At 45.5% G+C, this 72,089-nt stretch overlaps 2 protein-coding genes and 1 pseudogene across 2 annotated transcripts; 2 read left to right on the top strand and 1 right to left on the bottom strand.

Annotated features, from left to right (window-relative positions):
- The first annotated feature begins 10,395 nt into the window (after positions 1-10,395).
- On the top strand, positions 10,396-11,340 carry LOC145525327 (olfactory receptor 9I1-like). The gene has a single exon (XM_081538111.1). The coding sequence runs from the start codon at positions 10,396-10,398 to the stop codon at positions 11,338-11,340; it is 945 nt and encodes a 314-aa protein (XP_081394237.1).
- Positions 11,341-21,883: 10,543 nt separating this feature from the next.
- On the top strand, positions 21,884-45,859 carry LOC145525295 (olfactory receptor 9I1-like; annotated as a pseudogene).
- Positions 45,860-53,216: 7,357 nt separating this feature from the next.
- OR6Q1 (olfactory receptor family 6 subfamily Q member 1) lies at positions 53,217-54,161 on the bottom strand. Its single transcript, XM_081539049.1, is given in 1 exon segment — positions 53,217-54,161. A coding segment is annotated over 1 exon segment (945 nt).
- Between the last annotated feature and the right edge of the window lie 17,928 nt (positions 54,162-72,089).

Below are 72,089 nucleotides of genomic sequence, written 5' to 3'. Positions count from 1 at the left end.
TATCCTGAGCCTTCTCCACCTCAGTGGTCAGATGAGGTCACATGTGCATTCATATTCCACCTCATCTCACTATGTCCTAGAAAGTGAACAGTGAAAGTGAAAGCCGCTCAGTCCTGTCCAACTCTTTGCAACTCCATGGACTATACAGTCCATGGAATTCTCCAGGCCAGAATACTGGAGTGAGTAGCCTTTCCCTTCTCCAGGGGATCTTCCCAACCCAGGGATCAAACAAGGGTCTCCCGCATTGCAGGTGGATTCTTTACCAGCTGAGCCACAAGGGAAGCCCAAGAATACTGGAGTGGGTAGCCTATCCCTTCTCCAGGGGATCTTCCCAACCCAGGAATCGAACCAGGGTCTCCTACTTTGCAGGTGGATTCTTTACCAACTGAGCTATCAGGGAAGGCCCAGAACCACTGCCCATTCCACAGAGGAGCTCTAGTATCGGGTGACCATCCTGCACTCCTAGCCTGCTCCAAGGTTCGATCCCTGGGTCAGGAAGATCTCCTGGAGGAGGAAACAGCAGCCCACTCTAGTATGCTTGCCTGGGAAATCCCACGGACAGAGGAGCCCGGTGGGCCCCAGTCCACGGGGTCCCAAAGAGTCAGACACGACTGAGCGGATTGAGCACAGCACATACAACCCGCTCCAGAGTTAGTGAGGCAGCTCCACAGTACGTGGGCTTCTGCCCCACGGTGCTAAACTCTCAAATCACTCCCACCCTCCGCCGCCATCCACCAACACAGCCGGAGGGAAGTGATCTCTTCGTTTGCGTCTTTGTACACCTGACACCAACACCCACCGCTGACGCAGCCCCGCCCACCAGCGAGGCTCCGCCCTCAAGGCGGGTTCCTCGCGGGTTTGCTCCCTCCGATAGTCTACATTCCTGAGCCTCTGGAGGTCTCAGCTCGAATCCCTTCTATCCCAGGAAATTCCTCAGCTTCCTGTATAGATCACTGGCCCTACTCACCTCCACCTACCCAACAGCCACAGACTCAAAGCAAGTGTGTGCATTGGGAGATGTTTACATTTGAACCCCAGGTCCCCTCATCCAAAATATCCTATTATGCTAAATAAGTTCAGCCTTTTTAGTACTTTCAACTTTTTATTATGAAATAACATGACCATAGATTTCTATAGATATTAATGATTGCATCCTTGAAATAACTTCTTAGAAGCAGAACTCTGGGGAGAAGGGCATTTTCATTTTCCAGGGTCTTCAGGTAGGCTTGAGATTTTAAAAATTTTTAAGTGCTATTTAGACACTTTCATAGATTTCTTGTAAATTTAGCATTCATTCTCTTTGCCTTTTTTTCTCCAACGAGATGTTTGACTTTTCTAACTGAACCATAGAAACATTAAGGATAGCTCCTTTCATTTGATTTTTTTGCGGGGGGGGGTGGGGGCCATACCACATGGCATGTGAAATCTTAGTTCCCTGCTCAGGGATTGAACCCACACTCCCTGAAATGCAAGCACAAATTCTTAACCATTGGACCAGCGAAGTCCTTCTCCTTTGATTTGTTTGAGTGATGTGAAGAGACTGATTAGACTAGACCCTGATGCTGGGAAAGATTGAAGGCAAAAGGAGAAGAGAACAGCAGAGGATGAGACGATTGGATAGCATCACCAACTCAATGGACAAGAATTTGGGCAAACTCCGGGAGACAGTGAAGGACAGGGAAGTGTGGCATGCTGAAGTCCATGGGGTTGCAAAGAGTCAGACACGACTTAGTGAATGAATAGCAACAACAATTTATTGAGTGCCTAGTATATGCCAGCAACTGAGCGCTAAAGATGTGGTAATGAACAAAACAGATGAAATTCCTGCCCTCAGGGAGTTTACATTCTAGTAGGCAGAGACCAAAAAATAATAATAATAAATAGTGTCATAATGACATAGAGCAGGGTGATGTGATAGTCACTGTCCAGTGTGGTAACAGAGAAAGAGGACCCCTGGAAGTCAGCAAAGGTCTCTCTGAGGTGGCCTTTACACTGAGATCCACATGAAAAGAAGACACAAGAGCATCTTCTTATGTGAAAAACATTCCAGAAGGCCGGAACCCCAAGTGCAAAGGCCCTGGGGCGGGAATGAGCTGGGCTTTCGAGGAGCAGTTAGGAAGGCAGGAGGTGTGTTACTCTGGTCAACTAGGGCAGAGAGAGCCTGGAGGGGCTCTGCAGGCGGCCAGAGCCTCTGGTATTGTTGCAGGATAATACCTTGCAAGAGGTGGTCATTAACCTTTGACCCCTGCCAAAGTGCCACTGCTCCCATCAAATGCAACTTGAGTAAGCCCTCCAGGCAGGAGGTGAGCTGGGAGAAAGCCCCTGGGCACTCGACGGCATTTCCTGGGAGGGTTTTCTCCAGAATCTCCATTCCTGGAGTAGTAGATCCCACCTGCTCCTTCTTGGACCTGGCACTCACATCACTGAATATCAAAAATGAAACATTTTAGTAGAAACCAATATAATACTGTAAAGCAATCATCCTTCAATTAAAAATAAATGACTTTTAAAAAATGAAAAGTTTTAGACTCACAGACATAGAGAACGAACTTTTGATTGCTGGGAGAAGGGTTGAGGGAAAGAATAGTTCGAGGGGTTGCGATGGACATGCACATACTGCTATATTGAAAGGAGATAACGAACAGGGACCTAATGTATATATAGCACAGGGAGCTCTGCTCAATGTTATGCAGCAGCCTGGATGGGAAGGGAGTCTGAAGAAGAATGGATACATGGATATGTACGACTGAGCCCCTTTTCTGTCTACCTGAAACTATCAACATTGTTGATCAGTTATCAGTTGAGTCACTCACTCATGTCCGACTCTTTGCGACCCCATGAACCACAGCACGCCAGGCCTCCCTGTCCATCACCAACTCCCAGAGTTTGCTCAAACTCATGTCCATTGAGTCGGTGATGCCCTCCAACCATCTCATCCTCTGTCGTCCCCTTCTCCTCCAGCCTTCTATCTTTCCCAGCATCAGGGTCTTTTCCAATGAGTCAGTACTTCGCATCAGGTGGCCAAAGTATTGGAGTTTCAGCTTCAACATGAGTCCTTCCAGTGAACACCCAGGACTGATCTCCTTTAGGATGGACTGGTTGGATCTCCTTGCAGTCCAAGGGACTCTCAAGAGTCTTATCCAACACCACAGTTCAAAAACATCAATTCTTCGGCACTCACCTTTCTTTATACTCCAACTCTCACATACATACATGACCACTGGAAAAACTATAGCCTTGACTAGATGGACCTTTGTTGATAAAGTAATGTCTCTGCTTTTTAATATGCTGTCTAGGTTGGTCATAACTTTTCTTCCAAGGAGCAAGCGTCTTTTAATTTCATGGCTGCAGTCACCATCTGCAGTGATTTTGGAGCCCAAAAATATAAAGTCTCTCACTGTTTCCATTGCTTCCCCATCTATTTGCCATGAAGTGATGGGACCAGAGGCCATAATCTTAGTTTTATGAATGTTGAGTTTTAAGCCAACTTTTTCACTCTCCTCTTCCACTTTCATCAGGAGGCTCTTTAGTTCTTCTTCACTTTCTGCCATAAGGGTGGTGTCATCTGCGTATCTGAGGTTATTGATATTTCTCCCAGCAATCTTGATTCCAGCATGTGCTTCCTCCAGCCCGGCGTTTCTCATAATGTACTCTGCATATAAGTTAAATAAGCAGGGTGACAATATACAGCCTTGATGTAGTCCTTCCCCAATTTTGAACCAGTCTGTTGTTCCATGTCCACTTCTAACTGCTGCTTCTTGACCTGCATGCAGATTTCTCAGGAGACAGGTAAGGTGGTCTGGTTTTCCCATCTCTTGAAGAATTTTCCACCGTTTGTTGTGATCCACACAGTCAAAGGCTTTGGCATAGTCAATAAAGTAGAAGTAGATGTTTTTGCGGAACTCTTTTGCTTTTTCAATGATCCGACAGATGTTGGCAATTTGATTTATGGTTCCTCTGCCTTTTCTGAATCCAGATTGAACATCTGGAAATTCATGGTTCACATACTGTTGAAGCCTGGCTTGGAGAATTTTGAGCATTACTTTGTTAGCGTGTGAGATGAATGCAATTGTGCAGTAGTTTGAACATTCTTTGGCATTGCCTTTCTTTGGGATTGGAATGAAAACTGACCTTTTCCAGTCCTGTGGCCACTGCTGAGTTTTCCAAATTTGCTGGCGTATTGAGTGCAGCACTTTCACAGCATCATCTTTTAGGATTTGAAATAGCTCAACCGGAATTCCATCACCTCCACTAGCTTTGTTCGTAGTGATGCTTCCTAAGGCCCACTTGACTTCACATTCCAGGATGTCTGGCTCTAGGTGAGCGATCATGCCATCGTGATTATCTGGGTCATGAAGATTTTTTGTACAGTTCTTCTGTGTATTCTTGCCACCTCTTTTAATATCTTCTGCTTCTGTTAGGTCCATACCATTTCTGTCCTTTATTGAGCCCATGTTTGCATGAACTGTTCCCTTGGTATCTCTAATTTTCTTGAAGAGATCTCTAGTCTTTCCCATTTTATTGTTTTCCTATATTTCTTTGCACTGATCGCTGAGGAAGGCTTTCTTATCTCTCCTTGCTATTCTTTGGAACTCTGCATTCAAATGGGTATATCTTTCCTTTTCTCCTTTGCTTTTTGCTTCTCTTCTTTTCCCAGCCATTTGTAAGGCCTCCTCAGACAGCCATTTTGCATTTCTTTTTCTTAGGCGTGGTCTTGGTAACTGCCTCCTGTACAATGTCATGAACCTCCATCCATAGTTCATCAGGTACTCTGTCTATCAGATCTAATCCCTTGAATCTATTTGTCACTTCCACTGTATAATCGTAAGGGATTTGATCTAGGTCATACCTGAATGATCTAGTGGTTTACCCCACTTTCTTCAATTTAAGTCTGAATTTGGCAATAAGGAGTTCATGATCTGAGCCACAGTCAGCTCCCGGTCTTGTTTCTGCTGACTGTATAGAGCTTCTCCACCTTTGGCTGCAAAGAATATAATCAATCTGATTTCGTTGTTGACCATCTGGTGATGTCCATGCAGCCATCGACAGGAGAATGTTGGATCCCACCGAAAAAAGACACCCCATGTGCAAGGGCAAAGGAGAAGCCCCAGCAAGATGGTTGGAGGGGTGAAATTAGGTTGAGAATCAAACCTCATATCTGCCAGAAATGCTCGGAGGGTTCCAACAAACCTTGTCTGCACCGGGACCCAGAGACCCCACAGAGACTGAGCCAAGACTGTGTTTGAGCGTCTCCTGCCCAGGTCCGGCTCAGCAGGGGCCCGCCGCAGGGGCAGGGACTCTGGGTGCAGCAGACCTGGGTGTGCCATGAGCCCTCTTGGAGGAGGTCGCATTAACCCCACCGTAGAGCCTCCAGAAGTCAGAGAAGGACAAATGCTGTCTGACGTCACTTACACGTGGCTTCTACAAAAGCTTTCTCCTCGGTTCTCTCCCATTGGCCTGTGTCACTATTTTTGTGCCAGTACCACACTGTTTTGCTCTGAGTGTGGACTGCTAATGGCTCATAGGTACAGCCTTCTGGGGTATTGCCCTCAGCCAAGGGATCCACTTCTCCCAGAAATGCCAAGGGTTGGTGGGGGGATGGGTGTCACATGCCCATCTCCTGGGGGCACCCCTCAGTCAATGGATAGTTAATATGGGCTGCAGAAGGCCAAAACCCCTGGCCAGAGGCAGAACTGAGCACATGGTATAGCTCATACTCTAGAGGTCCCTTGAGGATCAAGTCAAAGCTTGGCTCCAACTGAAATGATATCATTGCATCCAGAGTTAATAAGGCAGCCCACAGTATGGGCTTTACTGTGTGCAGAGTTTTGAGTGTGCAGAAAACACCCAGCCATCCCACTCCTATATTTTCTACTCCCTCAGTGAAACACGAGCCCGAAAATCCATGGCTCAGGTCTTTTTTTAAGGAACCCAACCTAAGGCACATCTCTTTCAAAAAGTCCAGATAAAAGCTCTATGCTTAATATTAACAATGGAACAACAATAATATTTGTGTAATACATCAAAGCACTTCAGATCCTCCCAATGTGTCACAAAGAGAAGAAAGCAATAATTACCCTACAATTTTGCAAGTTTCCAAGGGGATGTTTGGGCTTCCCTGGTGGCTCAAATGGTAAGGAATCTACCTGCAATGCAGGAAGACTGGGATTCTATCCGTGGGTCAGGAAGATCTCCTGGAGAAGGGAATGGCAACCCATTCCAGTATTCCTGCCAGGAGAATTCTGTGGACAGAGGAGCCAGGCAGACTACAGTCCATGGCGTCGCAAGGCATCAGACACAGCTGAGCAATGTCAAGCAAGGGGGATGTTTAATGGAATGTGATCGTTACCGGCTTATTCTCCCTCTTGTTTTCTCTATTTTGTCCCAACAGCCACTATACCCTCTAGACCATTCCAGGAAGCATTCACAATACAGTACACATACTCTTTCATTGTTTCACTTAAGTTGTGTCCAATTCTTTTGTGACCCCATGGACTGTAGCCCGCCAGCTTCCATTGTCCTTGGGATGAAGAGTGTTTAGCACACCTAGCCTCCTTTCCTCCGGAATCAATAAACATCCCTCCTAATAAAAATTTGGAGCAGATGATGTGCCTAGGTTTCAGATGCTGAGATGAAACTTGACATCAGGTTTCAGGTTTAAGGACGGGTGCGGTGTAGGATGGACACGGTGTAGGAAACTTCACCCGGAGTTCTCGGAGTTGAGTTCCGGTTCTGGCACCACTGCCAACGGGGCAGCTGGAGACTGAGGTCCGGTGGTGAAGAGGAGCCAAATTCCGTCCTTAGAGAAACTGCCAATGAGCTTTGAGACTAATGAGACTCCGGAGTTGCCACGAAATCCCACAAGATTTGTTTTCATCCTCTCTGATGTGGGAGAGGAGATAATGAGCACCTTCAGAAGAGAGCTTCCTCTGACAGTGCTGCCTTTTCCAGGGAGCCCGGGGGGCGGTCCCAGGTGCTGATTCACGAGTCAGGGACAGTTTTCACGCTCACTGCATCCTTCTACAAAACCATTCCCACAAGCATTTTTAAAGAGCCTCTGGTTCGCTGAATAAGAAGAAACCTAAAAGCTGTTAGCTCTATCCATCTATTTGCATAATCTCAGCTACTTCCTCAAAATTCTTAAATGACCTTTGATTAGCTTTATTCCAACCTGAGATGAATCCAAATGGATTATTCCACCAGGTAAGTAAGATGTAATTGTGACCTTGACCTTGATTCCCAGCTCTGAAGTAAGGTCCCCACAAACCAGGGAAGGTGAAACTGAGCAGATTCTGACCCCTGTCATCTGTGCTGGTGACCAGGTGGGACCATGTGCAGACTGGGGTTTCAGCTCTTATATGAAATACATGAATAAGACTGGCTCATTGTTTTCACTTGAAAACCTTTTCAGGCTTATGTGTGTGTCAGTAGCCAAGTTATAGAAAGTGTGAATAGTTTTATGAGGCAGGGGTGGGGTATTATACTGCCTAGCTTAGACCAGAGAAGTCACCGTAAAATCCTGGCTGTCCTGCAATTATGCTGTAGGCGGGATCACTCCTGGGTACTGCAGCTTTGGCTTTGAAATACGGCAGGGCTGAGCTAGAATCTGGACTTTTGCGCTGACTAGTCATGTGACCGTGGACAAATTACTTAACTATTCAGAGTCTTAGTTCCCTCCAGGACACAATAATACTTTTACCATAGGATCTTTGTGAGGATTGTATGAGATAATGTATGTAGAATGTTTAATATCCTGGCTGGCACAGAGCAGGTGCTCAATAAATGGTTACCAGTCTTTGGAAGGGCACACAAGAAGAGAATAACAAAATGAGAAAAAATAAACAATTTATCTAGATAACATGGAAAAATCAAAAGATATACTGTATGTGGGAAAGGACGCAAAAACTATCATACACGTACATTTTAAATCACACTAAAAATACACACATTGTTTAAATATGCACATATTTTTAAGTAAATATAAACACAATAAACATAGGGATATATATAGCTGACAAATGCTAGAATGGATCCCTAAAAGGGGTTGGGGAACAATTGGTGATGGACAGAAAAGGAGAGAAAAATAATAAAATAATATGAAGGATCTCACCCTGCTCAATAGTGATGGTTTATCAGGAACTTGGGAATATGATTAATTTTGGATGCAAGATTTCATAATATTATGCTTAAGTAAAGATGTCCTGGAGAAGGAAATGTCAACTCACTCCAGTATTCTTGCCTGGGAAACCCCAAGGACAGAGGATCCTGGTGGGCTGCAGTCACAAAAGAGGTGGACAGGACTTAGCAACTAAACAAGAACAACAAACTATACATCACTTGAAATAGTGCTGCATAGTTTATAGACGTAGGAAATCGTAGCTAGAGTACACACGTTACACAGTACACGTTAGGAACATTCTTTCAAGAGCCCCATTTAGCCAATACATTTAGACATAGAAATCATGGATTTTGAGAGTGAAAGAACTTTCATGATATAATCTAGCCCTATCATTTTTCAGGACAGAAAGTAAAGCCCAAGGAGAGGAAGTGAACTTCTGAAGGGTGTTAGCTGGTTAGTGTCAGTCCTAGAGATGGTAGCAATGGATCCCAACAACACCAAGAGGGCTTCCTGAAGACCATAATTCATCCCATAACCGGGTTGCTGGAGTTGGGTGGAGGGAACAGCCCAAGGAGGCTGTGTTTTCTGCGATAAGCCAGTGTCTCCCTCCCACTAGTGACCCTTGATCCCAGCTAGAGGAGACCTCCAACCCAAGATTAACGTGGTAAAAATTAAAGTGGAGAAAAGCCTTTCAGTTGTAATTTTTTATTACTATTGAGACATAACTGACATATAATAGTATGCAAGTTGTATATGAGTTGGCTTGATACACGCATATTGCAATATGATTGCCACCATAGCATATCTTCCACCATGCGCCCTAACTGTCCTGTCTTCTTTGTGGTGAGAACAATCGAGAACTAGTCTTCAGCAGCTTTGAAGTTCATAAATACAGCATTTTGACGATAATTGCTCTGCTGTGCTCTAGCTCTTCAGAACTTATCTACTACTTGCTAGTTTGTACCCATGAATAACATCTTTTAATACCATCTGACTAACCTATTATTGACCACATGCTGAATTGGATAATAATTGGGTCATTTGTAGTGAGGTGGATGGACCTAGAGTCTGTCATACAGAGTGAAGTAAGTCACAAAGAGAAAAACAAATATATATTAATGCATATATATGGAATCCAAAACGAATGGCACAAATGCAGGACAGGAATGGAGACACAAACAGAGAACAGACCTGTGCACACAATAGAGAAAGGGGAGGGATGATTAGACAGGAGCATCAGCATACAGACACTACCGTGTGTGAACTAGATGGCTACCAGCAAGCAACGGTTACCATCCAGCCCAGGTTGCTCGGCTCGGGGCTCTGTGACAGCCTAGAGCGATAGGATGACGGGGAGCGAGGCTCGGGAGAAAGGGGGTCTGTGTACATATAGCTGATTCATCTTGTTGCACAGCAGAAACTACCAAGCACTGTAGAGCAATAATACTCCAAAGATAGAAAAAAGAAAGAAAGAAAGTAACTACAAGGATCCATTGTACAACACAGGGAATATAGCCAATATTTTATAATAATTATCAATGGACAACACTGTGCCCCAATAAATGGACAATGTTGTGCTCATTTATGAAAGGGGCAAATTTAAAATTTGTGAATCACTATATCATACACCTATAACTTATACAGCAACTATACCTCAATAAAAAAAAATAAAATTGCAAAGTAAAAAAAGAAAAATATATAAAAATGGGTAAAATGAGGGCATAGTCCACATAAAGAGTAGATTTGCCATCTTCCAACCTCTGAAATGCTGTCCTAAGAAGAAGGGTTTAAAATTGTTGTGTCTGGACGGGGTGAAACTAAAGCCAAAGTGTGGAAGAAAAAGACAGAGAGAATCTAGAACCAAAAAGAGAATTACCAGGCAGAACTGTCCACAGACAGAAGCTCACAGGGCAACCAGACAAGCACGTGGATGCTGTTTCGTAGAGGAGACTCCAGGGTCCAGTGGGTATTAGAGCACATGCAGCCTAGATTATTTCCAAACCTCAGAGTCGGTGTGTCTCTTACCTTCACAGAAACTTCCAAATATAGAACAGAGTTAATTTAAATTAGAAGCACCAGCTCATGGCTCAGCTCCCCAAAATGCAGGATGTCTGAGAAGAATCAGCCAGGTACAAGATTTCTCAAAAACAACCTTTGCACATTTGCCCAGAAAAATAAACCTAACTTCTACCAGAGAGAAAACATCTGTTCTTCAATTCTGGGATTTTTTTTTCCACTTCATTCTCACCCTCAGATCTCCAGCCTATGTGGAATCCATGGCCAAGAATAATCTCACCATAGTAACTGAGTTCATCCTCATGGGCTTTCCTGACTATCCCGAGTTGGAGATCCCCCTCTTCACGGTGTTTCTGAGTTTCTATCTCATCACCTTTCTGGGGAACATGGGCATGATCATTCTGATCCAGGAGGATGTCAGACTCCACACCCCAATGTACTTCTTTCTGAGCCACCTCTCCCTGCTAGACACCTGCTACACCTCGGTCATCACCCCTCAGGTCCTGGCCACCCTGGCCTCAGGCAGGACGGTCATCTCCTATGGCCAGTGTGCTGCCCAGTTCTTCTTCTTCACCACCTGTGCAGCCACTGAGTGTTTCCTGCTGTCGGTGATGGCTCTCGATCGCTACGTGGCTGTTAGCAAGCCCCTGCTCTACACCGTGGCCATGCCTCCCCAGGTCTGCTGGGCGTTTGTGCTCGGAGCCTACGCCTGTGGGCTAACAGGGTCCATCCTGCGTACCTCGTGTACGTTCACCCTCTCCTTCTGTGACGACAATCAGATCAACTTCTTCTTCTGTGACCTTCCACCCCTGCTGAAGCTGACCTGCAGTGACACAAAAGATGCGGAGATTGTCATTGTCTTTTTTGGCAACTTTGTGATTTCAGTCAACGCTTTGGTCATCCTGACTTCCTACCTGCTTATCATCAAGGCTATTTTGAGGGTCAACTCTCCACGGGGCAGGGTTAAAGCTTTCTCCACGTGTGCCTCCCACCTCACTGCTGTGGCTCTGTTCTTTGGGACCCTTGCCTTCATGTATCTGTGGAGTGCTTCAGGCACATCCCTAGAGGAAGCCAAGGCGGTGTCTGTCTTCTACACTGTGATCATCCCCATGCTGAACCCTCTGATCTACAGCCTGAGAAACAAGGATGTGAAAGCAGCCTTCAGAAAGGTCGCTGGTAGGCTCCAGGTGTCCCAGAGCATGTAGATCTGGGTGAAAGGCTCTCTCGGTCCATTTTGTTCCCCATATCAACCTATCCCTAACAGGTATCAGCAATATATGCAGCCTGTATCCTCAGAGAGACAGTAGTCACACAGGCACACGAGAAAAACTGCAAATCAGCAGCAACATGGATGGACCTAGAGATTATCATGCTAAGTGAATTAAGTCAGAAAAAGAAAGACAAATACCATATGATATCACCTATTCAGTTCAGTTCAGTTGCTCAGTCGTGTCCGACTCTTTGCAACCCCATGAACTGCAGCACGTCAGGCCTCCTTGTCCATCACCAATTCCCAGAGCTTACTCAAACACATGTCCATTGAGTCAGTGATGCCATCCAAACATCTCATCCTCTGTCGTCCCCTTCTCCTCCCGCCCTCAATCTTTCCCAGCATTAGGGTCTTTTCAAATGAGTCAGCTCTTCACATCAGGAGGCCAAAGTATTGGAGTTTCAGCTTCAACATCAGTCCTTCCAATGAACACCCAGGACTGATCTCCTTTAGGATGGACTGGTTGGATCTCCTTGCAATACAAGGGACTCTCAAGAGTCTTCTCCAACACCACAGTTCAAAAGCAGCAATTCTTCAGTGCTCAGCTTTCTTTATAGTCCAACTCTCACATCCATACATGACCACTGGAAAAACCATAGCTTAGACTAGATGGACTTTTGTTGGCAGAGTAATGTCTCTGCTTTTTAATATGCTGTCTAGGTTGGTCATAGCTTTTCTTCCAAGGAGTAAGCATCTTTTAATTTCATGGCTGCAGTCACCATCTGCAGTGATTTTGGAGCCCAAAAATATAAAGTCTCTCACTGTTTTCGTTATTTCCCCATCTATTTGCCATGAGGCGATGGGACCGGGTGCCGTGATCTTAGTTTTCTGAATGTTGAGCTTTAAGCTAACTTTTTCACTCTCCTCTTTCACTTTCATCAAGAGGCTCTTTAGTTCTTCTTCCCTTTTTGCCATCAGGGTGGTGTCATCTGCATACCTGAGGTTATTGATATTTCTCCCAGCAAACTTGATTCCAGCTTGTGCTTCATCCAGCCCAGCATTTCGCACGATCTGCTCTGCATATAAGTTAAATAAGTAGGGTGACAATATACACCTATGGTTGAATCTAAAACATGACACAGAAGAGCTTATCTACAAAACAGAAACAGACTCACGGATGTAGAGACCAGACTTGTGGTTACCACGGGGAAGGGAGGGGGAGATGAGTAGGGAGTTGGGGTTAGCAGATGTGTGAGTGAGTGAGTGCTTCCGACTCTTTGAGCCCCCATGGACTGTAGCCCACCAGACTCCTCTGTCCATGAGTTTTCCAGGCAGGAATACTGGAGTGGGCTGCCATTTCTTCCTCCAAGGGATCTTCCTGACCCATGGGTCAAACCCAGGTCTCTTGCATCTCCTGCATTGGCAGGCAAATTCTTTAGAAGTTGAGCCACTGGGGATGCCTGGGGGTTAACACATGCAAGCAATTATATATAGAAGGAATAAACAACAAGGTCTTACTATATAGCACAGGAAACTATATTCACTATCCTGTGATATCCTTGATAAACCATAATGGAAAAGAATATGAAAAAAGAATATATTATGTATATATATACATATATATAACTGAATCACTCTGCCATACAGTAGAAATTAACACAACATTATAAAGCAACTATACTTCAATAAAAAATTTTTTAAAAAATTTTAACTGACTATATGATAACACTTATTTCCAGCAATTCAAATGTACTTTCTTCTCTTGCTCCCAACCCCTCTCCATTCCTTAGAACCCAGAAGTCTCAAGCTGCTCACTGACACCATGACTCACGATATCTCAGAGGCCCTGGGAGGTTTCATTTAATCGTCCCCAGTCCAGGTCTCTTTGTGCCCGGACTTGGGTTTCCCATCGTTTCCTTCTCAGTTTGGCTCCCCTCAGTTCTGCCTTCTTCTCTGGGACAAGGATTGTATCTGAAGATACCAGTGGATAAAGTTAAACAGTCTAATGTGGCAGCCTGGATGGGAGGAGAGTTTGGGGGAGAAATGATACACGTATATGTAGGACTGAACCCCTTCATCATTCAGCTAAAAGTCTCACCACATTGTTAACCAGCTATACTCCAATACAAAATAAAAAGTTTAAAAAAACACTAGTCTTTATTTTTTAATGCATAAGTGACTCATTCCCTCAGTAAATGGGGAGTGTTGTGTAAGACAAAAGTGAGTCTCTACCCAGACTTACAGAACAATATATGGATACCAAGAGGGAAGGTGGAATGGATTGGGAGATTGAGGTTGACATATAGACACTATTGATATCATGTATAAAATGTGTAACTAATGAGAACAAATTGTATAGCACTGACAACTCTACTCAATGCTCTGATCTGTGGTGACCTAAATGGGAAGGAAATTCAAGGAAGAGGGGATATATGCATACATATAGCTGATTCACTGGAACAGTGGAATCTGCAAATCTGCAAACTGCCTTCCCACTTAATCCCTCAGTTTGTTTTGTTTCCTGCTTTGATGTTACTCTGATACCTGCAAGATGAATTAAGCCTTTGGGCAGGTTTCCTCAAGGACCAAGTCTTTTGTTTCTGAAGGACAGGGTGCACGGCCTCCCCTCCTGACTCACATTGCCTGCTTCATACATGGTTCTCCCCACCAAGCATCCCGTTTCCAAGAAGAGCAAGGTCAGAGAGCAAAGGCAGGTATTAGGAAAATGATGCATCACATATTATCTTCTCCAGCAAAAGATTTGGTAAGAGGGGAAAGTAATTATAACTCCTTCACAAAACTGCAAAACCCTTTAGGGCAGAGTCTGTTTTCTACATGGCTGAACTCGTCCCCAAGTCCAGAGTTTGAACCAGAGGAGTGCTTAGGAATTGCCTTTGAACACGTTTTTGTGGCACATGCATAGTGTCATCTGAGCCTCATGGAAGTGACAAATGCAGAAGCCACAGTTACATAGAAGATCCCCATTTTGCAGTCAAGAAAGCAATCTCTCACAGTGCCTTTGGGCCTTTGCTCAAAGTCCTTTTGTTCTGTTTATAGCCATAGACAAAGGCATGACTCTCAGAAGCAGGCTTGTTTTGAATTCCAGTTCTACCACTAATTCACCGTGACAACTGGGATAAGTGGTTTAATGTCTCAAATCCTAAATTTCCTCAAGTCTAAAACAAATGTAACAACATTTAATTCAAGAGCATATTGTAAAAATTAAACAAAGTGGTGAAAAATAAATCTAGCACCAATCAGTTGCTCAGTGTATATTGTTCTCTTCCCTTCTCTTTCATCCACTTTCTGATGTCGACCCCGGCCCTTGCCACAATTCCACGGCCATGAGCAAACATCAAATAGATCATGAACAAATGAAAAGGCAAGACAATGAACACAGAAAGATGAATTACATTCCTTTCCAAGTAAGAAATAAAATGAATATGGATGCTTAATTGGGGGGCGCGGGTGGAGGAGTGAGTGTGTTTTTTTGCATCCCACATACTCAAGGGTAAGCCAAGGGTGTCTTTTTTACTGAATGTACTGGGCTGTGCCCAATGAATCCCTCTAACTAATCTTGAGTTTATGAGAGGTTGATCCTCCATGCCCCTCCACACGGCAACAGCTGTTTTATTAAGATGGCCTGCCCCCCTGCCTGCAGTTTTTTGTTCAGAAGTCAGCACCTGCCATTAATACAAAAATTTGCCCGGGCATCGTGAAGCTCAGCACATGAGAGACCAGACTGACCACAGCAGAGAAGTCAAGAGACAGGTGACAATGAAGTCGTCCTTCCAAGAGCCCGGACTGGGTCACACGGAGCAGCAAGCAGCGCCCCCGTTTCCGTGCAGTGCAATCCCACTGGTTAGCTGTGCTGTGCCGTTGTTATTGTTGTCGCTAAGTCCTCTCTGACTCTTTGTGACCCCAACGACTGTAGCCCGCCAGGCTCCTCTGTCCATGGGATTTTCCAGGCAAGAATGTTGGAGTGGCTTGCCATTTCCTTCTCCAAGGATCCGTTTGATATAGTACCACTATGTATATATGCCAACCCCAGTCTCCTATGTCATCCCATCCCCATCTTTCTCCCTTGGTATCCATACATTTGTTCTGTCTGTCTGGAAAGGAAATCAAAAAAGGGAGGGCATATATGCATACATATAGTGTATATATTTAGCTGATTCACTTTGTTATATAGTAGAAACTAACACAACATTGCAAAGCAACTAAACCCCAATAAAAAAAAAAATTTTTAAAGAATCTGCAACAAAAGACTAAGGAAGAACACGGACAGTTCCCGTTCCCTACTTCCCATTGCACTGAAGGCAGCCACAGTCGTGTTCTCGCTTTCTTAAGACACTGGGGTCCTATAATAAATTCCCCTTTGGGGACTAGCTCAAGCTTGGTCACCAGGATCAAAGGACTCCATCCTTACAGAACTCTAACGGAAAGGAGCTCTTTAGTATGTAGCAGCAGGTCTGCCCTCATTGACACTCATTTCATCTACACTCTTTGAATAACCAAAGGACAGGGTCTCAGTGTGAGACATAGTAAATAGTGTAAATGAAGAGTGTGTCTATACTTCTGTCATCCTCCCGTCACAGGAGAAACTTCTCCACTCGCGCCGTTTGCTCAGGTAACGACTGTTTGGCACTTGCCTTTGCCCTTCAGGTGATCAGACTAGAATAAGCCCCTGGCGCAGATTTCATCAATACATGAACGGAGTGGAGAACCATGAGATGCTCTAGACTCATCCAATGGAGATCACTAAGCAGGAGCAATAAAGGTATCTGCCCCTTGAGGGTTTAAACTGAAACATATGCGGAAAGACTAAGTTAGCTAAGAAATGAGACTCACAAATGATGATAAGATATGGAGAGAAGGGCTGAGTCATGCTTATGCGCAGACCGAGGGGAAATGAGCAAATGTCAGATGCTGAAAAAGCAGCCAGAGAAGCCAGTCCCTAGTGCTACGTTAGATCTTTCTGAGTCTTGAATTATGCTCCAGTCTGAGTTCTAGCATTCCCAGTAAGTCCCCTAAGAAATCCCTGTCTCCCTTTTGAAGCATTAAAGTCTTAACCATAGACCCTTATCCTACTAGATAATCTGAGTGGTGCCTTTTACAATCTAAAGAACCTAATAACTCATTGTCCTGGCTCCTAATAAAATATTATTATTATTACAGCTAAGAGTTGCACCTATTATATGCAAGACACAAGTCTAAAAACTTTTAGATGTCTGTAACAATCCTGTGATGTCTTAGCAGCCCTATAGTGCAATTATTATCCCCACATGGGGTGAGGCGGGCTTCCCTGATGGCTCAGCTGGTAAAGAATTTGCCTGCAATGCAGGAGACCCCAGTTCGATTCCTGGGTTGGGAAGATCCCCTGGAAAAGAGAAAGGCTACCCACTCTAGTATTCTGGCCTGGAGAATCCCATGGACTACAGTCCATGGGGTCGCAAAGAGTCAGACACGACTGAGCGACTTTCACTTTCACTTTTCATAGGGGTGAGGAAACTAAGACGTGGAGAAGTTAAGTTGTCCAAGGTCACAGAAGCAAGGCTCTCGATTTGAGCTCGGAGGATCTGGCTCCAGAAACTCGACTCTTATCTACCAGTTTATATCACTTTTGAACACCAGTTTATGAACAATTGTCCCTTCTCTGGTACAGAATCACTTAAGGGAAAATAGCGCATGCGTCACTTTGCAGTACACCTGAAACTAACACGGCATTGTAAATCACTTATGTGTGTGCTCAGTCATGGCCAGCTTTTCGCGACCCCAGGGACTGTAGCCCATAATGCTTCTCTGTCCATGGGATTTCCCAGGCAAGAATACTGGAGTGGGTTGCCATTTCCTTCTCCAAAGGATCTCCCCAACCCAGAGATCAAACTTGTATCTTCTGAATTGGCTGGTGGATTCTTTACCACTGAGTCACCTGGGAAGCCAACTATACTCCAATATAAAACAAAAATTAAATTAAAAGTAAATAAATAAATTTCTCCCAACAACAACAAAAAGGACTTACTCATTAGGCTCTTTCTCCAAGAATCATAGAAGATGGTTTTCCTGCTTGGGAACTTGGGAGTCATGTGAAGGGACATTCAAAAGTCAGTCAGGGACAATCCAAAGGTCAATAGGTCAGAGAAGACAAGATAAATAAAATTTAAAAATGTATTTAACAAGGAGAGAAACTTACTTAGCCTAATTGTCTATACACCTGCAAGTTCTTGGCTAAACAGCTGGGTAGAAAATGGAAGAGATTGTACAGAAGAGTCATTCAATAAAAAATTTATTCAGAGCCTACACTGACCCTATTCTCTGTGATGGCTAAGATGGGACCAGGGCATTTAAGTCCGCTTCAGCTCTAAGTCTTGTCCCAGACAAGGCAGCTCTACTGATGCTTCAGAGGCTGAAAGCAACAGTGATTTCTCAGATCCACCAACCCACGAAGCTGTGTCCAAGTTCCCTACATTCAGTCCCTCTGGAATAAAGGGAAGAGACTGGTGCTTCCTTCCCGACATCTTCTGCAGACCTTGAGGCAGAGAGGGTCTGCGCAAGCGTTCTCATTCTCGTTCTGCAAGACCTATCCGTTTACCTCACTCAGGTCTCTGATGAAATGTTGCCTCATCCGAGAGAAACCCTTCTTGACCACGATATTAGAACAAGAGCTTCCCTGCTGCATGTCACTCTCTACCCCCGTACGCTGCTATTTTATTCTTCAGGACACGACAATGCCTGGTATCTATTTGCCTGTTTGTTTTTTACCCCTACCTCCGATAGAATGTAAGTTCCACGGAAGCAAGAAGTATCCGTTATTTTCAGTGTGCTTCCTGAATCACAGTAGGTGCTCAGTAAAGACCTATGGAAAAGCAGAAGGATTTAAATGAATAGGATTTCCATTTCTGGCAAGACGGTGGCCTAGGACTTTCTGACCAAACTGGCCTTAAAACATGTAAAGAGATAAAACAAAAGCACCTAGAAAGATAAAATAAACAAGTGAAAAGATACTAAGAAATCAAGGGCAAAACATCCAAGGCAAAAAAAAGAACCCCAAGAAGTAAGCAGAGTACTGAAGCTCTGTTTGCCGTCTGTAGCATCTCCCCGTAAGGATGTGCCAGTTCTCTATTATTGTTAACTTGGCAGCTTAAAGCTGCAAACATTTCCTGTCATTGTTTTTATAAGGTCAGGAATCCAGGCAACAGTTGGTTGGGAATCTCCCTCAGGGTCTCTCACAAAGCAGGGATTAACACCTTGGCCAGGGCTGCAGGTTAAGGCATGGCTGTTGGCAAGACTTGGATCCTTTCCCACTGGTAGCCAAATATGTCAGTTCCTTGCAACATGGACCTCCCCACGGGGCAACTCACGATACCACAGCTGACTTTTCTCAGAGAGAATAGCCCGATACAGGCACCAGAGTTTTTTTGAAACTGAATCTCAAAAGTAACGCCCCATCACACTTTATTTACTAAAGGTGAGTCACTAAATCCCGGCCATTCTCAAAAGAGGTAAATCACTCAAAGATGGGGATACCAGAAGGCAGGAATCACTGGGGTCATCTTAGGGGCCACCTTCCTCATCTTGCCCTCTGACCCCAAATGATTCACGTCATCCAGCTAGGACTGGTGAAACAACTAGACTCCTAGCCAGCCTCCTTTGTGGCTAAGTATGAAGACGCAGCTTAGCCAACAGAAAGTTGAAGAAATGGTGCAGACCATCCCAACAAGCCCTGCTTCTTCCCATCCTGCTAGCTTGAGGCCATTAAACACTGTGACCTTGGAAGCCACCAGTTGAAGGTCACAGAGCCACAGGATGACTCACTACTTGAAGGCTTTTTATTCTTCAGATCTCACACAACATCACAAAAACAACTATACTTCAATATAAATTTTTTTAAATTTTTTAAACTAAATAAGTTGAAGAACTGAACACTTCTCCCACAGAATATTTTAGAAGGCAGATGTTTAAACTAAAGAACGTCTAATGCTCAAAACTCTACCACAATAGAGAATGAGAAAATAACCCAGGTATGGCTCACCGACCCTGAGAACATCCGTGTGGGGTTGAGCCAGCTTTCCCAGAGCGGGTAAGACTTGAACTGGGTCTCAAAGGAAGCAGAATCCTTGAGCAGAACAGACTGATGGGTGAGACCAACCTGGTCAAACACACTGCGGTTTCACAGTCCTAGTCTCCTCCCTCGACCTTAGCTCTCCTCTGTCCTCATTTCTGATCAGCCCTCACAGCCTTCAGGTGGCAGCTAAGAAGCCGTGTGACCTCAGATGAGACAGGCAGCCTCCCGCACTGGGTCTGTTTCTTCATCTGTAGTGTGTCAGAGCAGGCCTGGATGGTCGTTTCCTTCCAGCCCTGGAGGACGTGGCATGGAGGTGACAGAGCTCCTTCCCTGAAGGGCACACAGAGGAGGGCGCATGAGAAACGGTGTCGCCCAAGGCTGGTCTGCCACTTACCCTCTTGAGCTGTGACTCCTTAGACCCGTTGTTTTCTTACCCACCGAGAGAAAGAGGAGGATATGAAGATATCCGCGAGTCAGCACCAGCTCAACGGAGCTGACGCCTAGAAACACGAAGCCCTGTCCCGCTCGTTTTGTGATTTGCAGTCAAGTCTGGGCTCATGCCCACTGAAGGCAGGCAAATTATCACAGTGAATCGTATAGAAAAAAGAACACCTTTTTCATTTAGCATCATCTTAGGTGACCCTGATGGGCTTCCCAGGTGGCACTAGGGGTAAAGAACCCACCTGCCAAGGCAGGAGACATAAGAGAGGTGTGTTCGGTCCCTGGAGGACAGCATGGCTACCCACTCCAGTATTCTTGCCTGGAGAATCCCATGGATAGAGGAGCCTGGCGGGATACAGTCCTTGGGGTTTCAAAGAGTTGGACACAACTAAAGCGATTTACACACACACACACACACACGATACCTATAAGGTGTTAAAACCACCAAAGTATTTAATAGGATCAGAAAAGTCAGTGATTCAGAAACAAGATGATCTGAATTGGGTTGTTTGAGCAAGAAGGCCAAACAGTTAGACCCCGGGAAGACCTGGAAGTTGCAAGCTTTGAATGTTGCCCGGGAACTCCAGATAAAACTGGGCTCACAGCCTGGTCTTGCTACGTGCTGGGAGTGTGTTCAAAAGCAGGTTTCAGCAAAATGTAATATCAGCCCGAGGAAGATTAGGTAATTGCATTTTCTATGACTTTCAGATCACCACCGCAGCAGTCTCTTTGGATCTGCTCAGAAAACAGGAAATATCATTAGTGCTTCATAGAATTTCCTCACAGAAGCAAAAGGACCAGCTCTTTTCCCATGAGGTAGGGTAAATTCTGTAACTATGCTGGGAGGTCAGATATATTCCAGAGACTAGTAAGTGTGTTTTCCAAATGTTTGAAAACAATTTAAATTTGTCTGTGACCTCTCAGAGAGGTTATCTTGCCAAGGCTTTAATTCTATCTCCTGTGAAGCAGACACAGGAATACATACCTTACTGATGGCTGCAGAAGTTAGCACCAAATATGTCGAGTGCAGGGAATCATTGGCATAGAGATATTATTACTCCCCTAACACCCACATGGTTGAATAACTAGATACTCAGAGCACATACCAAGGCTGGGTCCCATCCCTCTGAGGAGGTTGTCTCAGCTGGTGAGGTCAGAAAGGCCTTCTTTCAGAAGAAGCTTTTGAAAAGATAATGTAGAACCGGTCAGAATGACTGACCAAAATCAAATAGTCTACAAACAATAAATGCTGGAGAGAGTGTGGAGAAAAAGGAACCTTCTTACACTGTTGGTGGGAATGCAAACTGGTACAACCACTGTGGAGAAGAGTGTGGAGATTTCCTTAAAAAATTAGGAGTAAAACTACCATACCACCCAGCAATCTCACTGCTGGGCACACACCCCAAGGAAACCAAAACTGAAGAAGACACGTGTACCCCCATGTTCACTGCAGCACCGTTTACAACAGCCAGGACATGGAAGCAACCTAGATGTCCATCGGCAGATGAGTGGATAAGGAAGTTGTGGTACATATACACAATGGAATATTACTCAGCCATGAAAAGGAGCACATTTGAGTCAGTTCTAATCAAGTAGATGAAACTAGAGCCTGATATACAGAGTAAAGTAAGTCAGAAAGAGAAAGATAAATACTGTATATTAACACACATATATGGAATCTTGAAGGATGGTACCGATGATCCCAAGTGCAAGGCAGCAAAGGAGACACAGACATAAAGAACAGACTTTTGGACTCAGTGGGATAAGGAGAGGGTGGCATGATTTGAGACAAGAGCATTGAAACATACCCATTACCACATGTAAAAGAGAGAGCCAGTGGGGGGTTGAGGTATGACACAGGGGACCCAAAGCCAGGGTGCTCTGTGACAAGCTGGAGGGATGGATGGGGGGGGGGGGCTCAGGAGCGAGGGACACACGCGTGCCTGTGGCTGATTCATACTGTTGTGTGGCAAAAACCATCACAAAATTGTGAAGGAATCATCCCCCCCCCCAAAAAAAAGATAATGCGGAAATGGGTGTTACAGAGAGGGAGGTGATGACGCGGAAACCTCCTGCTCACTTCCCCTGCTGGGTCCCTCAAGGCATCTCCACAAAGGCTGAGGACTCTGAAGAGCAGAGAGGGAACCTCACGGAACTGCGTGCCAAGGTCCTCTCTGACTCCAGGGCTCTGTGTGTTTATAAAGTCCAGGAGCTCTGCTAAGGGTTATGGTTACTCCCACCAACTGCTGGAGAAGAGCATGTAAGCCCATCCTGATGGCCATGGGCATCGTGACCCCCAAACCCTGGAGAGAATGAGAAGCCAGTCACCCAGACGCTCTTAGCAGAGCTAACACAAGGTCATATTCAAATATCAGACGTCAGACAGACGTGGACCCAGAAACCAGCAGAAAACTACTGATAACTGAGTTTCAAGGAACGCTCTCTCTGTCAGGTTTCCCCATGGAGACGGTGTCTTGAATAGATGCAAGTTTTAGCTACCGCCATCCAAAAGAAAGTTGCCAGATGAACGTTTCTTTTTAGGTCAATGAGGGCATGAAGGTGCCTATTCTCAGTCTGTGTTAACTAAGTTATGCAAATGTTGTGGGACACGTCAAAGGGCTGGACTGAAAGATTATACTGCCTGCATGTTCACTGGTTGTCCGACTCTTTGCAACGCCATGGACTGTAGCCCTCCAGGCTCCTCTGTCCATAGGATTTTCCAGGCAAGAATACTGGAGCAGGTGGTCATTTCCTACTCCAGAGGATCTTTCCTCCACAGGGATCGAACCCTTGCCTCTTGCATCTCCGGCATTGCAGGCAGCTACTTTACCACTGAGCCGCCTGGGAAGTCAAAAGATTACGCCCACTCTGGGAAAAAGATGGTGGATTAGCCAGTCCAAATCCAACTAAGCAGTGGGATATTGCTGTGTCTGCAAAGCATGGGATTGGGATTGTTTAGAAATCTGAATTTGCTAGCTATTTAGTCCAAATAGTGAAATTTTCAAAGTAATCTTTTAAATGCTTCAAAGAAACTTACATTTCTAATCTTATGATTCAGAGACAAGCATAGCAAAAAGAGTTGTTGGAGGATATTTAGTTAAGCGTGTCCTAAAGCATGGGTTCCATGTCTGTAAATTTTCATCTCTATGGAAAGAAGGAAAAAAAGAGTGTGTGGCTAAATAAGGATAAAGAATGCTACTTTGAAAGAAGGATTTATAGAGTCTTGGAACAGAATAATAGATGTGAGTGCAAACTCAGGATGTCTATACCAATAAGTTCCAAGCTGAGTTTTCAAGACTTGGATCTCAAAAAGATATCACAATGCCAGCATCTTCCACAATCCAGGTGAAGGCATGAAGCTTTGTTTTGTACCACATAACTGACCCTTTGGACACAACAAACAGTTAACATGTAGGCTGGCTATATAATTTCAACTTTTTAACTTTTGGACTGGCTCCCAAAAAGGCAGCTGGATACATCAAATTCTCTTTTTAAAGTATTTGAACTAAAAAAAAAACCCTGAAAAACTCTTTCAGTTTTTCAATAAGATGATGGACCTTCATGGGGTGAATAGCCACACCTACATATAAGTTATGAGGAGGCAAAAAAGAGAAAAATGATGGGAAACATTTAACAGAGGGACAGAAAGGAACAAAAGGTAGGAACACAGAAAGATCGCAGTAATAGCAGTGCTCTGGGGGAAAGGCACTTACAGTCGAGAAGATAAGAGTGATGGGGTGAACCAGGGTGGTCGATACTCAAGCTACTGCTAATCAACAGATTGAATATGGTGATTATCAGAAACTTGGTGGACCTGGTATTCTGTGTCTGAAATACTAGGAATTTGCTTTTGCCTTATGAGCCTTGAAATTCTCAGGGTCAAACCTGACAGACAGCCCAAAATGTTTTATGGAAGCTCTTTGGCTGGTGAGAACCCCTAGCTCACAAACAAGTCTTTAACCCTGACTCCAACCAGCCTCCTGGTGAGTCTCCCGGTGATGGAGAAGCCTCCACCCCCACCCCCTGGAGGCTTCATTCCAGAGGGCAGAGCCTGGAACAATGAGTAGCTATCAAAGAATCCATTCCACCCCTAGAAAGTGAAGAATCAACCTGATTTCTCTTAACGCCCTTTCTATGAGCTACCTCTAGACTACAGAAGCTAAAAATTAAAGGAGACAGATGGTGGTTAAGAAGGACCAGTGTAGGGTGATGAAACAAGCAGTGCCCTAGAGTCGTGACACCATAGCTTAAGTTCCCAGAATTTCTGCGCTTGCAATTTATCCTTTGACAAGGCACTTTAACTTCCTGACCCTCAGCTTACACATTTCACGAGTGGAAATTCATAACGGCTATTTCAGGATTATTGAGAGAAATCAGTCAATTAATGTGGAAACGTCTGGCACAGAATGAGAGCCTCATAAATCTAACGATTTTCACAGAATTGCTTTCTCTCAAGGACCCTCCAAAAAGAGATTCGAGACACATGATAACCATGTTCATAGCAGAACAAAAATAGATTATGAAAGGGCTCACCGAGAATTGCTGAAATGACTGGAAATGTTTGACTTGAAGAATAAGAGACGAGATAAGGGTGGGCATGATCGTTATCTATCTTGGGAGAGAAGGGTTTTGCTCAACGTGCAGAATCAAGCATAATACTAATGTGTAAAACTTAAACCTTAAACTCAGTCACTCAGTCATGTCCAACTCTTTGCAGCCCTGTGAACTGTAGCCTGCCAGGCTTCTCTGTCCACGGGGCTTCCCAGGAAAGAATACTGGAGTGGGTAACAATTTCCTCCTCGAGGGGATCTTCCCAACCCAGGGATCAAACCTGCCTCTCCTGCATTGGCAGATTATTGACCACTGTGCCAACTGGGAAGCCCAATACTAATGTGTAGAAAATACAGAAAGAGTAAGGTGGCTTTCCCAACAGGAAGAATTTTCCAAAGGTAGAGTGCCCAGGAAGTCCCCATCAGGTATCAGAGGACTCTGCGTCTGACCACTCTGCAGGCACCATTCACATCACCGTCTACGCCCTGCTGGGAGTTATCAGGGCCCAACTTTGGGATCCATATAAGGCAGCCCTGGTGTACACCTGGGCTGCGTGACAATCTGTTGGGGATATTCTAGGAAAGAGAGACTCCAGATTGGTCCCTTCCAGTCTTGATAGTCTAAGGCTCTCTGGTCTTAGATAGACAACAAGCAAGTGAACCTGAAGAAATACCTACCCAAAGTCCATTTTCCAGAAGGATACACAGGTAAACACCCTCCATAGTAACTGCTAGCTATAGACTCTTTTATTGTTATTATTTATTTTTATGTATTTCTTCACTTGGTGCACCAGGTCTTTGCTATAGAACGTGGAATCTTCAATCTTTTGTGGCATGCAGAATTTTTAGTTGCCGCATGTGAGATCTAGTCCCCTGGCCAGGAATCAAACCCATGGCCCCTGCACTGGAAGTTCGGAGTCTTAGCCACTGGACCACCAGGGGAGTTCCTGCAGATTCTTTAAATTATAACATTCTTTTCTCTCTCTGAGCAGAAAAATACCTGAGATTTTCATCTAAGATCTGACACTAAAGAAGACAAAGGCCTGCAGGTCTGGAATCTCTAATTCCATTCTCCTTCTGAGGCCGCCCAGCTGCATGGAACCTATGGCTGAAGAAACCTCACCACTGCAGCAGAGTTCACTCTGTGGGTTTCACAGGTCACCCTGAACTGACCGTTCCGCACTTCCTGAAGTTTCCCAGTTTCTACCTAGTCACCCTTTCGGGAAATGTGGAGATGCTTATTCTAACCCCAGTGGACACCTAACTCCCCGCCCCATGGACTTCTTCCTGGGCCTTCTTTCCCTGCTGGATGCCTGCTACACCTTGGTCATCACCCCTCCGACTCTGGCCACACTGACCACAGCAAAATGGTCATCTCCTATGGCCGATGTCCAGCCCAGTTCTTTTTCTTCACCACCTTCGCCATCATCTTCACCATCAGTTCACTTTACCTGCTCACTGTGATGGCCTATGACAACTTTGTTGCCATTAGCAACCCACTGCACTATAACGTGGGGATGTCTCCAGGCATCTATATGGGCTTGTTGGCCGGGGCCTATGTCTGTGGATTATCAAGGGCCATCCTGCGTACCACACACACCTTTACCCTCTCCTCCTGCGTTGACAATCAGATCAACTTCTTCTTCTGCCATCTCCCACCCCTGCTAAAGCTTGCGTCCAGCAGCACGACACAGAGTGAGATTGTCATCCTCTTTGCTGCCAAACTCATGTTCTTGGCCAACGGCATGATCATCCTGGTCTCCTACACGCTCACCATCAGAACGATTCTAAGAGTGAAGGCTGCTGGTGGGAAAGCCAAGACCTTCTCCACCTGCACCTCCTATCTCACTTCTTTTGTTCTCTTCTTTGGGACACTTGCTTTCATGTGCCAGAGAAGTAACTCAGACGAAATCCCCAGAGAACAAGATTGTGTCTTTTACACTGTGGTCATCCCTATGCTAAATCCTTTGACCTACAGTCTGAGGAACAAAGACATAGAAGGCGCAATCAGAAAAGTCATTTGTAAAATTCAGTTCCCAAGGGATGTAGCTTAGATAAGAGCCCTTCATCCTCACCCACATTCTCCTCAGAGAGATAAGCATCAACAGCATCAATACCATATGAAGCTTACCCTAAAGAATGAATGCTTTCACTGGCACCCTAGAAGTGGGCAAGAACTACCAGCTCTGTAAGAAAAGCTGCAAGTTTGGTGAAATTTGTTTGGCTGGTTTCTTCTGCCTCTTTTCTCTTTCCCTCTTTCTCTTTAGTTTACCCTCCAAATTCTCAGAGTTCTAGGGCTACTCTCTGATATCACAGAGCTAAAAGATCGCATAATCCTAGTAAACTGATCACCACATCCCACCTCCCATTCCCCAACTCAACCATGTTTGAGTTTTCCAGTTACCCTCTCTTTATCCTTTGTCTCTATGCTCATTAATACTGAATTTTACTCTTTATGAAAGATTATAGCTGGGGATCATGTTAATGGAAGAATAAGGGATTTTTAATGCTATGGATAGCCTGCTTTGATCTTTTTTTCTATTTTTAAAATTTATTTATTTATTTTAATTGGAGGATAATTACTTTACAAAACTCTGATGGTTTTTGCCATACACCAATATGAATCAGCCATAGGCATTTGTGCCATATGCTCTTTATAGGGGACACTCTTCAAAGATAAGGCATAGATTGGTTGAAGGCAAAAGAATGAAAAATTTTATTTCATGGAAACACTAAAATAAAGAAGCTAGGATGGTTATGTGATTATTAAACAAGAGACTTTAAGGAAAAGAATACAACCAGAGATAAAGGAAAACATTAATTTTTCAGAAGGAAATAACAATAGTACATCTTTATGTACCCAATAACATAGCTTCAAAATACATGAAGAAAATACAAAGGTGGATATGCTAACACTTCTCTTCAGTAATATGTAGAAAAAGTAGGTCAAAGTCAGTAAGGGCAGATAGTTGAATACCACTAACCAAACTGATCTAATTGATATACATGGAATGCTACATGCCCAAATCCAGGAGAACCCAAATTCTGTTCAAGTTTATGTGGAACATCCACCAAAATGGATTATATGCTGGTCTGCTGCTGCTAAGTCGCTTCAGTCGTGTCCGACTCTGTGCAACCCCATAGACGGCAGTCCACCAGGCTCCTCCGTCCCTGGGATTCTCCAGGCAAGAATACTGGAGTGGGTTGCCATTTCCTTCTCCAGTGCATGAAAGCGAAAAGTGAAAGTGAAGTCGCTCAGTCGTGTCCGACTCTTAGCGACCCCATGGACTGTAGCCTACCAGGCTCCTCCGTCCATGGGATTTTCCAGGCAAGAGTACTGGAGTGGGGTGCCATTGCCTTCTCCTATATGCTGGTCAGGTCTCAATAAATCACAAAGAAGTGAAATCAAGACAAACAAGTTCTCTTTCCACAATGAATTAAATGCATAATGCTAGTAGTGGTGGTGGTTTAGTCGCTAAGTCACGTCCAACACTTGAGACTCCATGGACTGTAGCCCACCAGGATCCTCTGTCCATGGGATTCTCCAGGCAAGAATACTGGAGTGGATTGCCATTTCCTTCTCCAGGGGATCTTCCCAACCCAGAAATCAAACCCAGGTCTCCTGCATTGCAGGCAGATTCTTTACCGACTGAGATACAAGGGAAGCCCAATAATGCTAGTAATTAATGACTAAAAGAAATTAAAGAATACACTCCTAAATAACCTGTGCAGGAAAAATAAATTAAAATGGGAATAAGTAAATATTTTAAACCGAGCACTAATAAAATAAATATGAAAATTTGGGATGGGGATGGTATTAAAGCAGTGCTTAGAGTTCTAAATGGCTATACTAAGGGGGAAATGTCTTGAATCAATTATCTAAGCTTCCACTTCAAGAAGCTAGAAAAAGAAGATCAAATTAAACCCAAAGAAAATAGAATAAAAGAAGCAGTAAAGATGAGAAAAAGATCAATGAAATAAAAAATAGATGAATGTCAATTATATCTCAACAAACCTGTTAATAAAAATAGATTTTGTAAAACTCAACAAAAACTCAAACTTCGCTTCCTTGAAAAGATTAATAGAAGTCCCAAGTACCAGGATTTTTTAAATTTTAAAAGGGCATTACTACAGATCCTATAGGTATCATAAAATAGAATAAGGAGATAGTATGACCAACATTGTGCCAATAAATTTGATAACAGAGAAAACAGAAAAATTCCTTATTAAACATAAGCTTCACAAACTAAAATAATAATAAAATCTGAATTATCTTATTTTTTGAAGGAATTGGATGCGTTTTAAACAACTGCCAAGACTTTCCCACCTGCAGTGTGGGAAGTCCTGCAGTGAGAACTCCAACTTCTCCATGTGCTCTCTGACCCTTGGCATGACAAGTATAAAATTATAGGACTTTGGAGAATCATTTTCCAGTTTCTTATAAAGTTAAAGATACATCTACCCTATGTCCCAGTAATTCCTTCTCCTTGGTATGGACTCATGAGAACAAATGCTTATGTTCACCCAAAACAACTTTTACAGCAACTTCCACTGCAGCTTTACTCATATCAACTCAACACTGAAAACAACCCAAATGTGTAAAGACAGAAGAATGGATAAATGAATTGTTGTATATTCAAACTCAGCATTTTTTAAAGAAATGAACCATTGATACATACAACAACATGGACAAATCTCAAAAATAAGAAAGTTATGATGAATGAAAGAAGCCAGACAGAAAGGTTTCCTTTCTATGAAGTTCAGGTAGACAAACTAACCTATGATAATGGAAACCAGATAGCGATTGCCTCTGCAGGATGAGGGAAGAACGATGGTCTGGAAAGGAGCAGGAAGGATTTCCTGGGCTATGGAAATCTTCTATACCTCGATCTGTGTGATTATATGTGCACTTGTATACTATCAAAATTCGTTAATCTACAGACTTAAATCGCAACAATTAGTGAATTTTGTTGTTTGTTCAGTCACTGTGCTGTGCTGTGCTCAGCCGCTCAGTTGTGTCCGACTCTTTGCAATTCCATGGACTGCAGCCCCCCAAGCTCCTCTGTCCATGGGATTCTCCAGGCAAGAACAGTGGAGTGGGTTGCCATGCCCTTCTCCAGGGGATCTTCCCAACCCAGGGATGGAACCTGGGTCTCCCACATTGCAGGCAGATTCTTTACCATCTGAGCCTCTACAGAATCCCAGTTCAGTCACTGTCATGGCAGTTACTGTATTTATATTATACCTCAGTAAAATGCTGCTAGCTTTAAACCATAAATCTATATTTAGCATCAGTTACCTTGAAGGAAAGAAAGGCTTTAATGCTTCAAGAAGAAAAAGAGAAAGGGAGGAAAGAAAGAAAGAAGAAAGGTGAAGGAAGGAAGTAGGGAGAAAGGTAGCAGGGACGGAGGAAAGGAAAGAAAAGCACGTTTACAACTGAAAGGTTTTCCCAGGACGGGCTTTACTGACACCTGTTGTCCTGGCATCCTAGTCAGTGCAGCATTTGTCCCAGACTTTTCACTTTTTTATTAATAGCTTGATGTGTTTCCATTTTTGTACTTCTACCTTCTACCCTGGTCAGTCTAACAGTGTGGGGGACATGTACACAGTGAACAGGGCTATCATGTTGACATGTATTTAAATCTGAAAGACTAATCAGCCAAATCTTGTCTCTCTTTATTTGATTCTTTCCGGAATGAAATCTCTTGTCCAAGGACAACAAGCAAGGTGAGCCCTGCTTAAAAAATTAGAAAAAAAAAAAAAGAAATCTTCCAGACACAGGATCTAGAGACAGCTCATTTCTCAGGTCTAGGGCAGTGGTGAGGAAATAGTCAAATCTGCTGCCCCTGGCAGCCACGGGTGTACTAGCCAGTTATACTGTGGTCCATGGCTCAGCACATGATGCCAACAGGTTGTCCACTGGGCTGACTCCTAGGTATAAATGCCGTCCTGCTACAGCGTATTAGAGAGTAGTCCAAAAGCTTTTGCCATAGTAGTTTGGTCCATTTTTGTACAAGGCAAAAGTCAGGCCAATATATACTATTGTTTGGTATCATTTTCATATTTTGCAGCGAGCACTTTTGGTAGCAAAAAAACAGAAGTGCATGTTACACAAGACAGTTAATGATGAACATATATTTTGCACGAAATGTTTGTCATCATTTATCATCCACTGCAGATGTCTTAGTAGTGTCCATGAGGATTTGAACAGTAGAAGATACAAATCATCTAAAGGTACATTACCCCTTGCTCTCAAAGACTGTGCCTGATGACAACAATTTAAAATAGCAGGTGTGTTTACATTTCACTCCACAAAGCACGACTTTTCAAACTCATCAAAAGTAATTTAGCTCATTTCTTTAATTCCAATGTTTTGTGCACAGAGAGAAAGTAAAACAATACTTGGTAATGTATTGTCTCCAATAGAAAATTACAATTTCACAAGTGAAATGATAACGGTTTTATGTCAGTGTCATTAAAAACTTCAAACAGAAAATCTACTCCAATAATTTGATTTTTTTTTGTCCAATTCTTCAAAGCAAAGCTGTTGAGAGTTCATTCTGGCAAATATGAAATAGATGACATTATTGTGAATGCTGCTGTAAATTCCACATAAAACGTCAAGCTTGAAGACAACACTCCTTGTTTATGTGCTGGTAAGACAAATACAAGTTTTACTGAAGCACGAAATCATGAAAAAAAACCAAAGGATGTTCTTACTGAACTATGAAACCTATGGCACAGACTTATATTTGAAGTCAACTGTGGCACACATAATTTAGAATCACATCCAGACAAGTTATGATGGTTTTTCCATCAAAAAGGAAGCTATAGTTTTTAGCATTTACAAGTATTTTCATAGCGATACAGTTAGAGAAAGGGAGTACAAAATGTTTTGATCAAGATGGGATTGAATAACAAAAACAAAAACCCTCTGGCATGGCAGCTCAACATTTCTTTCCTGCTTCTTATCCACAGCATCGTAGAAGTATGTAAGGCTTTGAAATGCTCCTCTTTAATCAACCTGAGTGATCTACAATAATATTGAGCTCCTTTGTTTAAATGTTTCCAAAATTTGAATTGTATTTATTTTAAATCAGTTAGAAATCTTGATCTTTAATAAAAAATGTAAGAACTGGAGCACAAGAAGCTTCAACTTTTGAAGGTTTTAGCAAGTTCCAAGTAATGAAAGCAAATCTTGCAAACTGAAAGGCATTGAAATTGAAATTTATCCATTCCATTGAAAAGGAAAAACTAAACAAACATACAAATCAGTGTACAAGATTTAATTCTGAATTTACATAATTGTGGTTTGTATTATATTGACTTGTGACAAGACTCTTTTTGGTGGAGTCCCTGATTCACTTGGAGAAATTTCTCTTCTGAACTGGAGTGAAATAATAAAGTCAATCATTTTTCATTCAACATTTAAATTTGATGAAACATTCAAAAGATCATAATTTTATGATTTTTTTTCTTAAAAGAAATTATCAAAGAAAAGTAGGTGTTTTAATTAAAGGTCAAAAAATGCACATATGGAAATACTTATTTTCACTGAAACATATAGTTCAATGTGAAAAAATAGAATTAAGAATATTCTCCATTCAGCAAAATTTTCTTAAAGTATGCTAGACACCTCTATGAAGAAAAAGTAGTGATTCCATCAAAACTATTACAGTTTACTGCAACATCTGGTTGAATCTCACTAGCACAATGTTGAATGAAGGGAATCAGACACAAATGACTATATATTATATGATTCCAGATACATAAAGGACAAAGGCAAGCAAAGTAATCGATGCTATTAGACCTGGGTCACACAGAAGGGTTTCAGGGATTAGTGAAGTATTTGATTTCCATCTGGTGCTAGTAACTCAGATCTGTTCAGACTGAAAATTCATCTATACATTAATTTTTCTGAGTGTTTGTTATACTTCAATGATCTTTTTTAAATACTATGGATATTATGGATATTCTCTTACATGACTATGATATTATAACACCACTACTGTTACCGAGTCCAAGTTCACTCTGCTTGCCACATGACAGGTCAGTGAATCAGAGACCAGGTGTTGAGGCAAGGAATACTTTATTTGGAAAGCCAGCAGACAGAGAAGATGGCAGACTAATGTCTCAAAACAGTCATCTTATGAGGTCTGAATGCCAGGTTCTTTTACAGGTCAAAGATTGGGAGAGGTTAGGAAACAAAGTAAAAAGGTCATTAATCTTGCAAATATCTCCTAGAATAGCAAGCCTTGGGCAGGGGAGGTGTTAATTTCTTCCTTCTGACCATTCACAGGTGGACAGGGTCTGGAACAAAGGCACTTCCGTTTAACAGTCAGGCAGAGGGGCAGGAGTCATTGAGACAAGTCCCTTCTGTTTAATTATAACAACAAAGGCGATGAAAAGCAAGTCAAAGAAACCGTTCCATATGGAGGTGGATTTGGTTCTTCCCTGCAATACTACCACGCCTGAGAAAATGACCGATTATCCCATCACAATATTTAATATCTTGTTCTCATTCATATTTTCCTCGTTTACCCAAGAATGGGTTTTGTAGTTTTTATTAGTTTTAATCCAGGTCCAGTCTAAATTAAAGCACTGCATTTGAGTGCTACATTTTTCGCCTGCTTTTAATCTCATACAGTTCTCCTTCCTTTTCACTTGTTTCGAGACACATAGTTGTCTTATAAATATTCTACATTCTAGATTTGTCTGAGTGGTTGGAGTGGGCAGAATTCTATAATCCTCTCTCCTAGGATGAGGGCAGCCCCTGAGATACGATGGGATAGCACTTCTGTTATGAGAGTACCAGATTTTTAAGATGTAAGCAGGGTCTCCAATTAGTTGACTCTGAGTTCATCCAAAAAGGCAGTTATCTTGACCGGGTCTGACCTGATGGAGCAAAGAGAAATTCGAAACAGTAGAGACATCATCTTACATGCCTTGAAGAAGTGAGCTGCCAGACGGTGAGAGGGGGCTAAGAGGCAAGGGTGGGCTTGAAACCAGCTCCTGGCCACAGCTACCAAGGAAACAGGCACCACAGTCCTAAATTCACAAAGCAATGAACTCTGCCAACAACCTGATGGGACTTGTAAGACAACTTTGAGTCTCAGGTGAAATTATTATCCCACCCAGTGCTTAGATTTCAGCTACAGGAGATCCTGAGCAGAAGACACAGATAACTCACACCCCAACAGCCGTTTCATGGACATTATGAGATATGTGTCATTTTGTAACAGGGAAGAACAACTCTGCCTCCATAGCAGATTAGATCTGCTTCTTTTACTTTAACCTTTGTAGTCTATGCTTTTGTTTACAGTTAATAATGTTGCCTATAGCCTGAAATATATAGGATAGCCAGTTCTCAAGTTTCTGACTTTTAAGAGTAGAAGGGTTTTCCATTCATATAGAGAGAAAAAGTGGCAGAACCGAGAATAACATTGTCTATATTGGAGGTTTGTAGGAACATCATGACCCGACCTATTTGGACAAAGGAGTCCTGCACCAAGAAGCTTGAACAACCAACTTCACCCCTCCTTCACCTTGGCATTACCCTGTGACCATGTGACCCAACAGTCCCCCTCCTGGGCACACACCCTGAGAACACCATGATTCAAAACCACACGTGTACTCCAATGCTCACTGCAGCACTATTTTCGATAGCCAGGACATGGAAGCACCTAAATGTCCATGGACAGATGAATGAATAAAAAAGATGCTGTGCATATATACAAAAGAATATTAGTCAAAAAAAAAAGAAACAAGATTAGGTCATTTGTAGTGATGTGGATGAAACTAGAGTCTGTTATACAGCATGAAGTAAGTCAGAAAGAGCAAAACAAATATTGGATATAACTCATATATTCGTATATGAAATCTAGAAAAATGGTACAGATGAACATCTTTGCAGGGCAGGAATACAGACATTGAGAACAGACTTGTGGACATACTGGGGTGAGGGGAGGAGAGAGGGGGATGAGTCGGGAAAGCAGCATTGACATAATACGCGACCACGTGTCAAACAGACAGCTGGCAGGAACCTGCTGTAAAGCACAGGGAGCTCAGTTCAGAGCTCTGTGATGACCTAGGGGCTGGATGGGGCAGGGGGGTGGGAGGGAGGCTCAAGAGGGAGGGGATAAATGCATACACATAGCTGATTCAGTTTGTTGTGCAACAAAAACTAACACAACATTGTAAAGCAATTATACTCCAATTTAAAAATTCAGAACAATGAATGCTTTGCTGGTACAAAAGTAGAGTCATGGATGCAGTAAACAAACTTATGTTTACCAGGGATAAGTGAGGAGAGGGATATACTGGGAAACCGGGATTGACAGATACACTCTACTACAGATAAAATAGATGATTGACAAGTGCCAGCTGTACAGCACAGGGAACTCTACTCAGTAATGGCTTACTCTGTAATGGCCGATACGGGAAAAGTCTTTAAAAAAAAAAAGAGTAGATATATGTATATGTATAACTGATCCACTTTGCTGTACCCTTGAAACTAACACAACCTTGTAAATAAGTGCAAATAACTATACGCCAATAAAAACTTTTTTAAAATATCAATTCAAAAAAAAAAAAAAGAGAATGCCTTGTTGAAATCCTTGGGAGAGTGAGGTTTTAGGGGGCAGGAACCACTCGCTTCCTTGCGTGGCCCTCCATAAAACTTCCTCTGCTCCAGACTCTGACAGTTCAGTACCGTCTGGTCTCACTGTGCATCAGACACAAGAACTTATGGTCGCTCATGATCTTAAGCAACTAAATTTGCGGTTATCTGTCACTCGGCAATGGAAAACATGTATGCCACCCTCCTTTGTATTTCTTGTAAATTAAGAGTTGCTTTAAAGCAGCATCAGATAAATTTTTTCTATAAAGAAACAGACTGTAAATATTTTAGGCCTTGCCGGCTGATCCAGCCTCTGTCAAAACTGCTCGTCTTCCAGTAGGATGTGAAAGGAGCCGAAGGCAATACTAAACAAATGACTGTGACAGCGTTGCAATAAAGCTTCATTTTATAAAGCAGATGGCGGGCCGGGGTTCCCGCTCCTGGACCCTCCTCTCCCGCCCTGCACGTTCTGTCCGCCCTGGCGCCCCCTTCAGGCTGACCAGTGCACAGTCCCCGCACTCAGCCCTCCCGCCAACCCGCCGCTGGGAGGCCCCTGGGGTGAACATGCTGTTGACAGCAACATGCTGCTGTTGCTGTTTCCAATCCTGGCTCAACCATCCCTTATTTTTCACAGCACTTTAAAATTCACCCAGCTCTACTGAATGCCTAATTATCACATTGAAGCTTCACAACAGCCGAGCGAGTGGGATGCACACTAGCTCCCATCTTCGGAGAAACGAAAGTGAGACCCCAGGGAATTGAATGTCTTGCTGGGCTCACACAGATGGCGGGGTCTGAGTCAGGGTTTGAATCCTGGGGAATGTCCTAGGGGAGCCTCCTATACGACGACTGGGCTCCTTCTCATTGACGGGATGGGGGAGGGATGTTATATAACGAAGAAGAATTTCAGGCTTCAGCCGTCAGCCAGGGCAGGGATGCGGCAGCCCTGAGCCTCCTGAGGCTTTTTAGAGCTCGTGGCAGGATGCGCAGCCTGCTCTGTGCGGCAGCTGGCGTGGGAAAGGGCAAAGCTCCGCCGATCCACCCCCTGCATTGGGGAGATATTTCAAAGCACACGAGCTGCCCGGCAGTGTCATCCACGCGGCTCTTGCCGGTGACGCCCCGTCCCGTTTCAGAAGGACTGCCTTGTCACTCGGTGCAGGAGTGGGGCCGGGTCCAGGTGACTCAGGTTCTACGCCCGGATCTCGCATTTACTGCTTTTGTGACCCGGAGCACATTGCTCCATCTCTCGGCACTTCCCGCCTGTAAAACGACAGCGATAAGTCCTGCGTCACCTGGAGGACGATGAGGACCGGACGGGAACGTGGGTTCAAGGACGCTTTCCGCACTGGACAGGTGTTTCCGCCCCGAGACTGCCCTTCCGAGGCCCCTGCCCCCGCCCCCCTCATACCTGCCCTCAGGAGCGCACCTGAGCTCTCCGGAACTGCGACTGTGTTTGTCCCCGCACGATCCATGAGGAAAGAGCATTCCACGGCCCTTAGTTGACTAACGGCCCCTGCTCACTCCGTCTGCCTGGTCTCCCCTTCTGCATAGTGTATAATCCCTGCGCACGTCCCTCTAACCGGAGTCCAGACGCTCCCTGACCTCTCAGCCCCGATCCCTTCTGGTCAAGGTTACAGCTGTCAGTGTGTTTTTAGAATCTGTGAGCCTGCTTCTTTTTAGTAAATAATTTCACTTCAGTTCAGTTCAGTTCAGTTGCTCAGTCGTGTCCGACTCTTTGCGACCCCATGAACCGCAGCACGCCAGGCCTCCCTGTCCATCACCAACTCCCAGAGTCCACCTAAACCCATGTCCATCAAGTCTGTGATGCCATCCAACCATCTCATCCTCTGTCATCCCCTTCTCCTCCTGCCCCCAACCTTTCCCAGCATCAGGGTCTTTTCCAATGAGTCAGCTCTTCACATCAGATGGCTAAAGTATTGGAGTTTCAGCTTCAGCACCAGTCCTTCCAATGAACACCCAGAACTGATATCCTTCAGGATGGACTGGTTGGATCTCCTTGCAGTCCAAGGGACTCTCAAGAGTCTTCTCCAACACCACAGTTCAAAAGCATCAATTCTTCGGTGCTCAGCTTTCTTCACCGTCCAACTCTCACATCCATACATGACCACTGGAAAAACCATAGCCTTGACTAGATGGACCTTTGTTGACAAAGTAATGTCTCTGCTTTTTAATACGCTGTCTAGTTTGGTCATAACTTTCCTTCCAAGGAGTAAGCGTCTTTTAATTTCATGGCTGCAGTCACCATCTGCAGTGATTTTGGAGCCCAGAAAAATAAAGTCAGCCACTGTTTCCACTGTTTCCCCATCTATCTGCCATGAAGTGATGGGACCAGATGCCATGATCCGGGGCCTCCTTCTCCAAGCTCATGGTCCTCACGAGAACGAGCGAGCAAACATCGCTCTTGGGTCAGGCACCCCAATGACAAAGGAAAATAAAGCCTCCTGATACATTCAGCACTGAGGTGCTGATTACTACTCTCAGCTTAGTAGCTCCAAAAATCACACGGTTCACATCCAGTCAATAGATGCTTTCTGAACAACCGCTACAGGCCAGATCATAATCCCCTCAGATACTACTATGAGTAAGCCCCAGCTGCCAACTTCAAAGGGCTCATAGTCAAGTAGGGCCCAGACAATGGCATGACATCACAGTTCCAGGAAAAAGTACTCACCCAGGAATGCCTAGTATTGGTGGGGCTGGCTTGAGCTGCCCAAAATCACTGTCAAACTCAGACATCACTTATTAACTCAGAATGAGAAATGTGATTTTCAACACGACTGACAGCCTTGAGCTGGCTGGTCGGTGTATTCTCTCCCTGCAGAAAATCCTCTATCCGAAGCCAATGTCTTCTCGGAAGGATGAGCCATAAGCCTAGAATTGGAGCGTAAGGAAGAAACTGGACAAGCATCTCTATGAAATCAGACCTGTGGCCAGAATGCTTGGCTCCGCTGAGACATCACTCAGGCAGGTTAAGTCTCCAGCTGATGGTACTGTCACCTGTCCGGCTGGTTACATCCCAGCCCTGAGGGTACACCTGGCCCACGTCCTAGGTCTCCCAGCATCACAGCCCAGTGGGTCACTTGTGATGTGAGGCTGACCTCTGACAATTAAGTTCATTACCCCCGGGGTCAGCCTGGGAGCCCACACGCTCCTAGGTCCATGAACTCAAGGTGTCTGCATAGTCCCGCTAAACACAGGGACCCCACTCCGTGGCATGGCATCTTCATTTTGCTAAAATTCAAGGGAGCTCCAAATGGACTACATCTTAAGAAATGCTTGAGCATTTGGCAACAGTCCTTGTTTTTTCCAACTCTGGTTCTGTAAAACCCCAGAGTTCATCCTGTCAAAGGACCTAGTAGAAATTCTACTGGTTTCACATGAATCCCAGGATGCAAACCAGCAGAGGGAACCAGCAGAGATGGGCTGGGAAGCAGAAGCTCTAGAAATGATGAAGGACCCTGGCTTCAAAGTCAGGAAACCTGGATTTGAATCTTAAAAACATCTTATTCGTTATGCGATCCTGACCAATTAAGGCATCCCTTTTGAGCTCCACATTCCTCACCTACAAGACAAAGGTGACAAAGATATACCTTAGAGTCATTGTGGGTGTTAACAATGGAATAATCAGTGCCTGCTATATAACAAATGCTCATAAATGTTAGGTGCTTCACAGGTAGTGCAGCGGTAACGAATCTGCCTGCCAAAGCAGGAGACACAACAGATGTGGGTTCGATCCCTGGGTCAGGAAGATCCCTCGGAGTTCGAAATGGCAATCCACTCCAGTAGTTAGTGGTTGTTGCTCTTAAAAATAATGATAGATTCTAGCAATAATGATAAGATTCTAGCAATAATGTTCTAACAATAGGATGATTGTAATATAAGATTCTAACGATAATGATAAGACTCTAACAATAATGCTAGCAATGCAAACTTGGAAGCAGCAGTTACCTTTTGAGAAAAGTCAGTTCCCAAGTCCTCTGTGTCATTTCGGCTAGTATAGGGCCAGAGAGTCACCAAAGACTTTGAAGTGAAAGAACCTGTCTGCGTACACCTGGTGGGACAGCTTCCCTAACAGGCTGGGGAAAGCCTGAGACAGTAAACTCTGCCCGGAGTAGCCTGGACAACCTCCAGGAGGAGGGGAGGGGGACGAGGAGGAGAGAGAAGGGCGTGCATTCATTCAGGCGCCCGACAACTAAGACCTGTTCAATGGGTCCTGCTTAGAGTATCATGCGGGGAGGGAAGACTTGAGCTGAAACCGTCTGAGACAGAAAGAGCTCCGTGATGATGGGATAAAGGCAAGGGTCCCGGGGCTGGCAGGGGATGAGAAGCAAGAACTCAAGCCCAGCCTGAGGAGCAGGCATCAGGGAAAGCTTCATACGGTGCCACTCAATAGATAAGTCATATTTTGTTTAGTCTTTACGTTTCTCTATGGGAAAAAAAAGTCTTTTAATTCTACGAGAGTTTCTTAGCTTTTTTTCATTAGCGTATAATCACTTTACAATGCCGTGTTAGTTTCTGCTGCACAGCAACGTGAATACAATATGTGCTGTGCTCAGTCGCTCAGTCGCGTCCGACTCTCTGTGACCCCATGGGCTGTAGCCCGCCAAGCTCCTCTGTCCATGGGATTCTCCAGGCAAGAATACTGGAGTGGTCTGCCATGCCCTCTCCAGGGGATCTTCCCACCCCAGGGATCGAACCCAGGTGTCCCGCATTGCAGGCGGATTCTTTACTGTCTGAGCCACCATACATCCCTGCATTCCTGAACCTCCCTTCCACTCCCCCTCAATCCCACCCTTCTAAGTCATCACAGAGCACCAAGCTGAGCTCCCTGTGCTATACAGAAGCTTCCCACTAGCTGTCTATTACATTTCACACATGGCAGTCTATATATGTCGGGCTTGACAGGTGGCACGAGTGGTAAAGAATCTGCCTGCCAATGCGGGAGACACAGGAGACATGAGTTCGATCCCTGGGTCAGGAAGATCCTCTGGACGAAGGCATGGCAACCCACTCCAGTATCCTTGCCTGGAGAATCCCATGGACAGAGGAGCCTGGGGTTGCAGTCCCCCAGTCCGTGCGGTCGCAAAGAGTCAGACAGGACTGAGTGATGAACACTTTCACTTTTTTAGGCAGGGTTACAGGTGAAACGCCTGGGACAGGCACAGTAAGAAGCTCCCCCTCCCCGTTCACAGGAGGAGGGAGTAGTGGGAGAGGTCCTCCCCACTAGAACTGCGGTCTTTCTCGGATGAAGGAAGACACTGCCAACCCACGGCTGAGCAGAGGGGCATCTAGGGGTGGGGATTCTCTACCCTGCTCTCCTCCCAGCCTCAGTCTCTGGTCAAGCCTCCAACTGGCAGAGAGAGGGCAGGGGAGCCCACAGGGGAGCCCACAGAGGTCAGAATACGGCACCTAGGGGACTCCGATGGCCGGGGAGTTCACTAGCAGCACGCAGGGAACTCTGGACCCTGGTTTGTTTTATTGTTGCTGTTTTTAATTTTTGTTGGAGTGAATAGTGAATTTACATGCCGTGTTAGTTTCAGGTGTGTAGCAAACTGAATCAGTCATACATATGTATATCCACTCTTAGATTTTTTTTTCGTTACAGAGTATTGAGTAAAGTGCCCCGTGCTATAGTCAGTCCTTATTGTGTGTGTGTGTGTGTGTGTGTGCGTGCGTGTGTGTGTGTGTGTGTGTGTGTGCGTGCGTGCGTGTGTGTGTGTGTGTGTGTGTGTGCGTGCGTGCCTGTGTGTTAGTCACTCAGTCATGTCCAACTCTTTGCGACTCCATGGACTGTAGCCCACCAGGATGCTCTGTCCATGGGATTCTCCAGGCAAGAAGACTGCAGCGAGTTGCCATTCTCTTCTCCAGGGAAGTCCGTATTAGTTTTCTATTTTAAACACGGTCGTGTGACACAGCACTCTTCTTAGCCAGAGTGATTCGACCTTTCACATTTACTCTGATTGCTAACATGTTTGATGCTGTTCCTCCCTCTTATAAAGTTTTCTCTTTTATGTGCTTGGTCATAACTTTTTACTAATAAATAATAAACCCTATTAATAAAAATAACAAGCAGAAAAGCACTTTTATTTCTTAGAAGGGATGTCTATGCATTCATTTACTGTTGCTATTGTTATAGTTTTCAATTTATTATACTTTTTTCTTGTTTTTCCTAATTTTTTCCTAAATTTCTTGAAATTTCCTAATTTTTTTAATATATTTTCCTTAAAGTGCTTGGAAAGTCCTATATCCTGTTTCAATTCTTACAATGATAACCCAAGTTTAATTCACTTGAACCTTTATTTCTCAGTGTCAAGAACTATACAATATTGAAACATAAAACACTTATTAACAGCATTCCTGTTCTTCTCTGCTTCTTTCACCAGCACCCGAAGATATATTCTTTAGTCCGTTGCATTCCTTCTGAAGGTGAATTGGCTTCTCCAGCCTGAGCCTATAGGCTTTGGAAAGACCTGGACAAGAGATAAAATTAAAAATAAAAGACAGACAGACACAGAATCATAAATACTCCATGATACTTCTTACAAGATAATCTAAAATAGTCAGTCTCCTAGAAGCAGAGAGTAATAACAATGGTTGGAAGGAGGGAAGAGGGAAGAGGCTGGAAGGAGGGGAAAAAAGGGGAGATATCAGTCAAAGGGTACAAATTTTCAGTTATACGAAAGAAACAAGTCCTAGAGAGCTCCTGTATAGCATGATGCCTGCAGTAAACAATACTGCATTGTATGCTTAAAAATTAGCTAAGAAGATAAATATTGTGTTGTGTCCTTATCACAAAAACATAATAATAATAAAGAGGAAGGTGGGAAGAAACAGGGACCTGATGCATAGGTTTGTGGCATAGATCGTGGTGATGGTTTCACAGGCACATTCAGCTCAGCTCAGTTGCTCAGTCGTGTCCGACTCTCTGTGACCCATGAACCACAGCACGCCAGGCCTCTCTGTCCATCACCAACTCCCGGAGTCTACCCAAACCCATGTCCATCGAGTCGGTAATGCCATCCAACCATTTCATCCTCTGTTGTCCCCTTCTCCTCCTGCCCCCTATCCTACCCAGCATTAGGGTCTCTTCCAGTGAGTCAACCCTTCGCATGAGGTGGCCAAAGTATTGGAGTTTCAGCTTCAACACCAGTCCTTCCAATGAACACCCAGGACTGATCTCCTTTAGGATGGACTTCTTGGATCTCCTTGCAGTCCAAGGGACTCTCAAGAGTCTTCTCCAACACCACAGTTCAAAAGCATCAATTCTTCGGCGCTCAGCTTTCTTCACTGTCCAACTCTCACATCCATACATGACTACTGGAAAAACCATAGCCTTGACTAGACGGACTTTTGTTGGCAAAGTAATGTCTCTGCTTTTAAATATGCTATCTAGGTTGGTCATAACCTTCCTTCCAAGGAGTAAGCGTCTTTTAATTTCATAGCTGCAATCACCATCTGCAGTGATTTTGGAGCCCCCCAAAATAAAGTCTGATACTGTTTCCACTGTTTCCCCATCTATCTGCCATGAAGTGATGGGACCAGATGCCATGATCTTAGTTTTCTGAATGTTGAGCTTTAAGCCAACTTTTTCACTCTCCTCTTTCACCTTCATCAAGAGGCTCTTTAGTTCTTCTTCCCTTTCTGCCATAAGGGTGGTGGCATCTGCATATCTGAGGTTATTGATATTTCTCCCGGAAGTCTTGATTCCAGCTTGTGTTTCTTCCAGCCCTGTGTTTCTCATGATGTACTCTGCATATAAGTTAAATAAGCAGGGTGACAATATACAGCCTTGACGTACTCCTTTTCCTATTTGGAACCAGTCTGTTGTTCCATGTCCAGTTCTAACTGTTGCTTCCTGACCTGCATACAGGTTTCTCAAGAGGCAGGTCAGATGGTCTGGTATTCCCATCTCTTGAAGAATTTTCCACAGTTTATTGTGATCCACACAATCAAAGGCTTTGGCATAGTCAATAAAGCAGAAATAGATGTTTTTCTGGAACTCTCTTGCTTTTTCGATGATCCAGCGGATGTTGGCAATTTGATCTCTGGTTCCTCTGCCTTTTCTAAAACCAGCTTGAACATCTGGAAGTTCATGGTTCACAGGCATATACTTATCTCCAAACCCATCAAGTTGTATAAGTTCATTATGTACAGCTTTTTGTATGGAAAAAAAAAATGTTTTTAATAATAATGGGCAGAGAGGGGAGGAATAAGGCCAAGCACCTGGTGTCTGATGAGAACATGAGTGGATACTCAGCAGGGGGACCAGCGGGCGTTCTAGCCAGGAGTGCGCACCCCGGGCCTCCCGCAGAAGGGCCACGGGCCTCAGCATCCCCGGTTCTGGGATCACTTCCGGTTCCCGTCCTTCCAGCGCGCGGTGCCCGGCAGCACCCACCGCTCCTGGCCACGCTCTTGAGTCACCTTCACTGGACCCGGGTGGGCCCGGTGGGCTCTGACAGTGGCAGCCCCGAGCGGCCGGAGCAGCAGCTGCGGGCGGAGATCCGGGGCGCCGGCGGCCGTGTGGCCGTCTCCAAGGGCAGCATCACCTCAGCCCCGCCGCCACGGGCATCTCTGTGACTGGTCCCACTTCCACGCCAGGCTCCCAGCCGAGGCCCTGGGGAAGAAGGGGAGCCAGAGGACGTGGGTCTCCACCTCCTTCTCCTGCAGGCTTGCTCAAGGGCAGCTTGAGCCGGACCGTGTCCTCGGGAGTGACGCCCGGCTTTGCGGATTTCCTGTTGGCGCCCCGCCCAGCTGGGTCCCACGGCAGCAATCTGGTGAGGAAGCTGAGGGAGGAGCCTCAGGGATGCAGGTGAGCCCCATTTGGGGGTGCCACCCCAAGGCCCAGAGAAGGCCCTCAGAATTAACACTTTAAGTTAACACATTAACACTGTTAATCTGAGTTACTGCTCAGTCATGTCTGACTCTCTGTGACTCCATGGTCTGTCCGTGGAATTCTCCAGGCAAGAATGCTGGAGTAGGTTGCCATCTCATCTCCGGGGGATCTTCCAGACTTGGGGACCGAACCTGGGTCTCCTGCATTGCAGGCAGATTCTTTACTGAGTTACCAGGGAAGCCCACATCAAGGAAAGATTATTTTAATGAGAAAAAAAAAAAATCCAGGGAAGAGGAGATCAAAAGATGGTGTCAATATGCCCTTCCCACATCCTACCTTATAACCTTTTATGGTTATACATTCATTCTTTCTTTCATCGGCCATGAGTTTGTCCAAATTTTGTACCTATTTTAATGTCTGGCACGTGGTAGAGATTCCATAAATATTGGGAGAAAGCCCCGCAGTGATGTTTTTCATTTTTTTTAATCAGAGTATAATTGCTTTACAACACTGTGTCAGTTTCTGAGGGACAACAAAGTGACTCAGCTGCATGTATACATATACCCCCTCCTTGGATCTCCCTCTCACCCCCGACCCCAGAGCACGGAGCTGAGCCCCACTGGTGACTTAATCTATATTTTACTAAGATGCCATTCATCCAACAGATAGCAACTGGCATCTACTGTATGGGTGCCAAGGTGGTAAGGCTCAGTCTTGGCCCCACAGAGCTCGTGATCTGCTGAAGGAGAAGGATCACTGTATAATAGAGAAACTAGGCTCAAAGTTAATATCTGTCACTTCAATCAGACCTCAAGCACTGAGTCCTGAAAGCAGAGAGAAACAACCAGCTCCAATGGAGGAAGGTAGGGAGGGTTTTCACCAGAGGGGCTGACATGGGATATGGGCCTTGAACAACATGTAGTGCTTCAAAGGCAGTGAAACTTGATAAGGACAGTCCAGGGCAAGAAATAAGTTAGGGAAGTCTTAGGCATGAAAGCAATAAGGAGCCTAGGGTGACTTGACTCTAGACTGAGATGGGAGATATGTAGGAGGCAGATGGTCACATCACAGAAGGCCTTACTTGCCAGACTCAGAAGCATGAACTTTGTTCTGTAGGACATAGGGAGCCACTGAATTACTCAAATAGAGAAGCAGTAAGTGTTTTGATATGTGTTTGGGGTGGTGGATGCACTGAAAAGGAAAGAGATTGGGTTGGGAAGACCAGGTTCAGAATCCAAACCAAGGAAAGAGGTGAATGGGAATATATTGCTGCTGCAGTGCTCTAGCCACAAAACTGATCAGTTCACTACAGAAAGCAAAGCTCTGCTGAGCTCTATCAAAGGAGTGATTTAGAAAAGCGTGGGGACTTCCCTGGTGGCCCAATGGTTGAGACTTTGCCTTCCAATGCAGGGGTGCATGTTCCATCCCTGGTCAGGGAGTAAAGATCCCATGTGCCTTGCGGCCAAAAACCAAACCGTAAAACAGAAGCGATACTGTCACAAATTCAATAAAGATTTTTCAAATGGTCCACATCAAAAAAAAAGTCTTTAAAAAAAAGATAACTCCATAAAAAAGGAGAGTCGCTGTATGTAGTAAGCATTCCCATAGATATTCCTTATGTAAAATAGGCCGATGAATAAGTCAAAGCTAAACTAGCTGTGGCTGTGACCTGCAGCACTGCCCCGCGGTTGGCCAGTTCGGAGGGACGAGCGTCATAGGCTGCCGTGTCACTGCTGCCTCACTGCAGCGTGATGCATGAAGAGCCGCGGCTGTCGGGGCTTCTGCCACCTGTGTTTCTGGCCCTGAATCTCGGGACGCCAGGCCACCTGGGAGGCCCATCGTAAGAAGGCTGAAGCACAGTGATTCTATGGGAAAAGGCCATCACAATTCGTATAACCGCTTGACTGCAGGAAAGTTTCCAGAAGCTTCCGCACTCTGTTCTCTGACCCCATTTCTCTCTCTTCCTTTAGACAGTGCTACCTGTGAGAAGCGTCCCGAGGGCCAGTGGCCCAACAGGGAGAGCGGTCAGTGCATCCCCTAACCCTTGACTTCCTGTCCTACCAGGAGCTCCCGGCCCTGCATCTCCTCCTCACTCTGACCACCTTGGGCATCTTCATTGGGCACCACCACGCCCCCGTCATCCGAGCCAGTGATCACTAACTCAGAGACCTTCCGCTGTCCACCTTGGCCCTCTATTTCCTCTGCCCCTTCATGTTCATTGGCCCTCCAGGGCCCCTCACCTGTGCTGTACACCAGGCGGTTTAGGGGGGTCACCTTCACAACCTGTGTGTCCACTGTGCTGGCCAAGACCGTCGTGGTGGCGGCAGCCTCCCGTGGCACCCAGCCACATGCCCAGATGAGGAAGTTCTGGGGCCAGTTCTCTCCAAAACTGTCCCCATGGTCTGTTCCCTGATCCAGGCAACCTTATGTCCACTCTGGGTGACAAGATGGCCCCCACGACCTGTGACCTCTACAGAGCCTGACAGGGGCTCCTTGAAACTGTTCTACGCCATGCTGGGTTACTTGGGCTTGCTCGGTCTGGTCAGCTTGCTGGTGGTCTTTCCGGCCCCGCCGGCTATCTGACACCTTCAGTGAAGCCAAGCGTATCATGCTCAGCACGTTGATCTGCTCCTGTGTCTGGGTGTCCTTCATCCCCACACACAGGAGTGCCCAAGGCAGGGACACAGTGCCTCTGGAGGTCTCTGCCATCCTGGCATCGGAAGCAGGTCTCCTGTTCTGCCTCTTCCTTCCCAAATGCCACATCATCCTTCTCCGTGTAGAAAAAACACAAAAGAACAAATGCTTGGCAGGCATCATCTCAAGTGAGAAAATCAGTAGTGGGCAGAAAGGCATCCCACCTGCTCAAGGCTGCCTTCCTTAAGCTCCTCAGTAGGAAACACTCCACCCTCTGAGCCCTGCACTGGACTGGACCCTCTTTGTCACTCACTCGCTTCTCTTCTTGTCCTCCATTTGTTAGAGGGACATGAGATGTATTTGCAAATAATATTGCCCTTGATGGAAACATCTGATCTCATTCAGTCTGTGACCCCTCAGCAGTCAGCCAGTGCCTGATGCAAAGAGGAGACAGGATAGTTGTTTGATGAATGAATGAATCAACTTCTGCAAAGGTAGCATTGGAAGAGATCTTTGAGAGGAGGTGGCAAGGTAGAATAGTTGAAAGAAGTCAGAAACACCTGACTCAAATCCTCCTGCCCCTCCATGGTGTAGCTGTAGGGACTTGAGCGTGTTACTTAGCCTCTCTAAGCCTCAGTTTCCTCCAGTAAAGATGAGACTAAGCCTTTCTCTCTGGGTTGTTGTGATAATAAAATGGGAAAAAAAAATGTGAAGGTTCTCAGCACTTACAAAACACTCAAAAAGTAAATAAAGTCATCAAGTCCACCCTGACCTTTTACCAATAAGGAACAGGGACTGATGCCAAAGGAGGGGCCAGTGAATCCAGGACATCATTGTGCAGATACTGAGAGTCAGATGAGTAAGTTTCGAGCCGCGGCACTTCCATCGCCCCAGCTGTGTGACTGTGGACAAGTGACTTAACTTCTCTGTACCTGTTTCCTTGTGTGTAAAGGAAGATAAGAATAGCACCTATTTCGTGGGGTTATCAATGAGGAGTAAATGAATTAATATTTATAAGACATTTAGAACATTACTCAGCACATAGTAAGAGTGTCCATTGAATAATTCAGTAAAATTATACATAATGGCAAACCTGATTCTCTGGATTGACTGCCTAATAGCTGAAACTTTTATGAGACCCTTGCTACAAGCTAGGTCATGTGAAGGAAACTTCAAAATGGTTAAAGAATGTCTTTACAAAGAGCTTGTGAGCCAACATTTCCAACCTAACCTGATCAGAGGGGACTAAACATATCTATTGTGAAACTGTTTATAAGTGAATAGTGAAAAGTGAAAGTCTCTCAGTCGTGTCCGACTCTTTGCGACCCCATGGACTATACAGTCCATGGAATTCTCCAGGCCAGAATACTGGAGTGGGTAGCCTTTCCCTTCTCCAGGGGATCTTCCCAACCCCGGGATCGAGCCCAGGTCTCCCGCATTGCAGGTGGACTCTTTACCAGCTGAGCCACAAGGGAAGCAAGAAGTGAATAGGCAGTGGTCAAAAGGCAGGGTAGAAAGATTCTGAGCTTACCTGCTCCCACGGGCACAACAAAATTACAGCTATTGATGAGAAAGAGCAACTATTGATGAGAAAGTCTTGAAGACTAGCAGGAAAGAGCTTTCGCAATTAAAGTTACAAAAAAGAACCGTGACAAAACAATTAGGAAGGGCAGAGACATGATATAGCCAAGACCCATACCCCCAGGTAGGTGACCCACAAACAGGAGGCTAATTACAACTGCAGAAATTCTCCCCAGGGAGAGAGGGGTCCAAGCCCTACATCAGACTCCCCAGCCCCAGGAGTCCTGCGCAAAGAAGATAAGCCCCCAGAACTTTTGGCTTTGAAGTTCCGCGAGGTTTACTTTCAAGAGAGCCGGAGGGCAAGAGGAAACAGAGACACCACTCTTAAAGGACACACACAGAATCAAACAGGCTCCAAACCTAAAGCGGAAGCAGTCGTTTGAAAGGAGCCTGGCTAAACCCATCAGCTGTCTTGAAGAGTCTCTGAGACAGGCAGGAGGCAACTGGGTCTCACCCTGGGGACACCAGACACTTGCAGCGCCCATTTGGGGGCGCTCATCCAACCTGGTGATGACCAACCACAGTGCTGGCAAGCGCCATTTGGGAATCCTCCCTCTGGCTTATTACTGCCAGGGTGCTGCGCCGCCCACCAGACGGCGGAGGCTGAATCGGCTTATTACTGCCAGGATCCCCCGCCACCCACCAGACGGCGGAGGCTGAATCGTGTGCTACCAAAAAACCCATGGGTCACTGAAGAAATGAAAGAGGAGATTAAAAAAACAAACCCTGGGGACTCCCTGGTGGCTCAGTGGTAAAGAATTTGCCTGCCAATGCAGAAGACCCGGGTTCAATCCCTGATCTGGGAAGATCCCACATGCCATGGGGCAACTAAACCTGTGAGTCCCAACTATTGACCCTGGGCTCCAGAGCCCAGGAACGGCAGCCACTGAGCCCTCCTGCTACGATTGCTGAAGCTCAAGCGCCCGCGCTCAGCAACAGGAGAAGCCACTACAATGAGACAACCAAAAATAAACACATAAATTTGATTTTTAAAAATGCTTTTATCTTGCCCATGGTCAGCCAATAATTTTATTTGGGCCAATGAAGATGAAACCACAAAGGAAACAAGGATATAGATTATAAGAAGACTGTCTAGAGAGAGAGAGAGAGAGTCGTAGCATCCCAGCATTTTGACAAACGTGACTTAGAAACCAGCTGCCATGGGCTTGGAATGTGAACACTGAAAAGGAAGAGGCTGACCAAAGACTGAAAAGCCTGGAAACAAGGAGTGGGAGCCCCGGTACAACTGCAAGGGGTAAGAAGGATGCGGGGCCACAGAAGAGATCCACGCGGTTGGTATAGCAGGAGGCTTGGTCCACATTCCTTTCTTTCTTTTTTTTTTTTTTGGCCTCACCTCATAGCATGTGGGTTCTCAGTTCCCCAACCAGGGATCGAACCTGGACCCCAGCAGTGAAAGTGCTCCATCCTAACCACGGGCCCACCAGGGAGATCCCTGAGTCCATATTTAAAATAAGAAAAAGTTGATACGAAGAAGATAAGTACATGGGCCACGTGGAAAATCAGCTGTGATTCTGGGGACTTTGTGTGGAAACTGCTGGTTGTCTACCAAAATGTGCTCACCCTTTTCCCACAGTAAGCAAACTGCAGCAGGCATCTGTCTGCCCACCTATGGACTCTTGTTGGGAGGCAGAGATATTGCCTAATAACCTCTGAGCTGAGCAGGAACTTTGAGAACAAAAATCAAAGCAGGCAACTACATAAAGTGCAATCATGGAATTTATTGTTGGTGACTTACAAACAGGCAGGATCGGGTAGACGATGATCCAGAGGCATTTGCAGCTGCACCACATTTCTCCAAAAGGAGTACAGGGGAATTTAAAGGGGCCAAAACTAAAAATAGAATCGACTGCTAGGGAGAAACATGTCTGCCTCACCAGGATCAGGAGTTTTTCCCTGCATTTCCACGATCATTAACCATCTGCGTCAGCAAACGGCATGCTTTCGATTTTCATATTAGATGAAGTCAAGAATACAAGTTGAGAGGCAACTTACCTTACTTGGGTGCATTCCTTGTGAGTAGGCTAAAGCTGAGTCACATGGAAACGAGGGTGGGGTTGGACTGCAGGCCTGAGGTGGAGCTGACAAAATGAATTCAGTATGGTTTGCACAGTTCTTTTGCTGTCTGTACTCAGTCGTGCCTGAGTCTTTGCAATCCCATGACCATAGCCCACCAGGCTCCTCTGCCGGGGATTTTCCAGGCAAGAATATTGGAATGGGTTGCCATTCCCTACTCCAGGGGATCTTCCTGACCCAGGGATTGAACCCATGTCTCTTTCGTCTCCTGCATTGCAGGTGGATTATTTACCATTGTGCCACCTTGCAATTAGATGTGACCTGTGGCTAACTTCTCACCAAGAAAGGTGAGTAAAAATGATGATTGCCACATCTAGTGGAAAAACTAAGAGGTGGGCTGTGTCCCCTCTCTGCTGTATCCTCACCCTTCTTGCTCCTTGGAAGAAAAGCTGTGGCAAACCTAGACAGCATATTAAAAAGCAGAGACATCACTTTGCCTACAAAGGTCCGTATAACCAAAGCTATGGTTTTTCCAGTGGTCATGTATGGATGTGAGAGTTAGACCATAAAGAAGGCTGAGCACCGAAGAATTGACGCTTTCAAACTGTGGTGCTGGAGAAGACTCTTGAGAGTCCCGTGGACTGCAAGGAGATCCAACCAGTCCATCCTAAAGGAGATGAGTCCTGAATATTCATTGGAAGGACTGACTCTGCAGCTGAACCTCCAGTACTTTGGCCACCTGATGCAAAGAGCCAACTCATTAGAAAAGACCCTGATGCTGGGAAAGGTTGAAGGCAGGAGGAGAAGGGGTGACAGAGGATGAGATGGCTGGATGGCATCACTGACTCGATGGACATGAGTTTGAGCAAACTTTGGGAGATAGTGAAGGACAGGGAAGCCTGGCATGCTGCAGTCCATGGGGTCACAGAGAGTCAGACACGACTGAGTGACTGAACAGCAACACCACCCTTCTTATCCAGTGGGACCAAATGTTGGCCATGGAAGGAGTAAGAAGGCCCTTGGGGATTGCAAATGGTCTCTGTCATGACTCACACCTGTCACTGGAGCACAAGAGCAGGCTAGACAAGACATAAGGTATGACTGAGTTCTAGTGAAACTTGATTTACAGACACTGAAATTTTAATCTTATAAAATGTTTATATGTCATGAAATAGTATTCTACTTTTGATTTGTGTTCAGCCACTTAAAATTTAAAAACTATTCCTAGCTCACACGTTGTTGTAAATAAGAGCTGGACTAGATTTGGCCTTAGTTTGCCAACATCCAAGGGGACATTGACCCTAAAGATGCAAAGAAGCAGAAATAGAATTACCAGATGTAGATAATAAACTTATGGTTACCAGCGGGTGGGGGGGATAAATTGGGAGATTAAGACTGACACGCAATGTAGGAGACCCGAGTTCAATCCTTGGGTCAGGAAGATCCCCTGGAGAAGGAAATAGCCACCCACTCCAGTGTTCTTGCCTGGAGAATTCCACGGACAGAGGAGTCTGGTGGGCTACAGTCCCTGGGGTCACAAAGAGTCGGACACGACTGAGCGACTTCACGTTCACTTTCAAGACCGACACATACACACTACTATACGTAAAATAGGTAACTAGCAAGGACCTGCTGTGTAGCACAAGGAACTCTACTCAATATTCTGTAATGGCCTATATGGGAAAAGAATCTGAAACAGAGTGGGTATGTGTTTATGTATAACTGATTCACTTTGCTGTACACCTGAAAGTGACACAACTTTGTAAATCAACTATACCCCCAAAAAAGCTTTTTTAATAAAAATAACAGAAGCATGGTTACCGAGGACCCTTGCATACGGAGGGCCAGCTATAAGTTATACTTTGATTTTTGACTGTTTGGAGAGTCAGTGCCCCTAAGCATTGTTCGAGGTGAACCGTATAGTGTTGAGGCTTGCTTTCTTAGGTTTTAAACCCTCAGAAGAGAAAAGGTAAGATAACTATGGAAGTCTAAAGAGTGGTTACCATTTTGGGGAAGAGGAGTCTATGATTGGGAAGAGGTCTGCTGAGGGCAGGTTTTGGGGACACTAGTTCAGTTCAATCACTCAGTCATGTCTGATTTTTTGTGACCCCGTAGACTGCAGCTCACCAGGCCTCCCTGTCCATCACCAACTCCCGGAGTTTACTCAAACTCATGTCCTTTGAGTCAGTGATGCCATTCAACCATCTCATCCTCTGTTGTCCCCTTCTCCTCCCGCCTTCAATGTTTCCCAGCATTGGGGTACCAATGGTTGTTAATTTCTGGATTTAGTTTTCAGTATATTACAAGTTAATATACTGAATACTGAATCCATTTAGAAAACTAAGATCATGGCATCCAGTCCCATCACTTCACGGCAAATAGATGGGGAAACAATGGAAACAGTGACAGACTTTATTTTTCTGGGCTCCAAAATCACTGAAAATGGTGATTGCAGCCATGAAATTAAAAGACGCTTACTCCTTGGAAGGAAAGTTATGACCAACCTAGACAGCATATTGAAAAGCAGAGACATTACTTTGTCAACAAAGGTCTGTCTAGTCAAGGCTATGGTTTTTCCAGTAGTCATATATGGATGTGAGAGTTGGACTATAAAGAAAGTTGAGCGCAGAAGAATTTATGCTTTTGAACTGTGGTGTTGGAGAAGACTCTTGAGAGTCCCTTGGACTGCAAGGAAATCCAACCAGTCCATCCTAAATGAGATTAGTTCTGGGTGTTCATTGGAAGGACTGATGCTGAAGCTGAAGCTCCAATAATTTGGCCACCTGATGGGAAGAGTTGACCCATTTGAAAAGACCCTGATGCTGGGAAAGATTGAGGGCAGGAGGAGAAGGGGACAACAGAGGATGAGATGATTGGATGGCATCACCGAATGGATGGACATGAGTTTGAGTAAACTCTGGGAGTTGGTGATGGACAGGGAGGCCTGGTGTGCTGCAGTCCACAGGGTTGCAAAGAGTTGGACCCGACTGAGCGACTGAAGTAAACTGAATCCATGACTCCTGCCTCCTAGGCCTCTGTTCCTCACCACTCTGCTTCTAAAAAGCTAGGCAAGGATCCCACCCCCCACAACACCTCACTGACCTTTCCAAGACCTGCAGGAGAAGGCTCTTCCCAGAGCTCCCTTCACCTCTTGGTTTCGAAGACTGTAGATGAGGGGGCTGAGCATGGGCGTGACAATGGAGTAGAAGACCGATACCACCTTGTTGAAGCTGATGGAAGAGGCTGCTCTGGCGCAGACGTCCGTGAAGAAGAGAATGCCGTGGAAGAGGCTCACCGCCGTCAGCTGGGCCGCTCAGGTGGAGAAGGCCTTCCTGTGCTCCGCAGCCTCGCGGATCCGAAGCAGCGTCCAGACGATGCGGCCGTAGGACACGGCAGTGACCGCAGAGGAGACCAGGAGCACGGCCAGGGAGACCAGGAGGTCTGCGGTCTCCTTCAGGGCGATGTCCAAGCAGGCCAGGGCCAGCAGCGGTGAGGCGTCACAGAAGAGGTGGTTAGTGACGGTGGGGCCACAAAATGTCAGTCGGGACATGAGGTAGATGGGCAACACGAGGGTGAGGAAGTCCCCCAGCCAACAGGTGGCTGCCAGACGGACGCAGGCGCCCCAGGACACCAGGGCCGCGTACTGGAGAGGCAGACAGACGGCCACGTAGCGGTCGTAGGCCATGGCGGCCAGCAGGAAACACTCCGTGACCCCGAGGAAAGTGAAGATGAAAAGCTGGGAGAGGCAGCCTGTGTAGGAGATCCTCTGGCCTCCAGCCACCCCAAGGAAACCAGCCAGCATCTTGGGCACCATGACTGAAGTGTAGCCGATTTCAAGGCAGGACAAGTGCGTCAGGAAGAAATATGTGGGTCTATGGAGGCGGCGGTCCAAGCCCACCACCACGATGATGGCCAAGCTCTCCACCGAGGTGAGCACGTACGTGCTGAAGAAGAGGAAGAGGCATGTCTCACGCACCCCAGCGAAGCCCACCATGACAAACTCCATCCCGTGCGTCTGGTTTGGGGTGTCGGCCTGCATAGCTGAGGGGTCTCATAGCCTCGTAGATAAGGACAACTCAGGGAGAACCTGTGAGATGCTGGACTGAACAATCTTTCACTTCTGGAGAGGAAAATAAAATCAAGACGCTCGCCTTAACTCCCCCCAAAAAAGAAAATGGATAGCGTGTGAGGGGCTCCAGAAAACAGATAACTTCAGGACAAAGTGGAAAGTGCTAGATAGAAATAAGACGGAATATTAATGGGGAGTGCAACCTGTCTTCAAGAATCAGGGAAGTCTTCCTGGGGGAATGACTGGCTAAATTGGAACCTGAAAAATAAGCATAAGTTGGTGAGATAAAAGAGAAGTAGAGAAGACATAGAAAAAGGATAAAATCTCGGACTTCAGCGAGAACAACCTGCATCTGGGAAACTTCAAGTAGATGTAGTTTACCATAGGAGTTAAGAGCTCAGTTTCCTGGTCAAGCATTCCTGACTTCAAATACAAAAGAACCCAGCTAACAGCATTGCGGTGAAAATTCAAATTAGATAATCCCTCTAAAGTATTTATCATGATTGGATTAATAAATATTAGCAGTTCATACCCTTCAAGTCCATTCATGTTGGTGCCAATGGCAAATTTTCATTCTTTTTTATGGCTGAATACTATTCCGTTGTGTGCGTACGTGTTTATACTTATCATTCATCTGTTGGTGGACACTCAGAGTATTGTGCTTAGTGAAATAAGTCAGAGAAAGAAAAACGCTGCAGGTTATCACTTATATGTGGAATCAAAATGAAACGAATGAGTATAACAAAACAGAAACAGACTCACAGATGTAGAGATCAAATTAGTGGTTACTCATGGGGAGAGAGAAGCAGGGAGGGGCAAGTTAGGGGTAGGGGATTAAGAGGTACAAGGTACCAGGTATACAATAAATAAGCTACAAAGTTAGCTTATTTATCTCTATAGGATATAGCACAAGAAATATGGCCAATGTTTTACAATAACTATAAATGAAATACAAACTTTACATTGTGAATCCCTATATTGCAGACTTGAACATATAATACTGGACATCAACTATACCTCAATAGAAGTACATACATACATATCACAGAAAATTTTTTAATGTTGACTTTATCCTGGAATTTTTTTTAATGTTGGACTTCCCTGGTCTGAGCCAGGGAACCTGTCCATCACCAACTCCCGGAGTTCACCCAAACCCATGTCCATTGAGTCGGTGATGCCATCCAACCGTCTCATCCTCCGTCGTCCCCTTCTCCTCCCGCCTTCAATCTTTCCCAGCATCAGGGTCTTTTCAAATGAGTCAGCTCTTCACATCAGGTGGCAAAAAATGTCATACATTAACACATATGTGTGGAATCTAGAAAAATGGTACCGATGAACCTATTTGCAGGGGGGAATGGAGACGCAGACGCAGAGAACAGACTTGTGGACACATGGAGGGAGGAAGAGGGAGGGCCAGACTGGAGAGTAGGACTGACACATTTACCCGACCGTGCGTGAAGCAGACAGCTAGTGGGAAACCGCTGTGGGGCCGGAGGAGCTCGACTCGGTGCTCAGTGATGACCTAGAGGGGATGGGGGTGGGAGGGGGGCTCATGGGGAAGGACGTATATGTACACGGATCACGCTTCACACTGTTGCACAGTAGAACCAACACAGCACTGTAAAGCCATTATCCTTCAATTAAACCTTTTTAATTTAAAATTTACAAAATTTAAAAAAATTTTAATATTTTTTTTAAAAAAGAGAAAAAGGTGGGGTCAATGGCCACTCCCCTTGAACCTGAGTATTGTAGCTGCTTTACAGCAGCATGTGTGCATGCTTTATCACTCAGTCATGTCCAACTCTTGGCGACCCCATGGACTGCAGCCCACCAGACCCCTCTGTCCAGGGGATTCTCCAGGCAAGAATACTGAGGTGGGTAACAATTCCCTTCTCCAGGGGATCTTCCTGACTCAGGGATCAAACCTGGGTCTCCTGCATTGCGGTGGACTCTTTACCATCTGAGCCACCAGGGAAGCGCTTCACAGCCGAGTAGGATGGAAGCGATGCTGTGGCAGTTTGCAGGCCTTAAAACACAGCTTCCTCTGCCTGCTTCCTGGAGGAAGCATGGCACCCAAGCAGCCACCATGGCAGCACAAGCAGCCTGCGGCAAGGCCCTCAGGTGGCGAGGCACTCCGTCCTCAGTGCCCGGTCCTGACCTCCCACTCACCGCTGACACCACATGCCAGCCAGGTGAATGAGGCATCTGAGGCAGAGACCCTCCAGCACCGGGCAGGCTGGCCCAGCTGGCACCAGCGTTACCTGCTGGGCCTTCCCCAAGTTGCAGATTCGTGAGCTCGATAACTGAGCATCATTTCTGACAGCCGCTAGGCTTTGGAGAGCTTCCTTAAACAGCAGCAGATAACTGAAAGCATTACATACCGGTTGTGCAACCTCGGACACATTAGTCAATACCGCTGAACCTTTGGAGGGAAACAAATCATGTTTTGCCTGTGGTTACAAACGCCTGCACTGGAATTTGAATCCAGGTTTGCCAAGATCTAAAACCCTTGCTCTTTCCTCTAAAAAGTAATTGATGCCAGGTTCCCTCTGGCATCAACATTTCATGATTTCCTGGCAATGAAAGCTTGTAGAGATACAAAATCAGAAAGAAACAAGGTCAAAGTCTTCAGATTCCTGCGTGTATCTTCACCACACCTAAATCCGGGCTCTGACCTCCCCACAGTGCAGGGGGTTGGGGTGGGGGGGGTCTGTAAACACTGGTTTCCTGAACAAATAATTGCACTGCAGCCCCAGACACTTCGTGCCTCTGTTGACTCCAGGAAATTTCAGAGTACCGTTCCTGCACACTTCGCCCCTTTGCAACTTGGCTTATGATGTAGCATCCTAGGGGCAGTGCTCACCCTTCCCAAATGCCCTTCCTTCCTGCGCACAGATGCGATAGAAGCCTGCCTTCATAGCAAAGCATTTTTAGAAACGTTCATTCTTTTCCATAGTCATTAGAAGCACAAGATTTAGAGTCCAACAGATCTGGGATCAGTCCCCAGCCCTGTGACTCACCGGCTTGGTTGTCTCATCCATGAATTGTTAGGATTATTTCTCAATCTTGCCAGCCTTCCTGGTGTGACTCAGGTTTGATAGTCTCATCGTTTAGTAGGAAGACTTTTCTCATTCCTCCAGATGCGTATGCAGATCAGACCACAAAAATGCACAGGACACCAACTCAGTGCCAGCTGTACCAGAGGGGCATTCAGGCAGAGAACAGGTGCCCCCAGACTCCACCATGGGACCTGGCACAGAGCAGGTGTTGCCTTCTAATAGTGTCAATTCTCTCATCCATTGCTTAGAGAGAGGATGCCAGAACCTGTGGGGGCTTGCATAAAATCCAGTTGTTACCTTGAAAGCACAGCTTTTATTACTCAGCTGCTGGTGGAGGAGGTAAAAAAAGTAGGATATTTTAAACATGCTCACAGCAAAGGCCCACACTTCCCCTTCCTCGTTGTGAGCTGTGAGCCGCTGTTAGTGGCAGCCGGGCCAGGGGCTACATTTCCACCTTCTTGTCTTCAGACAATGATGTATTTAATTTGTGGGCTGGGACGTGTGTGTGGCATCACCAACTCAATGCACATGAGTTTGAGTAAACTCTGGGAGTTGGTGATGGACAGGGAGGCCTGGCGTGCTGCAGTCCATGGGGTTGCAAAGAGTCAAACACGACTGAGTGACTGAACTGAACTGAGCTGAACTGACTGAACTGATGTGTGTGTGTGTGATTTTACTCTTTTTTAACTGGAGTACAATCACTTTACAATGTTATATTTCATTCTGCTGTACGACAACATGAGTCAGCTGTATCTTTACATATATCCCCTTCCTCTTGAGCCGGGCTGGGATCTTTAAGAAGCAGGTGAGCCTTGCCCCCTCTCTTCAGGCTAACTCCCTCCCTGTTCACCGGCTCAGTTCAGTACACGTAACTCAGACCTCAGTGGACAACAGAACCACGCAAAGGAGCCGGGCTCCCTGAGGAAATCAGTCATGCCTCCAAGAACAGGAGTCGTCCAACTCCGATAAAGAGCCAGACGGTGAGCAAGAAAGATGGGAGTCAAGTCCCAGCACATCTGACAGACACGCGTGTGCTTTCGCCCCCCCCACAGACACACACAATGCACACACACATGCATACACACATGCGCACGCACGCACACACACACGTGTACACACACACACACACACCTCGTGCCACCTCCCTCTGCCATCTCATGTCACCAAATGACACACCCGCACCCTCGGGCTGGCCCTGGCAGTAAGGTTCGCTTCTCTGCGCCTCGGGGCCTGGTTGGCAGAACCCCCTCGGGCTCCAGTGGCCGCCGGGAACCCAGTGAGACCGCCAGGCTTATGAACCGGCCCGGCTTCCTCTGCGAGGCTGAGAGAACGTTGTCAACCAGGCGCCGAGCTGGGAACAAACGGCCCCCACGGGGAGGAGAGGGTCACAGGGAACAGTCTGAACGAAGAGCGAAGGCCACCCCGCAACCTGAGCTGATTTAGTTCCCTCAAAGGTGCTGCTCCCTTGGCTGGGGCTGTCCCTGAAAAACATGGAAAAACAGTGTGGAGCCCACGCAGGGAAGCTACGATGGGTCCCTGCAGCTGCGGGCTGAGCCCGGCGGGAGAGGCTGGATTTCCCCGCGTTCCGGTTCTCTGTACCCAGCTTCCGGGAGACGCGGCCCCGGGGAGAAAGGACTCGGAAGAGGAGCGTGCTAAGACCAGACCACGATTTCAGAAAACAGCGACCGAGCCACGGGGAGCAGGCAGTGCGCGCCGGGCAGGCTCCCCGCCCCCTCTCTGCTCTGGGTCCCTGCAGGGGGACAGCAACAGTCACCCCACTTTCAGGCACACAGACAGCCCCCCGAGGTCACAGCACCGTCTCCAGAATCAGAGAAGATGAACTGGATCCTGGCCCCACCCTGGCGGCAGTTTGGAGAAAGTTCCTTGTCTTGCTGAGCTTCATTTTTTCCCATCCTCCAGTGGAGGGCATAACAAGAGTATTTGCAGGGCTGGTCTAGGAAGGAAGTAGCATTAAGTGAAAGTTCAGGGCCTTTGCTCTTCCTGTTCCCTCTGCCCTTCTGCATGGTTTCCTCCTGCACTTCCTTCAATTCTCCTAAACAAAGAGACCCCTTCTGACCACCCATCTGAAAATGCAGCTCCCGTCACTCTCTGACCCACTGATTCCCTTGATATTTTTGGTCACGGCTTCATTGTCATCGGTTAGATATTTGTTTGTTTGTCTATAACACCACGCAGGCAAGTAAGCTCCTTGAAGGCAGTGCCTGTGTCTGTTTGCTCATCATTGTGTTGGCAGAGCCACAAAGAGTCCCTGGATGCAGTCTGCGTGCAATAAATACACTGATATTTATTTGTAATAAATTGTACATTAAATAATTGTACATGTAAATAAATTGTGGTAAAAACAATTGGATACCCGCGGAGCATTCTGCCGACCCAGAAAGCTGTTTCCTTTCCAAGTCCAGCCGCCGGTTTGAAGGGAAGGGCTGGGGGGAGCCCACCAACCCTTACGGAGGAGCCATCAGTTCAGATGCTGGAGTCCCCTTCCTGCCAGTCAGCTCCGAGGCGGAAGATGCAAGAGCAAGGCCCGCGTGCCGGAGCAGCCTCCTCTCACCGGCCTGGGCTGAGACACACGCTGAGTCGACTTCTGCGTATTGTTTCTTTTCTCAGCTACTAGATTTAATTTGGGGGGCTTCCCTGGTGGCTCAGACGGTGAAGAATCTGCCTGCAATGCAGGAGACGAGGGTTCCATCCCTGGATCAGAAAGATCCCCTGGAGAAGGAAATAGCTACCCACTCCAGTATTCTTGCCTGAAGAATTCCATGGACAGAGGAGCCTGACAGGTTACAGACCATGGGGTCGCAGAGATTTGAGCTCCTGAATTTAAGTTTCCCAAAAAACAGTCTTATATCAGCTGTTCTCAAACTTCACTCCACCAAGGCCTGAGTTTCCCCAGTTGCCAGGTGGCTGCAGAGAGGCAGCCAGCGTGTGGCGATCCCACCGCCTGCTTCAACAGCTGGGAAGTGGCGGAGTCCAGGTGAGAACACAGCCACATCTGAGCACAGCCCGCCGTCTTCCACCAAACCAGCTTCCGCGGCAGCTGGGTTTCCTGAAACCAAACCTGATCAGTTACCTGGGAGCTTCTCTCATTATTCCAGCTTCTTCAAAACTGAGTAGGCATGACCTGTCCCTCAAAGCTACTCACGGACAGCCTCCTCACGAAGGGGACAAATGGGAAACAGAGACATAGAAAAGAAATGGGAATATGTACGGCAGAGACCCCAGTCCCAAGGCAAACCAGCAAGCCCACTGCAGCAGCAAGGATCCAAGGTGGGTAGAGCTTTCTGAGCTCCTAAATAGGAATAATACCTGCTCTTCCTGACTCCCAGGACATTATGTGAATCAATGCATAGTCAATGTGCAGGCTCTTTGAAAACTTTAAAAACAGACTCCAGGAAGCCCTTCTTATTATGTTGATTCCATTCGTGATAGTCTAGTGATGACTGCAGAATTTCAATAAAGGGAAAGCCTTGGGGATGGCAACCTCAGTAGGGCTCTGGGTGCGGCCTTGAAGTTGCACTTGAATAATAAAAAAATTGATTTTTGCTTACGCTGTAGGTGTATTTGAGGTGTCTTGAGAGAGCAGGCAGAGATGAAGGGGGCCTAGCCCCAAGGGCCCCTTGACAGCCCTTCTCTATGTGAGCTGAAGCAAATCAGTTGAATTCTGTATGCCTCAGTTTCCTCACTTGAGTAGATTGATATTGAAAACCACAGTGGACAGACTAAGGACACAGCGGGGGAAGGAGAGGGTGGGAGGAATTGAAGCAGAGCCTGTGGGAATTTGCTGCATGACTCAGGGAGCTCAACGCAGGGCTCTGTGACGGCCTCGAGGGGTGGGATGGGCGGGGGGCTCACGAGGGCGCGGACATGCGTATACCTGTGGCTGATTCATGTTGGTATATGGCAGAAACCAGCACAACATTGTGAAGCAATTAAGCTCACCAAAAACAAATGTTTTCTTAAAAAATTTTTTGAACATAAATAAAACCATAATGACTCTGCAAAAGAGTTTTTGAAAGAGACAAAGATGAGATGACGAGTTGGGGACACTGAAGACGGCCTTGGGGGACCTTGGAGTGAAGGCTCTTGACACTAGGGTTTGGCTGATGATGAGCTTTCCGTTTGCCACTTTCTGCCTGCCCTGTGCTTGTTAGTTCCCAGCCTTGATGTCAACCAGAAGCTAAAGAGCCCATAACCAGGTGCCCGTGAATCCCCAGAAGAGTCACTCACTGACCCCTGCCCGTTCTCCGCGTTTACTCCAGGCAGAACCCACAGGTCCCAGCGTGCTCAGGACCTCGGGAGTGGTGGCAAATGCAGGCCACTGGGTCTCACTGAGTCCCCAGTTCAAGGATCACATCTTTTCTGAACCAAAGAGAGGGGCAGAGGTGCCCCGTCAGCTGAACCAGGAAAGGGAAGAAACAGGAGTTGTCGCCGGCTATAAAAGAACTCATCCCCTGTGTACGTACCTCTCACACCCTGGGGGTGGCCCATGGGATCAGCTCTCCATGGAGGTTCAGGACGCTCAGACAACAAAGCAAAGATAATCAATCATGGAAAACCCTGCCCCACAGGGCACGCGAAAGCTACCTGGGAGTCCCAGTTGTAGACTAGCTGGACCAGCACCAACAGGGGCCAACCTAGGAAGGCTGCCTGGCAGCTAGACTCCGTCAAGGTCTGTGGCTCTGACCCCCCTGTGTGTGCGCTCAATAACCCCATAGACTGTAGCCCGCCTGTCTCCTCTGTCCATGGAATTTCCCAGAAAGAATACTGCAGTGGGTTGCCATTTCTTACTCTGGGGGATCTTCCCAACCCAGGGGTTGAACCACTGTGGCTTGTGTCTCCTGCATTGGCAGGCGGGCTCTTTACCACCCACCACCTGGGAAGCCCTAACTACTCTGGAGTAGGGTAAAATGATATCTCAAGAGTTCCAGACTACCAAGGTTACAATGAGGTCTTCCTCTACTAGGGTAGGTCGGTTTTCCCCACCCACCTACATGCCCTTTATCCCCAGGTGGGGAAAATCTACACTAATAACAATGGGTATGACCAAATAGCCCGTTTGGTTCAGGCTATGTGTAATTCAAATGTGAAATACCCAGCCTCAATCCGCATGAAGTCCAGAGTCCCATAGAAGCTGTGACCAAACATCATTTTTACCCTGAACGTGCGTGCTTGAGAGCTAAGTCACTTCAGTCATGTCTGACTCTTTGTGGCCCTATGGACCACAGCTTTCCAGTCTCCTCTGTCCACGGGATTCTTCAGGCATGCACACTGGAGTGGGTTGCCATGCCCTCCTCCAGGGGCTCTTCTCAACCCAGGGATGGAACCCACATCTCTTACATCTCCTGCAATGGCAGCTGGGTTCTTTACCACTAGTGCCACCTGGGAAGCCCTATCCTGAATGTAACTATGCCAACTTGCCTTCCTTTCAGAGCACATTTGATTGTTACCTACAGGCTGACAGATCCTTTTCCATATAAAGGCAACATGACGTCATTTCACTGTAAAGCAAAAGGAACATCAGGGATGCTGAGAACCCACCCTGCTGGATCATGTTGCTGACTAGTCGCCCAGTCATGTCTGAACTCATGGATGTAGCCCACGAGGCTCCTCTGTCCCTGGGATCTCCCAGGCAGGAATACTGGAGTGGGCTGCCAAGTCCTCCTCCACTGTTGGATCATAGGAAACTGCTGAATCAAAGTCAACAGGGCTCTGGAGCTGAGTAGTTCTTTAGCATACATATGGGCTCATTTCCCTTGATTTCCTATGACTTGGGTCCAGCTTTAATGTTTCAGGTGCCAACTAAATAATAAAGCTATCTTCCCAACTAACCAAGTCTGACAGTTTTACCCAATCTCACAAACCTAGCTCCGTATAACTCAGTGTAAAACATCACAGACCTGGATTTGTATCCCACATAAGCCTCTACATGGATGTGCTACTTTGGGGAAGTCAATCTCTCTGCGCCAGTTTCCTCATCTCTAAAGTTAGGAAGATAATACTACCTGACAAAGATGTGCTTAGAGACAAATAAAGCAAGGGTCCGCTCCCCCAACAGTGAACATGAGACGGTTGCACATAAAACTCTGGGCTTCCCTAGGCAGGGAGGATGTTTAACAGTATCACACCCATATCTGTGCTCATTGGGAAAACCCCTTTCCAGTTCTGACCCAAGCGGACCCAATCTGACAGAGACTCTTACTTCCCAAGAGTACAAAAACCATCCTCTGCACCAACATACTAGGTTGATTAAAAGCAATTAATTAGGGGGACGTCCCTAATGGTCCAATGGTTACGCTTCCGGGCTCCCAATGCAGGGGGCCTAAGTTCGATCCCTGGTCAGGGAGTTAGATTCCGCATGCCACAGCAAAGATGGAAACAAAGATCTCATGTGCTGTAAAGAGGACCTGGCACAGTCAAATAAATAACTCTTTTTAAAAGCAGTTAAGAAGACCATCATGCCAGCAGCCCAAGGACATTCAGGAGGGAGGAACAGCCTAGAGAACCAAGGAAACAGAGGCAAGTGTCAAATTCTGCTCTCAAACTCAGGTCCCATGGGTTCCTGTCTTTCTCCTCCTCTCCTCTCACCTTCCAGAACATCTTACCATGATCCTCTGCCCTGACAATGCAAACCAACCCAGTCCTGCCAGCTCCTTAAGTTCTATCTCTCTATCAGGTGTCCCAGTTTTACACTACCGAAGTCCGAAAGTGAGCAGTTAGAGGCAGAATTCTCCTCTGTGAGGGTAATAAAAGAGGCTTTGAATGATCATATTCCTTTTAGTCTCCTCTGGCCTGAGGAATCAACAGCCCAACTCAAAAACCAGGACACAGAGGGGATGATTCAGTGGAACCAACTCTTTGACAAAAGAAGAGGAACACAGACACGAGTGTAAAGCTGAGGCCCTTACCATTCCTCTGGAAAGAGATCTGAGACCACCACTGGGCTTCCCTTGTGTTTAGCTGGTAAAGAATCCACCTGCAATGTGGGAGACCTGGGTTGGAAGATCCCCTGGAGAAGGGAAAGGCTACCCATTCCATTATTCTGGCCTGGGGGATTCCATGGACTGGATAGTCCATGGGGTCGCAAAGAGTCGGACACGACTGAGCACCTTTCACATACACAGACATACACTGGTAGTTTTAATTTTTGTATATCATTATGCTGGAGTATGTGGCATTGTATGGGCTTCCCAGGTAGTGCTAGTGGTAAAGAACTTGCCTGTCAATGCAGGAGACGTGGGTTTGATCCCTGGGTTGGGAAGATCCCCTGGAGGAGGGCATGGCAACACAGTCCAGTATTCTTGCCTGGAGAATCCCCATGGACAGAGGAGCCTGGCGGGCTGCACTCCATGGGGTCACAAAGAGTCAGACACGACTGAAGCGACTTAGCCGGCTCACATGCACGTGGCACTGTATCTAGCTCTCATTTCACAGCAGAGACTCAGACGTCTCAAAATTATGTTTTTCGTCTTTAACAACATCCAGAAACAAAGCCTGGCCTGGTGCTTTTGCAGGTATTCTTTTTAATGCATGTTTATCATGAAACATTTCAAATTATTCAAATGTATACACAAGAAGGAACATGATACAATGATAAATTTATGCCCACTTCCTAGCTTTATCAAATATTAGCCTTTGGCAGTTGTTACAGACTGAATGTTTGTGTCTCTCCAAAATCCACATGTTAAATGCTAATATCTGATGTGATGATACTAGGAGTTGGGATGTTTGGGGGGTAATTTGGTCGGGAGGATGAAATCCTAATGAATGGGATTAATTCTCTTTAAAAGGGGGCTCCAGAAAGCTCTCTTGCCCTCTTTCTTCCATTTGAGGATACAACAAATATTTGGCCGTCTGCAACTTGTAAGGGTTTTCTCACCAGACACAACTGTGCTGACTCCCTGATCTCAGACTTCCAGCCTCCAGAACTGTTAGAAATCAATTTCTGTTGTTTGTGTTCCACCGAGTCAACGGTACTGTGTTACAGCGGCCTGAACTAAAACAGCGATATTTACTTAGGATCTTTCTTTGTAAAAAAATATAACTGATAAATACTAGTTAGATAGCTAGCTAGATGAAAGAAAGACATTTAAAATTCACGTACAGTTGTACATTTATTATCTGTTTATCCGTTTCTGCATGCCATCACTGTCACTCTTTGCTCAGAATTAACCAGTATCATATATTTGGCATTATCCAGCTCAGACATGATTTATACCATTTGTTATCCATAAACATTATATTATTTTAAAATTGCATTTCTTTAAAATGTACATAGATGGTATCAAACTTCATATATCACTTTGTAATTTGCTTTTCTCATAGAACATTGTTTTTCATTTTTTATGTAATATTTGCATCTATAGTTTCATTCACTTTAATTTCTATGTACATTCCGTTGTATTAAAAAAGCATAATTTTCTCTTCATTCTCTTGTGGTGGGCGTTTCTGATTTTTTGCTCTCTCTAAGGATAAGCATTCTTTTTCTTAAGTCTTCAATGAATTTGTTACAATACTACTTCTGTGTTATGATCTTTGGCTTTCTGGCCACCAGGCATGTGGGAGCTTAGCTCCCTGAGCAGGGATCGAATCTGCACGCCCTGCAGGGGAAGGCCCCACCATAAGCACTCATGTGCACGTCTTCAAAAGGCTCAGGCAGTGTCCTCAAAGCGTGGCCCCACCAACAGCAGCAGAAGCACCTGAGAACTTGCTAGACACACATCCTCAGCTCCATCCCCAGACCTCCTGGGTTAGAAACTCTGGAAGTGGAGCCCAGTCCTGGGTGCTTTAACAAACCCACCAGGTGATGATGAGACAAGCTCAAGTTTGAGAACTGCTGCTCTTGGGTGTACACCTAAATGAGCAGCTCCCACACCACCGGATGACGCCAACTGCTCTCTAAAAGAGTTTCCCCATCTCCCTTCCCACCAGCAGTGATTGAGAGTTACTTACGATATTTCTCTTTCAAAGCCCGCCCAGGGTGATGCAGCCTCTTACACTTTTGACCAATGGAGCGTTAGGCATCATGTCAAATGCTTGTTGACCACGTGGATTTCCTCTCCTGTACATTGCTTTCCTTCATTTTCCTGTTGAGTAACACCATTTTCGGAGAAGGCAATGGCAACCCACTCCAGTACTCTTGCCTGAAAAATCCCATAGACGGAGGAGCCTGGTAGGCTACAGTCCATGGGGTCTCGAAGAGTCGGACACGACTGAGTGACTTCACTTTCCCTTTTCACTTTCATGCATTGGAGAAGGACATGGCAACCCACTCCAGTGTTTTTGCCTGGAGAATCCCAGGGACGGGGGAGCCTGGTGGGCGGCCGACTGTGGGGTCGCACAGAGTCGGACACAACTGAAGCAACTTAGCAGCAGCACCACCACCATTTTCAATTATTTGTAGAAATTTTGTGTGTTCTCTAACACTCATACTTTGTTATATTTTCCCAATATTTTGACTTGGTGCAACATCGTGAAGTTTTATGTGGTGAAACGCACTTATCTCTCCTGTGCGGTTTGTGCTCTTGTTCTAAACCTTATTCTAAAAATGTCTAGGTGGGTTTTTTTTGTACTGAGGTTTTTGATATGGATTAAATACCTGGACTTAATCTTTGCTTATGCCATGAAGCAGAGATCAAATTTTAGTTTTTCCTCATGTTGATAATATCCTTTCTCATTAATTGATAATATCTCTTCTGTTCTATATCCAGGGGGATGTTCAAAATATTTAACAACTTCATGGGTAATGACCAACCTGTTTTTGTTCTTATTACTTCTTTATATGCATGTCCTCTATTTCTTGATGAGTTTTAGTAGCTCTTTAACTATTTCATTATCTTCCTTTTTTCAAAGAACAAGTGTTTGGTTTTGTGTACTCTCTAAATTTCTATTTAATTAACTTCTTCTCTTGTATTTTTTATTTCCCTTCTTCTATCAATAAGTTACTTCATTGTTCTTTTTGTTTTTTAGTGGACTCCAACACATTTATTTTCTTTTTTCTCATTTATAACAAAATGCAATTAAGATGTATATTTTCCTCTAGACACCACTTTAGCTATGTTAAGCAATTTTTTTAATTTTAGTACATTTATTATTGTTCAGCTATAAATATTTTATTATTGTGGCATCTATTTATCTTTACTCAGAGTGATTCAAAGTTGCATTCTTAAGTTTCCCAATACGTGGAAAAAGAGATAGTAGGGATGTGTTAACTACCTTTTATCATTTAACTTATTTCTAATTTAATTATGTGATGGGGATTACTAGGTACAAGGCACAGTGAGGAAAAGCAATCTGGATTAGAGCAGACTTGAGAGCTTGTGAGCACGCCCAGCGCCCATCCCGAAGCCAGAGCAGCCTTCACTTTTACCGATGATACCACGGTGACGAGTCTTCACGCCGGAGACCAAATGACAAGGTGAAACAGAAGTCTGCCCTGATGGGAATGGGAGCACCGAAGTCTGCTGTGTCCTGCTGTATCTAACATGGAGAACCAACAAGGACCTGCTGCATTAGCACCGGGAACTCGGCTCAGTGCTCTGTGGCAGCCTGGATGGGAGGCGAGTTTGGGGGAGAATGGATACGTGTATGTGTATGGCTGAGTCCCTTTGCTGTCCACCTGAAATTGTCACAGCACTGTTAATTGGCTATACTCCAGTATAAATTAGAAAGTTAAAAAAAAAATCTCGTGTGTCTTTTTATCAACAGTATGGCAAGAGCCTTCTGGTCTCCATGGCCTTCAGTGCAGAAGGAAATAGACTCGGCCTGACTGAGAGCACCCTTCCTGTCCGTACACACTGCTGCATTGCACGCAGCGACTCTAGAGGCGTGTGTGATAACCTGGCATTTTCCGTTTTGCTCCTTTTGGATCTTGTACCACGTACATGTATTATCTGCCCACGCTTGGGTTCCCCATCACCGTCACTTCAAGGGTGGCCCCTCACTCTTCTCTGCGCTGGTTTCCCGTGCCTCAGTTAGCTCCCTTTCTTGATATACACCCTTCATTTTGTCGAGCACACCCTTACACAAAGGCCCTCTAAGAAAAGGCACGTGAAAGTATACTTTTTATGTTTCTTTAAAATTGAAGTATGGTTTATTTACAATGTTGGGCCAATCTGCTGTACAGCAAAGTGAGAAAGTGTATTTTCTGATATTTGGAGTTTCTTTCTTTGGGAGTTTCTAAAAATCCACACTCTATTGACAGGTTGACTGGATATAGAATTCTAGATTCTTTCCTTTAAAATTTATGAGATATCATTCCATTCTTATCTGTGTTCTTCTTGAGATACTAAAGGCCTTATCATTCATGGTCGTTTGAATGTGTGTGTGTTTTTCTCTGAAACATGTTAGGATCGTCTCTATTTCCCTAGGTTTTGAAATTCTCAAGGGTATGCCTTGGTTTGGCTATATTATTACCCATTCTGCTGGGCATTTGGTGAGCTCTTGCAGGATCCACATTCGTGTACTTTAGCCTGGAAAGTTTTCCTGAATTATTTTATTCCTTTTTCCCCATCCGTTTCCTTTGTTCTCTCCCTCTAGAGCTAATATTAGTCATACATTCATTGTCCTTCAGTTTTTTTATCTTTTCTCTCTCATTCTCCTCTCTATGCTCCGTGTTTTCGTTCTAATTTCCAGACGAGTCCGCTCACTCCTCTCCCAGCACTTTCACTTTCACGGAGTTTTTTCATTTCTGCCATCATGTTTCTAATTCTAATTGTCCTTTAAAAAAAAACCTTCTGAATTTTTAACATTCTGTTACATAAGCACAATCTCTTTTTCTCTCTCTAACAACATTAACTTTACATTTTTTGGTTTTTTGCTTCCTCATCCACCCACATTTCCTCCAAGTTGCTTTTTTCTGTCTGTTCATTGTGTTATCTATGTTCCACACTAGAGGCTTCCCTCAACTTTCTAGTAATCTTAGATTATCTCCTCGGGATTAAGTATAAAGTGTTAGTCGCTCAGTCATGCCCAACTCTTAGCAACCCCGTGGACTGTAGCCTGCCAGGCTCCTCTGTCCATCGGATTCTCCAGACAAGAATACTGGAGTGGGTAGCCATTCCTTTCTCCAAGGGATCTTCCTCACCCAGGGATTGAACCCAGGTCTCCCACATTCAAGGCAGATTCTTTACCAACTGAGCCACATTAGGATTAAGCACAAGCAGGAGTTCTGGGCAGATGAGTGTGACTTAGGAGCTTTCCTCTACATCAGTCTGAGTTGGTCACTTCTTGGGGGCGCCCCTCCATGTCTATCTCTTTAGGAGTTTCTTCTTTGACTGACTCTATTTCTCATAGAAGAATCTTCCAAGTGCCTACTGGAAGGTCCAGTTCAGGCCACCAGCATTCTGAGAGCCAAGAGGGTACGTCCTGGGTGTCTCAGCATTTCATAATCTTTACACACATGGTCACTCGGTGCCCCTGGCTTTCAGTGTAGTAGTCCACCCTCAGCCACGCCTGATGTACACGGGCACACGGGCTCTGCTTTATCACTTTACAGTTTTCCTTGGGTGAGAGGGCACTGCGGGTGGGAGAGAAAATCGAGGCACAATCGCTTTTCAAACAACTGTCACTCGATCCTTTTGGTTTAGCCTCTACTTTTGTTCCCGGTACAGAGTTTTCTGGAATTGCTAGTTCTTTTATATATACATATACAAATTAATTTATTTATGTTAATTGGAGGCTAATTACTTTACAATATTGTGGTGGTTTTTGCCATACGTTGACATGAATCAGCCACGGGTGTACATATGTTCCCCATCCTGAATCCCCCTCCTACCTCCCCCCCATCCCATCCCTCTGGATCATCCCAGTGCACCAGCCCTGAACACCCTGTCTCATGTGTTGAACCTTGAGATTTAGAGGGTTCTCAGGATGAACTGGGGTTTTTAAGCTTCCTGGGACCATAATGACTCAAAGGTCTGGCTGGTTTACCAACCAGTCTCCACCCATTCCTCTCCTCTCCGGATTCTGAAATGCTGTTGCCTTTGTCTCTTCACCTGTTCTGCCCCTTCTTGTTGGTTTCTTTTCTCCCATCTTTAATCTCTTTACCGGGATTTCACTGTGCTTTAGAAAGGTCGTGAGATTGCATGTTAACATGTATAACCGAATAGCCACCATAACTCAAAGCCCCATGCGATCATTTCTTCATGTTCAGATATTCTAACTTGTCCTTTCTCACGTCTCCCCACTCTTTTTTACAGCCAAATTTTCGTTATGGAAATGGAAGTTTTTATTTTATTTGCTTCTTTGAAATAACTGATATGTTTACTTGACAGCTTAGTCTACTTTTTTTTAACTTTGGAGCATGCAGCATCCACAGTCCTAATTCCCCAAACTGGGATCAAACCTGTGTTCCCCGTGGTGGAAGCATGGTGTCTAAACTGCTGGACTGCCAGGGAAGTCCTAAGCCTTGTCTAATCATTCTGTAAAATCAATTTCATCAGAAGTGAACCTGTGTTCTAGCTGTTGGTTTGTTGGCTACTTTTCTTAGTACTAGCTTTTATTCATCAACTTTTTAATGTTGAATAGTAGTGGTGAAAGTGGGCACCCTTGTCTTGTTTCTGACTTTAGAGAAAATGCTTTCAATCTTTCACCATTGAGGATAATGTTTGCTGTGGGTTTATCATATATGGCTTTTGTTATGTTGAGGTATGTTCCTTCTCTGCCTGCTTTCTGAAGGTTTTTTATCATAAACGGATGTTGAATTTCGTCAAAGGCTTTCTCTGCATCTATTGAGATAATCATATGGTTTTTATCTTTCAATTTGTTAATGTGGTGTATCACATTGATTGATTTATGGATATTGAAGAATCCTTGCATCCCTGGTATAAAGTCCACTTGATCACGATGTATGACCTTTTAACATGTTGTTGGATTCTGTTTGCTAGAATTTTGTTGAGTTTTGCATTCATGTTCATTGGTGATATTGGCCTGTAATTTTTTTACTTTGGTTTATAGTCTTATTTGGAATATGAGGTGGTGTGTTTGTTTCAGCTCCCTCTCTCCTCTCTCTCGTTCTCTCTGTCCCCCCTTCTCCTTTATTTACATATTCTATTGTCTTGCTTAGCAGCTTTCGGGGTCCCCCATCCAAACCTATCACAGGCAGCCAGAGAGACCTTTCTGCAGAGCCAGTGGGCTGTGGTTGATGCAGGCTGGGTCGGGGGGAAGGTTGACTCAGCCTTTGGTCGCAAGTCTCTGTCTCATCCTTCTCTCCCAGCCTGGAACTGGAGAGGAGCCATTGCCCCTTCAGCGTTTGGCAGCAGGTCTATTTCTGGCCTCTCCCCATGCGGGTGGAGGACACCCTTGCCCTGGGTGTTAGTCCGCGAGCCTGCCTCTATCTCCCCATCGCACAGGAAACGCTCTTGACTAAGGTCCCACCGCTAAGTGCCTCAACATCCAGACCCACGGGTCCACCCCCACCTTCAGTACCGGCCAAGCTTTGTGCTTCTGTGCCAGCTGGATCTTCGAAAATGCTTGTCTGATTCTAAGCCCGGCTGTGCCTTCTCTGGTTTACTGTTTGTGTTTGTTTTATCCAGTACTTGCTATGTTTGTAGAGCGGAGGAGAGTCTCAGAGCATGAACTCCATCTCAAACTGGCTGTCAGTCGATAAAGTTAGATGTCTGGCTTGTGTAAATCTTCACTGTGGTCAAAATTCTGATGCCCGCTGTGGCCAGGCCAGGCCAGCTCCGTGGTCCCCAGTGCCCCCTGGTTGCTGTGGTTGTTCAGCCGCTCAGTCATGTCCAGCTCTTTGTGACCCCACGGACTGCAGCATGCCACACTTCCCTGTCCTTCACCATCTTCCTGAGTTTGCCCAAACTCATGT

This window comes from Giraffa tippelskirchi, chromosome 11 (genome assembly GCF_054371585.1).
Source record: "Giraffa tippelskirchi isolate mGirTip1 chromosome 11, T2T-mGirTip1v1.2.pri, whole genome shotgun sequence".
NCBI lineage: Eukaryota > Metazoa > Chordata > Mammalia > Artiodactyla > Giraffidae > Giraffa > Giraffa tippelskirchi.
This window is presented reverse-complemented; position numbering and strand designations above follow the sequence as displayed.

Coding starts and splice junctions, on each gene's coding strand:
- LOC145525327 (XM_081538111.1), top strand. CDS start 10,396: ATGGCCAAGAATAATCTCACCATAGTAACTGAGTTCATCCTCATGGGC.